Source organism: Eschscholzia californica, unplaced genomic scaffold (assembly GCF_041429995.1).
Source record: "Eschscholzia californica isolate CP2 unplaced genomic scaffold, dmEscCali1.0.p SCAF_5, whole genome shotgun sequence".
Classification (NCBI taxonomy): Eukaryota; Viridiplantae; Streptophyta; class Magnoliopsida; order Ranunculales; family Papaveraceae; genus Eschscholzia; species Eschscholzia californica.
This window is the reverse complement of record NW_028238472.1, coordinates 14,339,220-14,405,575: the sequence shown is the minus strand read 5'-3', so window position 1 is coordinate 14,405,575 and position 66,356 is coordinate 14,339,220. Positions and strand designations below refer to the sequence as shown.

Below are 66,356 nucleotides of genomic sequence, written 5' to 3'. Positions count from 1 at the left end.
CTATTTACGTCAAGAGGAGAAACTGTTTAGATCAATGTAATTAGTATGTTTTACTTCTGAAGTATCAATCTAATTAGTTGGTTCAAGATACTAGTTCTATGGTTGGATTGCATAAACAACCCTGACCAGAAGCATGCAGGAGTTTGTCTAAAGAACTTCCAAATTTATGAAAACTCGCAGTTCTGTGAAAAATGCTTAGTTATATGGTTGGTAATCGGTACCAAATGCCGTAATGAGGTACTAGTGGATTATGAGAACATGAAGTTGGCTTCTCAATGCGTTATCTTCTGTTGGAGTAGAATTGAGAAAGTTATCAGCCACTTTTTATAGGAATTCCATTTTCCCCTTTGACTCCTTTGTAGGTAGCTTCTTGGGTTTTTCTATCTCAGCTTGTTCTTTAGCCTATTGTATATCAACTTTGTTTCAATATCAAAAAACAACTTCTAATTATGGTTATGAATATGTATATATATACATATGTATATATATAATCATTTCTATTTTTTGTTTCAATAGATATTCGTGTTGTTGACGAATTTCAGTTTGATGATACTCTTGCACCTATGCATGCACCGTGCTCACCCTTGACAAGTTGACATTGTGGGTAAAGTTGGGAACAACATCTTAATTTAGTACGTATTATCTTCATACATGCTAGAGGCATTGCTTCCTTTTGGAGCATGTCATAGTTGTCTAGGCTAGCACTTGACATGCTGAAAATTAAGTTGTTATATCCTTCTTTACCTCATTTCTCGATTCTCTGGTAACTACAGGAAAAGGTAACACATCTCTAAAGCATGCATATTCGTAGGTACATAATTATTCCATTATTTTATTCTCTCTGTTGTAGTTGCTTCGAATATTTGACGTGGTGGTGCAATGATTTTCTACTTGATCATGATTAGTTGTAGCGTACTTGGGGTTGCTATGATTTTTTTTTACTGTGATTTGACTTTTTTTTTACTAAAGGGATGTGCATCACATGTTCAATTGACCGTGAGATGATTCACTGACAAGCTGTTCAGAAGAAGTGGTGGTTTTGCCAGATGCTCAAACATTCTGTCAGAGCGGGTGTATTCACGCTGAAATATTAGTATATGCCATATTCGTTCCCTTCCAGTTCTGACAGTTGCATTTGATCTTGTGATGTATATCTTGAGGGGACTGAGAAGTCTATGAAGTTTTATGAGCTAAGTACTGATTTGTCTTGTCCAGATTTGAAGATGTTTTGAAGGTTTCTATATTGGCAGTCATTTGAAGAAACAATTATATTACTTGGGGACATAAATTACTACTTCGGGTGGTTAAGCACTTATGTGTCTTGGAATACCTTAATCTTATTATTACATTATTTGCTCACAAAATAATCAGTAAAGGATTAGGAGCCATAAGTTATGTTATTGAAACTTTTGTACAGAAGATATAGAATGGCTCCTAAAACAGTTTTGGAGAATATTTACTATTTTCGTGCTAAGTCAAGTGGTTTATATCCAAATCTTGAATTTTGTAGTTTGATCTTCAAATTTGATGAATTTTTCTTGTGCCATGCTACAAGTACATCACTGGCTTAGGAACTAAATTCCATGTGAAAGAGGTACAACTTTAACTCTTTAACTATTCGTGACTCGCTTGGATTTTCTTGGTAGCAACAGACCCATATTTGCAGAGAAGTTAGCATTTTACTTGGCTACATTCAATCTTCTTTCACGTGTCAAACTTTGTGCTAATATTTGGGTTGTTTCCAATGTTTTTAAGCCATCTATTTTATGTGCAAATAAATTTTAGCTATGTGGGATAGATTAGTTGGAATACGGATTTTGTTAGAGTTTAATATTGATGGCCGCATCATTATCTGAATCCTAAATAAAGGGATAGTTGGAGAATCAAAACGTTATGATTGCCTTTAGGGGAAATGTTATGAATATATTGGATTGTTTTGGTAAGCAATTTAAACAGTTAGTAGTTGGAGAATAAAGATCTATATATGTATGTGTGTGTGTGTGTGTGTGTTCCTATATGCATGCTCTTACATAGTTACATTTTTTTAATCCTTAGGTAAGTGTAGTAATGTGCCTTGACCACCAAAAATTGGAATCCTTATATGTTACCAAATGAGCTTGCCTGGATGCCTGAACAATTTCATATAGCGTAGAATTAGGAGCTTATTACTGACATATATCCTTGCGTTTGTCATTTTTATTACTCCTCGACGTATATTACACTAAAAGCTTGGGTTTATTACTTGGTAAGAGCGTAAGAGTGCTCGAGCTCCTTGTTCTAAGGCCATGCTTTTCAAAATATTTGTGTTGAATTAAGACAATGGCGTTACAAACTCTTTGTTATGTTCTTTCTGTACTTTAGTTTCATTTAGAAGCAAACTTTTAGCAAGTGAAGAAGATCCATGAAAAAGCTGCTCTAGTCTAGCCTGCAGGCAGCTTACAACTTTGACATGACATCTGAAAGTAGGTATGTGGTACTATTCCATCCCCAAATTTATTTACATGAAGAAGGAACTAGTAACAACTTTGGAATTGAACTATTAAAGAGGGCTTGACGCCCTTGTGTTCGACCATTCTTAATCAAAGCCAAATTTGATATGTTTGCTTGGAATGATTTCGTCTGTAATGGGGAGGCATTATTTGTATAACATGTAACCTGAAAATGAAAAACTTTGTACATTGAACCGTTTTTTATTATATATTCAATCTCATTTATAATGTATTTAATTTGACTAAAGGGGTATGTAACTAAAAAAGTGTGACAACATGGAATGTTGTACGTAACTAACAAAATGTGTTCTGCTTGACAACATGGTCAAAAGGTGGTTGTTCTATTTATGCTCCAACGGAAAGAGTCTACTGGGATGCTTATTGACCACTAAGTGATAAGTAATGCGGGTAGAAGGTCGGTAGTCAATGTACTGTTCAATTATTTGACTTGATTAGAATTTATCGGTTTACAAGACTTGCTTATTTTTTTTTCTCCAAGGAAAATGTCTTTTCCTAACTAATTAAATTATGCACGCTAGAAATACTAGTGGGAACCTTCACTTACGTCAATAGTCGAGATAAGTTGTCTACAAAACAAAAGTATAGAAATGAAGCTGGTAGCAGTGACAAACCAGAATGCTTTTTTCCAACACATTAGAAAATGCACTTATCGGTATGAAAATTTACGTTCTTGTGAGCTAAAAGCAAAAGCAGCTAGAATAAAATTATGTCCCATTTAGCAGGCTTTGGAAATTTACAATCTGGTTCGATCAATTTTTTATAAGTGAGATATAACTTCAGGTATGTTACTAAATTCCTTGTTAGATCACGTAAAGTTTCTTAAGCTATATACTTTATTGCTGTAGTTTAATTCATTCAGAAGCGAACCTTTTAGCAAGTGAAGAAGATCCTTTCAAAAGGCATTCTAGTCCTATCTACAGGTAACATCATCAAAGATACGAAAGTGTGTAGTTTTTTCTCCATTTCTGCTGTTATGATGTATTGTGAAAATATTATGCTATGACCCTTATGAACTAAACTCTTAAGTAGTGTAATTTTTTGAAAGTTCGTTAGTAAATTAGTGTAATGAAAGAAACCAGAGAACGGAACAATTGGATAACATACACTTGCAAATAGTTTTGCAACATACTCAATCTATTCCACAGAGATGCATCTTTGTTTCTGCCTGGTTAAAGTGAATCTTGAGGAGCCTTAAGATTTGACGTCAATGGTGAATTATCAAGCTATGTACTGAATTGGAGATGGCTGATAAACAATCTAGTCAGGTTAACCATGCACACACTATAATACCAATTAGTCCGTCCTTTTTTTATATGTCACATGTTGATGTCACTTCTTTCTGGTTGTAAACCTAATATGTCATAAATTTTAAATATGCTGTTTGAAGTAGAAATATTAGTTCAGTTCTTCAACTATACTGATAACCACATCATCATATGGACTGCATAGACCAATGATACTTTCGTGTAATGTAAAATATGAATGAAATGAAAATGATTTTAATATCATCTTCCTAATTCCTATTCATTGAATAGATGCATGTTACTTTCATACATTGTGAAATAAATGACAAAGTGTAAAAAATAGAGCTTCAATAACGTCTATAGACTGTAATGATGGTACTCAAAATGCTCATTTATGACAACTACAAATGCATGTACAACTAAAACTTTTTTTATATCAACGAATATGATATTATTTTGTTCTTTCCTTGTTTACTACTTTGTGTATTTGATGCAAGGAATGAAATTTCGGTTTGGAAATGGAAATAGTTCAGTCATTTCAGCCGAAATATTTCAGAATATACTTCCTTGATCGTGCAATGTTAAGATAAAGTAATCAAATTTCAGTTTGGTGGAAATTTGGGTACGCATGGAAATGGAAATATTTTGGTCATTTCGCCCGAAATATTTCAAAATTTAATTCCTTCATTTGATGCACATACAAAATCAAGTCTTATTGTGGTTCAGATATAATTTGTCGCAAACTCTAATGAATAGGTAGTTGGAGAATGATGACATATATGGTGATGTGAGCAGATGTTTTATTTTTCTATATATTAGAACTCGCTAATTGGTCTGCCGGACATAATATCCTTGGATAATGTGCAGTAAGACGGCACCTAGTATTGGAATCTTTTTATGTAACCTAATGAGCTGACCTTCATATGAGTCTGAACAATTTCATATACCCTGTAAAATTAGGAGTATCTATTGCTGACCTGTCTTTGTCTACCTACACTGATCATTTAACTAGTCTACACTTACATTTACGTATGGCGAAGAAACTTTGTTACACTAAAAGACACGACCAATGAACTTTCTCTACCGACACTTGTCATTTAACTACTTTACAGATACGTTTTACGTATGGCAAAGGAGTTAATAACAACTTTTGTTACATTGAACTATTAAAGACACGATCAATGGGTTTCGAACTTTTGAAATGGACCTCATATCCTTGTTATAATGCCATGGGTTCTAATCATATACAGCTTGATAATGATTACTTGTACAATACTAGGCTCTAAATTGCGACTTGACATGTACCGAACTTAAGGTATAGTGAGGGGGAGTTTTTTTTGCTAAAGCGTGTATTATTTGTTTCATTGAAATATTTCTATCCTTCTATTTTTGTTGCTTCTATGCATCCTTTGTTTTCTAATCATATACGGCTTCATAACGATTACTTGTAAGATACTAGGTTCTAAGTTGCGACTTGACAAGTACCGAACTTAAGGTATATTGATGATTTATAATTGCGGTTCTTTTGGAGAGGGGGGGGGGGGGGGGGGGGGGAGTCGGGGAAGTATTTCCTATTCCTTCTATTTTAGTTGCTTCCTACTTCCTAGGTATCCTTTGTTTTCTAATCATGTTCGACTTGATCATGAGTACTTGTAAGATACTAAAGCGTGTACTATTTGTTTCATGCAAATATTTCTATCTTTCTATTTTTGTTGCTTCCTATGCATCCTTTGTTTAAGATGGTAGGGGGAATATCTCCTATTCCTTCTATTTTAGTTGCTTCCGATGCAACCTTTGTTTTTCTAATCATATTCGGCTTGATCATGAGTACTTGTAAGATATTAGGTTCTAAATTGTGATGTGACTTGTATTGATCTCAAGATAGTGATTTTTCAACTCATGTTCGGTTGACTTGTGAGGATAATTTGAATTGCACTTTTTCTGTGTGTGTTTTTTACTTTTGGGTTGAAAAATCTTTTGAAGTAATTTCGTGGCTAGACTTAAACATAATGTGTGAGATAGTTTTTGGTTTTAAACAATTGATAACGTGATTGACATGAAAATGCTCTAGAAAGATGTATTTATGATGTAGATAGATCAGTTAGACTTGTTAATTGACTGTTCTCGGGAAAAATGTCTTTGATATGAACAAGCAACTCACTTTTATCCATGCTGAAATATTGCTATATTATATGCTCAGTCCCTTGCATTTGAACTTGCTTTTGGTTAGTGTGAATATTGCGGTGGTCTGCGAAGTTTTAGGAGCTAATTACTGATTTGTCCAATCTAGATATCTAGATACTTTTGAACATACAAATGTATGCAGTCACTTATGCAGTCACTATCGAAAGACTGTTATCATACTTGGGACATAGATTGCTGCAAATGTCTAGTTCTGGTGGTATGGTGAACTGTATAGATGCATGGCACTTCTGTAGAAACTTCTGCTATCACCCAATTTCACTAATAACTTGTGATTCTGTTTCCAGCCATTCACCATGCTTTATCTCATGCAACTTTCTTTCTTATTTGAAGAATGCAAGGCGCAAACTTTTCAGGTGTAGTCTTTCACGAGATCATTTGCTGATTCATGATTTTTTTCTGTTCCTTCTTTTATTGTTCTTCCTTATGCATATTTGGTGCTGCAGTAATTAGTTTTAGCATACTAGGTTTACAATTGTGATTTGACTTGTGTTTGACTGAAGGATATTGATTTTTCAGCTCCTGTTCGATTGGTTTTGGTAGATTAGTTGATCGTGTTTGAAAATATTGTTCCGAATGATGGTTGTTTTACAGCTCGGATATTATGTGGTAGTGGTTTTCACCTGTTCTCGAGCAATCTTTTAGATGGTTGTTGGCTCTAATTAATAGACGACAGATGCAGTGAAAATGCTGAAAGACGTCTTTATGATATATATTGACCAGGTAGACTTGTTATTTTCCTCTTAGAAAACGTCTCTGCGATATACCAAAAAATTAACTTTTACCCCTTTTTGAAATATGAGTATGTTATATATTCTTGCAGTTGCATTTGGATGCACTTTTGGTTAATGTTTTCTTAAGGGAACAATGAAATGAGATATTTTTATAGATATGGATAGTTGCAGTCATTTAAAAAAAATATACTACTGAGGAAGTAGATTCTTGCAAGTGCGTAGTTCTGGTGGTTACGTACTTACCTGTCTTGGAATACCTTATTAACTGACATGATCACAAGCACAAGGATGGATAGGATAAAAGAGCCATGTTATACATTTGAATCTGTATATGTTGTATAAAAGAGAGAGCAGACATCAAAGTAATTGTTTGTGAGTGAAAAATCAACTGTTTGTATTGCAGAATGAAACTGTTTTCAGCAAGAGGAGAAACTGTTTAGATGATAAATGTAATTGGTATGTATTACTTTAGAAATATCAAGTGTTTTCTCATTTAGGAAGTTCTTTTCACAAACTCTTGCGTGCTTTCATTTGTTTTCAAGGGTTATTTATGCTATCTTAGCATATTTCTATTTTCTAGTGTCTTGAACCAACTCAAGTCTCAAATACATTATAAAACTCATATTTCTATTTGCTTACTTATAGATGTAGTACATGTACATTCTTTTAAGAACATGTTCTCGTCATGTGGTAGTTGGTGTCAAGTGTCGTAATAAGGCACCAGTCAAGGATGGTTTTGTGAATTTCAAGAACATGAAGTTGGGTTTTTGATGCCTTATCTTCTTTTGGGGTAGAATGAGAAAGTTATTGACCTTTTCTGTTGGGCTTCACTGTTAATAGGAAGGCCATTACACACACTTTAAAGTTTTCCTTGTTCCCCTTGAGTCCTCCTTTGTGGATCCCTTGTTGGGTTATTTCTGTTTCAGCTCGTTGTTCGACTTATACTTGTTTTTGTACTATACTTGTAACTGAAGGCAAGTGATCAGCTCACATGTTCACAAAAATAAGCACTTAGATGTTCAAACATATTGTTTTCCATACAGGCTAGAATACTTTATTTTGGAGCATGTTATAGTGGTGCAGCGTAGCGCGTGATATACTGGAAATTAATTGTTTTACGCTTCTCTCTCCCATTTTCCGAGTAACTGTAGAAGTAAGGTAACACATCTCCTAACAAGTTGATAGACGATATCGAGTTTAACCACATGTTATCTATTCTTAAAGAAAATATTCTGCATTCTGAAACAATTTCTATGTCTTTCTCTGTTTGTCTGGTTTCGCCTCTAGGTTATTTGTGTTCTGTTTTAAGATGCTTAAAGGTCACGTCATTATGGATGTATAAATATTATTAAATGTGTTAGTACATAGCATAGAACTGAACCTGTTCGTTAAATAGCCGCATTGTGTTAGATTAAATGTTAATTGGATCAAAAACATGTTCTTCATCTATGAATTCCGATTTCATGGATGGTCGTCTTGGTGTCCAGTTACGGTTTCATTAATCATTCTAATCAGCTTAGGTTACTTAAAATAAAGAAATGACTTATTGATTTGTAGTTTGATGCTCTCACGTTTTGTGTCCCACTTTGCAATTGAAATAGCAGCGTACCACTCACAATTTCCTTTCTCTTTTCCACCCTCAATCAACATATGACTAAAAAATAAACTGAAGAGAGCAATTTAAGCACAAAAGATATATACTACTGTGGAAGATCCAAGAGTCGATAAAATAAGGTTGCTAGTCAGAGAACTATTAGATTGCTTGAATCAAAAATGAAAAGTAGGGCAAATGTGTATTTGTTTGTTTTAGAAGCAATTGTCTCTTGCTTTTTGGTTAGTGTGAATCTTGCGAAAATCAAAGATAGATGAAGCTGCATATTTTGGATTGGAGGTAATTGCTATTTGCTAAAGTTTTTCTTACTCAAATAGGATTATGTTGTTGCCTATTTTCGTTTAAGTAACACCTCGTTTCGCATAGAACCTGTGGAGCTGACTTCAGTTTTAGACTGTTTCCGATCCCAACAGTTTGTCTTTTATTACTCACCTCCTCACATCCAACAGAATCTTTGATGTGAACTGAAAGTACATAGTTAGTTATATATGTAATTTTTACTGTGACTCTGTTTAGAAAATTATAATCTATTCTGGGCATGCTAATTATTTATTACAATTTTGCACAATCTGATCTTTACTCTCGACTTTGATACTGATAATTAGGCGCGGAGATGGAATGAGTTCGGTACATATTTTACAACAAGGACTGGTATGAAGTATTAGTTTAGAGAAATCTAACACATTCACCTTTAGCAAGCTAAGACATGGTATACATGGTCTCATTAATTTTCTCGAAAACTATTATACACTTGTCAGAATAAATATCACTTTGCACGTTCTTGTTGCACTTTATTTTTTTATTATATGTAGAGAGGGTAACAGGTTTTGGAGGAGAAGAAGATTCATGTAAAAGCCGGCATACTCCGACATCTGGCAACAAGGTAACCTCAGAAAAAAGTGAAGGTAGGTGTGCAGATTTTTCGCTACTTTTTTCTTTTTAATTGGTCAGCATGCCACGACCTCTAAGGTGGAAGAGTAAACCTCTTACCACTCCAACCAAGGGTTGTTGGCTTTTCGGCTACTTCATTTTTAGTGTATCGCTCAATTTTACTTTTCAAACAGATACAATTGTGTTGGTACATGAACCAGTATTATATTACTTAATCTCTCATTATGCCACTGCTAAGTTTTTTATTTTTTCTCTCTACTATGACACGCTCGCAGTGGCTTAATGAGAGATTAAGTAATATATTCATTCAAATTTTTAAAAAAAAATAAAAATAATACTGGTTCATGTAGTACCTCTTAAATGGTCCTGGTTGGTGGTCTAGGTAGTAGGTTCCAAAGGTGACGATTTACTACTACTTCTTCCTTTGCAGTCCTAAGAATAGGACAACACTAAGGGAATCTATGATATAAGTTGTATGTCAAAATCAATAAATTTTACTGAACACATAAACCCATGCTTGTATATGTTTCACAAAGATAAACTCCTTGGATCTTAGGGTTGCATTAGAAATCACTTCTAAGCATCTTAACGTTAGTGGTTAGTTCTTTAGAGATGGAAATATAACACATGATAACCCCACCATCAGTAAAACAAACCCTTAGACGAGTTTGTTTCGTATGACCTTAAAACCTACTTAAATATCCAATAAGGACTTTAGGTGATGCATATTTATCTATCTATTATTTAGTTACTTTGCTTTAAATTTTCTAATTCTGTTAGGTTGCGTAGTAGATCACATATGTTGATGTTGCCTGAAATAATATTTGGTAGACATATCTTCTCCATAACAATATTATAGGAACTATTGTCGCGTATCTTTGCAAAAATTGGACAACGTTGTATTTGTTGAAGTTTACTTCGCATATTAAAATAAATTTTGTATTGTGGGCAATGTTGTCAAGTTGTATATCGTAGGTCGAATCATTTTTCGATTTTATGAATCGTATTGTACATTCAAATCTAAAGTCGTAAGATTTATTCAGGGCCGACCCTGAGAATTTGAAGGCCCGAAGCGAGCCATGAAAATGTGGCCCTATATATTATACTGAAATTTAAAAATAGTATTGATCAGTTGTCAACCATTATTAACTCAGCCAAAGCCGGACCAGTAAAATGCTCTGTCGGTTAAACTTGGTTTAGTTTTGTTAGGTTAGGTTGGTCGGTTCAACTTAGGTTGGGTGGTTCAACTGATCAAAATATTAGTATTTCAAATTTTCTTAAATTCATGTTACTAAAATATGATGTTTACCATTTTTCTTATTTGTAGTTTTATACAAACAAAAATCAACCGAAAAATAACATGAACTTAGCTGACTCTTGCTCTTTTTTTTTTATCGCAAACACAGCTGACTCTTTTGAAATTTTAAATAATTCACTGTCTAAAAACACTACTTCTATAAACTAGTAAAAACATTGTTTTGTACCAACAAGTAAGATAAGAAGAAATTAAACAATGACACGTTAATACTTGCAAATTTTTAAATAAAAGCAGTTTTTGATGAATACTATAGCTTTTATATCATGCATCTTATCTATAAGTTGATTTGATGACTAAATTTTTGGTACAAATAAAATTATACCCAATGGAAATGTCGTTATACCAACCTAACAGATGAAGACTATGAATACTATGCAACATATTCAAGATCTGCTTTCAAAAGAAAAACATATTCAAGATCTAAAGTTGTAGTTTTATGATTTCATTCCATCATTTTATTAGATACGGTGCTAGATACGATTAAGTTCCATAAAATTTGTGATTTGTTTACGAAATTAGTTGTACCTCACTTGGATAAGCATGAGATTTAGTATTATTGTCTTACAAACTTGGTAGGGAAAAATCAGTAATTAGTGTACATTTTTAACCGTAATTTGTTTGGCAATTCTATATACATAGTAGCAAATAAATTCTGAAAAAAAATGGAGAGAGATCAAGGGATTCAAACATGGGCCTCCTAATCTTAGAAGTAAGGGTCCAACCAATGAGCTACATTAGTTATTTGATAAATAGTAACACTACTCTCATTAAATTAGTTTGCATGGACGTAAAACTAGAATGCATTACCCTCTTAAATGTGGCTCGTTTGGCCCTGAGGCCCGAAGCAAGGCTTTGCCTGCTTTGCCTCAGGGTCAGCCTTGGATTTATTTGTACTTACATATATATATATATTTGAATATTATATATAATGTGTATATATTATTTATTACATGTGTATCCATATATTTATATATGTATGATATAAATTTTCATTTATTATTAATTTATAATCGTTTAAACTCAAAATATACTAATGCAAAATCAAAAACTACTTCCTCGAGAACATAATAACATAATATTTACTCTAAAAATCTAAGCTATATATAAAGTTCATTAAAAAAACAAAATGTTTAGCATTGCTTGTCATTCTTCGTTGCCATTATCAAGATCAAGTGCATCCAAGTCTTCATTATGTTCATCATTGGCCGACTCTGAAGATTCATCCACAATTTGTGGGACAAGTTGATAACATAGTGTTTAGTTGAAGTACAATACTTAAATACACTTCTGTTATATGTAGATATGAAGCTTATTGTTCGCCTCAATCCCTAATTATTATCCATCTTTTGACTTTTGTAGCTTCATCCACGTTTGGTGGGTTCTTATTCCAAATGATATAAAAAATCTTTTCATCCTCCCTAATTGCATAGAGACGGAAGGGAATGAAGAGTTAGTTTCTTCAAATATTTTACTTTAAAATAGAGCCTTCTTAGAAATTTGGTAATACAATGTGTCGATATCTTGTGGGAAGGCAAGATAGTTTTTGTCTTAATATGTTATGTGCCAATTACATCATGTTAACAAATTCATTGATAGAAATCTAGAATTTGTCAACATCTGTGTATGTAGTTGGATGAGTGGAGTATTTTGTCACCCTTGTGTACCCAACTTTTCGATGAAAGGTTTTATCAGTTCGGCATTTTACTTCTTGCTTGCCTCAAGTACCCCTATTAGCAAACATGATTTCCAGGTAATGGGATCACTTTGTTTTCTGTACTAACTGGCTCTGAAAATTGTAATGACTTGAACATCTGTCCACCAGATTGCAGGATTACATATTCATGAGTTTGGTTATATCCAGATGAGAAACTACTTAGTGACCACTTCACCCAATGGACTGGGTATCGGCATGGTAATCTTTATACCCATTCCAATTATTATGCAGATGCATAATACTTGTGGGAATAATCCCACACCGGGAGCAGGTATTCTAGTCACCAAGAAAATAATATCTAGGTCCTTTGCACTCATTACCAATTTGGTTTAAGTTGGATGATCACAAACTTAACATGGTATCAAAGCTAGGTCCACACGTGACAAGCCTAATGGCGACAAGTGCTGCACATCATTACAAAAAAGATAAGTTTTAGGCTCAAAAGACCGCCATACCGTGAAGGAGTCTGAGAATAGTCTCACATTTGGAAAGGTTACTGTGGTAACAAAGAATATAAAATCTAGGTCCTTTCTACCCATTATACTTGGTTTTGAGTTGGATGGCCATAAACTCAACAATATGTAAACAAAAACTCTTCCTCCAACCCAATTCACTAAAAACTTGTGAAATTGTTTCTCAGCATTCACCAAGGGTTTGCTGGTTTTGCTTTTCTAAGCGTTGGTTCATGCACCATCGTGACCTTATGGCTAGTCTAGAGGAAAGAGTTGTCCCTCCGATGCAACTTTATTCGTCATTTCATCTTATGGCAGGAGAAAACTATCCAGGTGGAGCGTATATAATTCGTTGATCCATGATTTTTCTATTTCTTCTACTGTTGTTCCTTTCTATTCATACTTGGAGGTGCAATGATTTTCTACTTGATCATGATTAGTTGTAGGCTTGTAGCGTACTTGGTCGTGTTGTTGTTTTTCAATAGTGAACTGACTTGTATTTGACTAGAGGGATACTGATTGTGCTACTCATGTTCAATTGACCACGAGGACGATCCATTTATTGTGTTTGCCAAGTTATTCTGAACGAGTTGTTGTTTTACCTTATACTAGAACAGTTTGTTGGATTGGTTTTCTTCTGTGCTTGAAAAATCTCTTTTATTAGATCTAAATTATAATCAATAGATGAGGGTTAACATGATAATGCTATAGAAAAACATTTTTCTGATTATAGATCAGTTAGACTTGTTAAGTGTGTGTGTGTGTGGAGGTTTTAATCTTCTGATTAAAGATCAGTTAGACATGATAATGCTGGTACCTAAGCTATGTTTATTTCAAGAACGAACTACAGTTACGTTATCTATTTTACACTTGGACATGTTTTAGTCTTTTATGTGAACTTGAGGATAAATTTTAGATTAAAATGAACTATAAGTGTTCATGGTTCATTTGTCTACATCTCTATATATTCAGTTTCTTGAAAGGAACTACTTTGTTCATTTTGATTGGATCTGATGGGTCATTTTCCGAAGCCTACTTGCAAGACAAGGGAAATAAGGTTTTGATGATTGTACTGTACTTCGTTGATTTGTTGTCAATAACTTCTTAATGTTACATAAACTTAAATTTGTGGTTTATCTTTGCACGAATTTGATAAAGCCGTGTTCTTATTCAACTTTTTTAGGATCTATCCATGTTGTGTGTGCTTGCATATGGCATTCTTTAAAAATTTAGTTATACAAAATGTCAATATCGGAATACATGCAGTGGGATGAATAAAACATAATTCCGCAAAAGTGTACAGGTCGCCTCTCAATGGAATTGTTTATCCTTGTTTATTTACATGGATGGGTGGGGTAATTATATTACTCATTCTTATTGATAACTTCCTTTGTTTTTTGCAATACCTCATCAAGCGGAGTCTTTTTTTATTGGTTGAACTGACTGAACTCTGAAATGTTAGAGGACACGGTCCCACTCCACTCGGTCATACCACATGGACCGAGTGGATCCGATTGTATTTCAATATATTAGGAGATCTTGTATCTATTAGATAAGCATTAGTTAGTTTTGTATTTATCAAACTCATGTACTATTATAAATAGGCAACCCATGTAACACTTATTGATATAACAGAAAGCATTAATCTGTAATCTCTATATTGTTCAAAGCTTTCGGTTTCTCCCTCTCCTTCTCGTTCATCTCTCTCGGTTTACTCAACCATAACAAAGAGGTTCAAGCCTCTTCACATGGTATAAGAGCCGTTTTTTTTTAACGAACAATGACTTCCGCTGAAACTTCTGAAACAGTTCAAACTTCTACTCATATCTCAGGTGGCCCGTTTGATGTTCATTACTCGGATTCTCCTACCACCATTGTTATCACGCCTCTCCTCACAGGCGATAATTACTCCTCATGGTCTCGAGGAATGATCAAAGCTCTACGAGCTAAAGATAAGTTAGGGTTCGTTGATGGGACGATTTCTAAACCCACCGATCCTATCGAATTACATCTTTGGGGACGATGTAATGACTTGGTTTCTAGTTGGCTTGTTAATTCAGTTGACCCATCTTTACGTTCTTCTATCCTTTACGATGACAATGCTTCGGATGTATGGAAGAACCTTTATGATAGGTTTCATCAAACCAATGCTCCAAAAGTGTTTCAACTTAAGAGAGCAATTTCTAATCTCAAACAAGAAGGTTGTGATGTTTCAACCTACTTCACTAATCTTGAAGCACTCCAAGATGAACTCAATTCCTTGATGACTACTGAACCATGTATTTGTGGACATGGACGCTCTTTGATTGATCGAACCAATCAAGATAGAGCGATGGAATTCCTTCAAGGTCTTCATGACCGTTTTTCGGCTATTCGTAGCCAGATTTTACTCATGGAACCGTTTCCATCAATTCTTCGAATTCACTCACTTATCAAGCAAGAAGAGGTTCAACAAAACCTTCTTAATCCTGTGCAAACAATGAACGAAGCTGCTGCCCTAGCTATTGGATCAACCGAGAATCATTCCAACCGTTTTGATCGACCCGATCGTTCTCGTTCTAAACGTCCTCGACCATTCTGTGAGAATTGCAAAACACATGGTCATCATATCTCAACATGCTATCAAATCCATGGCTTTCCTCCTCATTACAATCAACGAAATCGACCACGTACTCGTTCGGATCCCATGGCAGCTTCGGTTGGTGATTCCAACCCACAAGGGGTGCCTACAGCGACATCACTTACAGCTGAACAGTACCAATCTGTTTTAGCTCTTTTGGACCAGTCCAAGCAATCTTCTAAGTCGGCTTCTACAGGCACCACAACTCACCACATTAACCTTACGGGTAAGCCCTTCCTCTCATTCGGTCCTACTCCTTGGGTTATTGATTCGGGAGCTGCGAAACACATATGTTCATCTCTCTCCCGTTTCTCTAATTACTCGGTTGCTCCACCGGACTATTATGTTCGACTTCCCGATGGTACTCGGGTTCGCGTACTTCACATTGGTTCAGTATATTTTTCCGACACCTTTTACTTACATGATGTCCTTCATATACCATCCTTTAAATTTAATCTTCTTTCTATTTCTCAAATCTCAAAATCTCTCAGTTGTACAATTTTGTTTGATCTTGATTTGTGTCTTTTTCAGGACAAAGCAACGAAGAAGAGGATTGGGCATGGTAGTCTTCACGAAGATCTATACTTCCTTCGCACGGAGCGTCCTATTTTTTCAGTTTCTAGTTTAGTTAAAAAAAGTCCTAGTAGTAGTTCTTATGAGATTTGGCATTGGCGTCTTGGTCACCCTTCTCTGTCTCGTTTTAAGTATTTCAATTCTAAACTTTCTTGTATGAATTTTAATTTTATCTCGAATAAAGTACCGTGCGATATTTGCCCTTTATCTAAACAATGCCGTTTGCCGTTTCCTTCTCGTATTTCTACTTCTTCTAAATTATTTGAATTGGTTCATATAGACATATGGGGACCTGATGCATCCGAAAAGGTTGCATACCCAAGCGGAGGTATCAAGTAGTAACCGGCAAAGCCGGAGTCGATCCAAGGATAGGAAGGTAGTTTAGATATCGAAGGATTTTATCCGTCGATTTAGAGATTAAAGACTTACTTAGACAAGAATTAGAAAGAAACAAGGTAAACGAGGGGGTTTATAATCGAATAAGCAATAAGAAAATAAAGTAAGTAAAACAAACTAAGATATCTATGTAAACGGGCGAGAGAGATTCGAGAGAAGAGTTCGGAGGAACAAGAGTCGGGGAACAACAAGTAAGAGAGGTGTCGAAGTCCGAGAATCCGATGTGGTGGACTAACAACTATGTACGGTCCAATCGAATGGATTGATGTAAATCTAGTCTCGATTCCTAAGGTGGACGTTCATAAGCACTACGTATGTCCGGAGATAATACTTAGTCAAACAAACTACCTAAACGATTAAAACCGAATCATCGAAAATGTCGTCTAGTCGCCTAACTATGTGAAGTGCATGACAAGACACATGAAATTTGAATCTAGACTACGGTCGATATCGATCACCTTGCCTCATCGATTAACTATGCGAAATACTTGATAAGACACATGAAAAACGATTGAAACAAGTAATCAAAATAAGAGAACATCAATTTATTATCAAAACATTAAATCATCACATACATAATCACAAATTCATCACATTTCATCTCATCAACAACACACGAGAGTTAGCTAAAATGTTGAATGAATAAAAAATGAAAAGAAGATGAAGAGAAAATCCCCCCTTTTTCGATGTGGTTCGAGGCTAGGTTCGTCGGAAAATTTGAGTAGTTGAGGTTCAGCCGATTTTCCCTTAGCAAATTTGTGGATTTCCCCTTAACAGTGCATAATGGGTGTCCCCGAGCAAAAATCAGATCTCCCCTTAACAACCAGACTCATCTTCTTCATTTAGAACCCACCACCATTAAAGCTCAACTCAAGGTTTCTCTCTCTAAGATTTCACCACCAAAACCAAATCAAACACAAGGGATAGCTAGCAACTAGTGAGGGGAGTAAAAACCCTAAGTTTTCCGGGCAAAATGATAACCGGAACTAGCCTCAAAGTCCGGCCAAGAAAATGAAAGAATCCGGTCAGATTTGATGAGGTCCAACCAAGGTGATGTTGTCCCGGGTTGCTACAACCAAGTCGCGTCCCGTGAAAGCTTTCTGGTGAGATCCGAGCAGCAGCTATGCAGATTCCAAGCAGCAGCAGTTGTACCCGTACTGTTGAAGCTATCCTGAGCTCGTCAATGGCCATCCCTTGCTAGCAGCCGCGTCCTCCATTGCGGCAACTCGGGCTACTGTTCGAACTAGTTGCGGACGCGTCCTTGCTGTTCCCGTGTTTGCAGCCGAGCTGCTGTTTATTGCTGCTCGAGCTGCTTCCGGCCAAGACTAGGCCGGCCCTAGTGTTGGCCGGCCTCCTCCTTCTTCTCTCTTTTTCCCTCTTCCAACACCCTCAAGCTTCAAACTCAAGAACTATAAAAAAAACCTAGAACTCTAAGAACCCCCTCTTCCTTGGTGAAGAAGATGATGAATAGTAGTTGATCTCTTGACCCCTTTCTCTAACTTGTGTCTATCCAAACCCTAGACTTAGTCTATCACTAAAGACTCTTGACTTGGACCAAAAAGGGTGCCCATAGGATCTCAATTATTCTCTTCCTCTTTGGGCTCTTGGGGTTGGGCTTCTTTCTAAAACAAGGGAGTGCCTTCATAGAATCCTTGTTTCAAGACCGAACCTCAACTTCTTTTATTCACAACTTCTCCGTCCGAACTCCGAATCGACTTCCGTTTTTACCGTCGGACTCGTCATTGACTCCACTCGTTGTTTGACTTCTGATTTTGACCAAAATGACCAAAATACCCCTGGTGCTCGTTTGCTCCCTTTTGCCGCATAAGATGAAAATATGATAATTCGCTCTCTTTATTCCGAATTTAACATCAAACTCAAAATAAACTACCTAGCAATAAAAACACATTAATAATTAGAAATAAAACCCGAAAGGAGCTAACTCATCAAAGTTAAGTGACTTAAATGTGGCATTTCCACGCCACATCAGGACCTTTTCCCGTTCCTTCCAAATCTGGATGTCGTTTTTTTCTAACCATAGTTGACGACTTCTCTCGTTGAACATGGTTATACCTTATGAGTTCTAAATCAGAAGCACCTCAATTAATTATAAATTTTTTTAATTACGTCTCCAATCACTTTCAATCAACAATTCAAACCATCCGTTCTGACAATGGATCGGAATTCACAAACCATAAACTACAACAATGGTTCAATGAAAAAGGTATCCTCCATCAACGTAGTTGTACGTATACACCACAACAAAACGGTGTAGTTGAATGTAAGCATCGCGATATTCTCGAAGTAGCACGTTCCTTACGTTTACAAGCTCACCTTCCACTCTCTTTTTGGGGGGAATGTGTTTTGACTGCAATTTATCTCATAAACAAATTGCCTACGCCAATCCTTCGCGACTTATCTCCCCATGAAGTGTTGTTAGGATCTCCTCCGGATCTCTCTCATCTTCGAGTTTTCGGTTGCCTATGCTATGCTAGAATACCTCTAGTCAAAACTAAAATGGACCCACGAGCTTCGGCTGGTATCTTCGTCGGTTACCCTAAAGATCAAAAGGGTTACCGTATTTATGATATCACCACTCGACGTATATTTACTTCACGAGACGTGATCTTCCATGAGGATCGTTTTCCAACGGCGACGCAAGACTCGGTACAGTCATTACCGAGTGACGTCCCACGTCCATTCCTTTCTATCTCGGATAATGAGACTTTCAATTATCCATTGTCTTCACAACAGTCACGATCGACTGAACCCAGCTCGGCCAGTCACAATGCTCCACTGTTAGTTCCAACAGAGGGAGCACCTCCAGATAATGGCCCCACGACCCACTCCCATCGTGGGCCTATACCGGGAGCGCCTCCAGCTAACCGTTCCGGTGCAAATCCGCCTGGGGTGCCTTCAGAACACCCCATGACAGAATCCACTTCGTCTTCTGAACCATCCACGGACGCGCTTCCAGCAACCCCTTTAGCCACAGACTCAGCTGGGGTGCCTTTAGAACAACCTGTACCCGAATCATCTTCGTCTGACCCTCTGGTTGTTCCCACCAGTCCTGTACCAAGGCGTCCCACTAGAGATCGGAGACCCCTGCCCATCTAAAAGACTATGTCTGTTCGACAACCAATCCGGTTGCATATCCTCTTGAGAGATATTTTTCAATTAATTCTTTCTCTTCCTCTCATCAATCCTTCCTTTCTTCGGTTCTCACCACAACCGAACCCAAGTCCTTTAAGCAAGCTATGAAATCCCCCCACTGGAGGGAGGCAATGAAACAAGAAATCTTGGCCTTGGAAACCAATAACACTTGGTCTATTACTCCACTCCCACCGGGAAAACGCCCAATTGGAAGCAAATGGGTATATAAAGTGAAATTTAAATCTGACGGGTCGGTTGAGCGTTACAAAGCTCGACTAGTAGCTAAAGGCTACACTCAGATTGAGGGATTGGATTACACCGATACATTCGCTCCGGTAGCCAAATTGGTCACCGTAAGAGTTCTCCTTTCCATTGCGGCCATTAAGGACTGGCCACTTCATCAAGTTGACGTAAATAACGCCTTCCTTCAAGGCGACCTGAATGAGGAAGTATATATGAAACTTCCACCCGGTTTTTCATCTGAGGGGGAGTCAAAAGTCTGTCGTCTCCAAAAATCTTTATATGGCCTTAAACAGGCATCTCGACAATGGTTTTCAAAATTCTCATATGTCCTTCTCACTAAAGGCTTCACTCAATCTAAAAGTGATTACTCCCTCTTCACTTACAATTCACGGTCTACTCAAATTTTCGTCCTAGTATACGTTGACGACATTGTCATCACAGGTAACAATGAGATTGCAATTTCCAAACTGAAAATATTTCTCGACAACACTTTTTCTCTCAAAGACCTAGGCCGCCTACAATATTTTCTCGGCATAGAAGTCTCCCGTTCTAAACAAGGAATATTTTTATGTCAACGCAAGTACGCTCTTGACATTCTCAAAGACTCGGGATTCACAGCTTCTCGCCCCTCTGACTTCCCAATGGAGCAAAAACTCCGCCTAAGTCCATCTGATAGAGAGCCTTTGGCTGACCCATCTGTCTATCGTCGTCTCATCGGTCGTCTCCTTTACTTAACTGTCACACGACCAGATATCACATTTGCAGTAAACAATCTAAGTCAGTTTATGCAAACACCCAGTTCGCTTCACTTAGAAGCAGCACATCGAGTCCTTCGATATCTAAAAGGATCCCTAGATAAGGGAATTTTTCTTTCAGCACACAGCTCACTCGAAATCACAGGTTACTGTGACTCAGACTGGGCTGGATGCCCCTCCACTCGTCGGTCTACAACCGGATATTTCACAATGTTGGGTTCAAGCCCACTATCCTGGAAATCAAAAAAGCAACCTACAGTTGCTAAGTCATCAGCAGAGGCAGAATATCGGGCTCTTGCTATTCTTACATGTGAGCTTCAGTGGCTCAAATACCTTCTACTCGATTTTGGTATAGATCACAAGAACCCGATGACAGTATACTGTGACAATCGGGCAGCGCTTCACATCGCCGAAAATCCTGTCTTCCACGAACGTACAAAACACATAGAGGTCGATTGCCATATCGTCCGTGAGAAGATCAAAGACAACGTCATTGCCACACGCTTCACTTCTACAGACAATCAGTTAGCGGACATTTTTACAAAGCCCCTTGGAGCAGAGCCGTTCAAGAACATCATTTGTAAGTTAGGCGTTGTTTCCATCCCCGCTCTAACTTGAGGGGGAGTGTTAGAGGACACGGTCCCACTCCACTCGGTCATACCACATGGACCGAGTGGATCCGATTGTATTTCAATATAATAGGAGATCTTGTATCTATTAGATAAGCATTAGTTAGTTTTGTATTTATCAAACTCATGTACTATTATAAATAGGCAACCCATGTAACACTTATTGATATAACAGAAAGCATTAATCTGTAATCTCTATATTGTTCAAAGCTTTCGGTTTCTCCCTCTCCCTCTCGTTCATCTCTCTCGGTTTACTCAACCATAACAAAGAGGTTCAAGCCTCTTCACATGAAAGAACTTGAACGTCTTTCCACAAAATTGCAGAATCATATCTTCACGAGGGTGATAACGTCAAGAGGAGAGACTGTTCACCAATATAATTGGTGTATTTTACTTTAGTAATATCAACCGTTTGCTATATTGGAAGTTCTTTTCATAAACTCTTGTATGCTACATTTGTTTTCAACATCCTTCACGTAATGCAAGCATACTGCTATGTCAAACTAAGGGTCTCCGTAATTATGTGAAAATGGATACTAATAGGGTATCTGTATTATTAGGTAGGCCATTATTCACACTTTGTAGTTCTCTTGAGTCCTCTGTGGGTTTTTTTGGTATATTTTTTAATTCAACTCGTTCTTGGATCTGCACTTATTTTTGAGCCTATACTTGTATATCTACTTTGTTCAAACCCCTGCATACGCCATGCTCAACCATGATGTCGTCAATATCAGTGGAGAACAACGTCTTGTTGTAGTATGTATTATCTTCATAACCTTTTGTACTACATTACATCTATAAATTTATAATCTTATAATTTCTGACTAATTCTAGGTAGCGCTGTGTGGTTTCAATTGGTCATTGCATTTAACATATATTTTTTGTAACTGATAGGAAGTGATAAGCTCACATATTCACAAAGGTAAGCCCGTGGTATTCAAATGTATAGGTTTTGATCTACATATTTTCTATCCTAAATCAGATTTTGTGTTCTTCTTTGTTTGTCTGGTTTTGGCAGTGGGTTGTTTATTTTCTTTAAAGTTGTTTGAATGTCACATCATTAAGAATGGATAGATATTATTGTATGGGGACTAAAATAGTCGAATTCTAGTTGAGCAAATGTTAATAAACTGCCGTAGTTGGGGATCAAAACATGTTCTTGGTATACTTTTTAGATACATGTCACGGATGACTATTGGTGTCCATTTATTACAATTTCAAAGTCGAACTTTTAATCTTTCTTAGCAGTTTAAGAATTATTTTACTACTTTTGTCTATGTTTATTGGTGTGCAGATAGTTTTATAGTGAGATGGTTTAGTTTACTTTTGACTTATTTCTTACGTTTGTGTCCCACTATGCTTTTGAAACACCAATATACGATACCCTAGTTAAAACACTAATCGATATTTTGGCATTATTTTCTAGATTAATTTGCATTAAAATGTTTTGCTCAATTCTTAAACTTATCTTGTAGTATAATTTTGAAGCATGTATTTTGTCTTTCAAAGTATGATTAAGCATTTATTCTCGATATGCAGGAAAGCAAATGGAAAAGTAGCCGGATTTGATCAAATTAAGAGATATTCTTCACCTTTTTTTGTTGTTCATTTCATTTGCCCCATTTCTGTTCGAACATCGGATAACGTTGTACAGTTCACACTTTTGTTTTTCTCTTTTCCCCTTCTCAATCACCAAGTGACTGAAGAGTAAAACTAAAAGAAATTAAGCTAAAAGAAAGTATATCCTAAATCGAAAATGAAAAAAGGTTGGTACAATGTTATCCGATGTTTGCTTAGAATGGGCCAACTGAAAAAGACAAAATACATGCTTCAACCAATATGAAAGATGTTTCTCGGTATATTTACTTTGTGAGACTTGCTAAATGTTATCTACGAATGAATCGGGTATACATCTGTTGTAGGAACAATTGCAGTTTCCCTGGCTTTTGGTGAGTGTGAACCTTCTGTAATTCTGCAACGGAGCTAATTGCTAAGATATTCTGGTTAGTTTCTTCCTTGCTCAGTAGGTTAACACTATTGGTTTAAGTAACTCCTCGTTTAATGTGGAACCGACTTTAATTTCGAACTATTTCAAGTCCCACAAGTTAGTCTTTTATTACTTACCTTCTCAAATGCAACAAAGTGTTTGATATGAACTGAAAGTAGGTAGTGTGAGCTTTACTGTTACTCTGTTTAACTAAAGAATTATAATCTATTTTTGGGCATGCAGCGGCAGGCTACTAATTATGAAAATTTTGCACAATCCATTTTTAACTTCTGACTCCGATGCCAATAAGCAGGCTCGATGGTGGAAAGAGTTCTCAAGAAGAATCTAAACATCCATCTTAAGCAAGCTAAGAGATGGTAAATATTACTCTGAAATTCTCATCACTCTTGTCTGCTATTCGAGTTGTCTGTTTCATTGCATAAAAAAGAACAGAAATTTTGCTTTCAACAATCAACGTAGAAATAGAGAAATTTCTAAAGCATTTCTTGAACTAAAACATAAACCCAATCTGAGGCTAAATCAGGCGATCGAGTGATAGGCAGATCTTGAAAGAAATGAAGAAACTAAGATTTTGCCATTTTGATTTCGTTCTGTTCAAGATGTTAGATGTTGTTACTTTGTTACTAGTTTGCTTTCTTTCAGTCCTTCGGATAATTTCAGACAAGGTTGGAACACTATTTAGCATATTGAATAGCTTTTTCCCATACCAAAGTAGAAGTTGATTTTTTCTTTAATCTCTTGAAAAAAACCTAAGCTAATTACCATCTACCGGACTCATATATGGGCTTCCTTACCACATAATTAACATACGTTATCATGGTCGGTAAGGCCACATAAAGGACTTGGTCATCGTGTTGAAATCAGAGAAATTCATAGCAAAACATCCACACATTTCTAGCCTTAACAAGTAACAAGGGCAACCCCAAAATGCAGATGATTTCAAATGATCAAAACATCATTAGATAATCAACAAAAGGCGATTATGAAACCTAAATCTTAAAGCAATGAATCATTCCTCAAGTAGAATAGAAGTATTGAGATAGTCCAGAAAAAAAAAATAAGATCATGAAATTCACATTGGACAATGACATTTTGAACTGTTTTTTACATCAAACAAAATAATCAAACACAACATGATCAACTCGCCCCAATTGCCGCTTAGCGAGCAGCTTCAATTACCAAAAAATGTTGGACACGAAATGGAACAAAAACAAAACCACTAAAAGCTCCTGTATGCGTATGTGACAGATGATGTTACTTACAACTACAAACTTCTAGAGCTTCTCTCTTCTTTTTGAATCTTTCTATTTTCTGTGCAAATTGAACAATTGTATCGCTTGATGCTGTTAGCTTTTGTAGATGTCATATCTACACAGTCGACATGAAACCATATATCGCAACCATCACAACATATCCATTTATCATAGAAGGTAGTCCTAACACCACATGCTCCACAAACTGCATCCTTTTCATCATCTTGTTGCTCTTCTGCTGAAATCCTAATCCCCCTTATCTGTGATTCGGGTTGTCTGTTTTGCTGCAAGAATAAAGTAGGCAAGATTATGAACTAACTTTGCTTTCGACAATCAACCTAGAAATAGAGCAGGTTTTAAAGCATCTCTTGAGCATGGAAACTAGCCCCCAATCTAAGGCGAAATCAGGTTCTAAAGCATCGGCAGAGCATGAAAGAAACGAAGAAACTAAACTTTTACCTTGTTTGATTTCTGTCTCTTTGAGCTATTAGGTGTGGTGGATGTTATTGTTTCGTTACGGGTTTCCTTCCTTTCTCTTTTGATCATTTCAGTCAAGGTTGGGAGACTATTCAGCTTAAGGATCAACTCTTTCCTGTAACAAAGAAACCAAACAAGAAGTTGGGGTTCGGATTAAATCTCTGGAAACATAGGCCGGAACTCGAACATGGGCTTCCTTACCACAGGACACACATGACGATATACAATACGATTTAGTTAACCTAAACAATATGAATTTTCGATAGATCAAAAGGGTCAAAAGTAGACCCCCACACACCAACATGAACAACACCAAAATGCAGATAATCAAGTAAGGTGACTATGTATCTTACCGATCATCTTTACCAAATTTATAGTTCATCGCATAATACATGGCGAGAGTCAGTAACCATGAATCACTGTAAAAAGCAACCATTAATTTCCAGTCAAAAACATCCATCTCCTCCCTTACAAGGTTTATACCCAATGCTGGCTGGGGAATTTCAGGAGGAACCTCTGCTAATGGCTTTCTAACTTCCCAATTTCCATCTGAATCGGCAAAAAGATACAGAGGATCCTCTTCTGCAAGAAAATTACTCGATTCTTTCACACACATTCAACAATAAACCAAAATAACTCGATTCATTTAGACCGTTTCTCCCCCTAAGAAGAACGATATGAAAGTGTTCTTGAACTTAAAGAATTCACCAGAAGTTTAACTTACCAGGATCACATTGTGCATACATATCATTAAATCCTGGAACACAAAACAATCAAACAATCAGAGAATTCATCAAAACATAAACAGAGAATGAGAAAAACAGAACAAACCAGAAGTAAGAGCTTTTAGAAGTGCTCCCCGTCTGACTTTAAAATCCTTGGAAATAGCTTTTGGTGTTGGGTCAGGAAAAGGACCAATTTCCATATCCGAAGATAGAAAGATAGTAGAGACAGTGAGAGAGAGAGAATCAAGAGATTGTAGAGAAAGAAAGAGAAAACAATCTGAAGATATAAACCAGAAGAAGAAGAAAGATTAGGGGTTTCAAGAATGCCCTAATAATATTGATTCAAGAAAACAAGAATTTGTCTGTGAAAAGTTTGATCTTTTTGAAATTGGAATAGCTAAGCCAGAGGGAAAAATGGAGTGGCCCTCTCTGTTTTTATAGTGGGTTCCACTACATTGTGAAATGTGTAACCAACTAACGGTCGTTAAAACGGTTATTATAGTTTTCTTTAGAAATAAACGGTTATTATAGTTGTTTGTACTAAAAAGAGAGTAAAATAACTTCCATTTGTTCTTCAAAGTATCTTAAAGCTTTCTACAAAAATACACAAAAACAATTTTTTTTTCCTTGAACTAATACACAAAAACAACTTGGCGCATATTATAAATTGAGTTAATTCTTATATGGCCCCCTACTTTGTGACCAGCTTCTTTTATGGCCCTTTTTTTTTCGTAAATTCAAATATGACCCCCTATTTTCAAGTAAATGTCATTACTACCCTTTTTAATTCTAAATTTAAAACATTAAAAAAAAGTTATTTCCACCTCACCCCTCTCTCTCTCCACCTCATCTCTCCCTACACCTCACCCCTCTCTCCAACTCACCTCTCTCTCTCTCCAACTCACCTCTTTCTTCTTCGGCAAGGTCGCCGGCCGGAAAATTTTCCGGCCGGCGACCTTCAAACCCAAAAAAAAAAAAAAAAATTCTCTCTCGTCTCTCTCTCTAAATTTTTTTTAAAAGAAAAAAATCTCTCCACTCTGTCTCTCTAAAAACTCCGGCAAAGGGGGTTTCCCTTCGCCGGAGGATTTGTTCACGAACAACAATGGGAGACGACCAATTTATTTCATCTCCTAACAGACACAAACGACGACCTAGTCTTTGCCTTTCTTGTTGTTTCGGTAATAACAACAATCATCATCACGAAATCCTCCAATCATCATCATCACCAAAATCAGATGACCTAAAATCACCAAGTTTGATTAAATCTCCAACTTCATGGATCAAATCAAGAGTTTATCAACAAAATCATCATCACGAATTTCCTGAATTCAAAGAGAAATGTCGTAATCTATTTTGTAAGATTGGTAAAGGACGTAGACATTCTGCTGATTTTAGGTATGATCCATTGAGTTATGCTCTTAATTTTGATGAAGGATCTGATGAAACTTTAGCTAATGAATTTCCTTCAAGGAATTTCTCTGCTAGATTACCACTTTCGCCTCATGCTCAATCACCCAGAAAACAACGAGTTCCTTCTTCTATTTTGGATCCAAGAGATATTGCTGCCTATAGTTAATTAGGGTTTGGACTTGCTCACGTTGGACATTGATTTTCACCAATCTATTACCTCTGTAATTTGAAGAACAACGTCGTCTCTACGGAGAAACTTTCCGAGAAGACGTGGAGCAAGATCTAAAGCATCGATTTGAAAGAAATCTTGACTAAGAATAGGGTTTTGTTCAAAAGAGATGATTGGCAATGGAGATTTGGGGTTTTGAACTCTTAACCCTAGTAGTAATTGAAGTGGATATAGAAGGCAAGATCATCATAGAAGTTGTTTCAGGATCATCTCTGCCGTTTAATTAGAGAGAGAGAGGAGAGAGATTTTTTTTTTTTAGGTTTGAAGGTCGCTGGCCGGAAAATTTTCCGACCGGCGACCTTGCCGGAGAAGAAAGAGGTGAGTTGGAGAGAGAGAGAGAGAGGTGAGTTGGAGAGAGAGAGGGGTGAATTGGAGAGAGAGAGAAGGGTGAGGTGTAAGGAGAGATGAGGTGGAGAGATGAGGTGGAGAGAGAAGGGTGAGGTGGAAATAAATTTTTTTTTATTTATTTTTAAATTTAGAATTAAGAAGGGTAGTAATGACATTTACTTGAAAATAGGGGGCCATATTTGAATTTACGAAAAAAAAGGGGCCATAAAGGAAGCTGGTCACAAAGTAGGGGGCCATATAGGAATTAACTCTTATAAATTTATTAATATTTGTTTTTATGACGGTTGACTTAGGTTGTGTTTGCTTTTTTATTTTTTGAAATCTAATATCTAAATTGTAATCCAATTCGGATTACAGATGTCTGTTTTTGAATTTTAAAAAATCCCAAGATTTGGCTGAATGGGACCGAAGTTCGAATGGGTTGAAATAAGAGCTCTCACATATTTCTGACTTCAAAACAAGTCTTAAACATTGATCTGATTTCTAAAATGTCAAAGGACATTATTGCTCCTATATTTTAGAATTCTTGTCTATAACACCACCAAAACCATCATGGGCAAAACAACCAACACATAGAAGGGGCTAGCCCACATTTGGGTTGTGGGGACACACGTGTCCCAATGACCCAAATGTGAATTTGTCTATAACGATGCCTTTAAACTCAACCCTTATGAGCCAAATGTTACTTTTCACTGTGGAGACACATTAAGTTATAAGTCATTAATCTAAGCCCAACTCTAATTTATTCTCTTATTACTCGTCCAAATCACTTACTCCACCTTGTGAATCCCAAATCCACTATTTGTTTACTTAAAGCTTAGAACATAAACCCAAATCATAAAATATAAAAACATTAGAATTAGATATGAAGTTCATCTATAAGGGTTTTGATCGGTGAGAGAGAGAGAGAGAGATCAACCGAGAGCTTTCCCATAGGAGAGAGAGGGAGAAGGAGAGGGATCTGAGAGGAGAGAAAGAAAAATCTTGGGGTTTTTAGCATTTTTATTGGGGTCGGGAGAAGGCAAACAAAGATTAAGGCTTGTTTGGTCAAATATATTAATGGGGATATAATGGTCAAAATCTTATTTCAGGTCTAATGATTCAGTTTAGATTACAAAAAAAACATCCAATTGGTAAAATAATTCAGCCAATTCAGATTCACACACAAATAATTAACACACACAACATCAATGTTCTAAGTTAAATCTATTTTCACATGCGCACTTCACGTAACGCATCTTATAACACTCAGTTTATACTCTCGTATATAATACTGCAGAAGTTTACTTTTGATTTTACATTTTTCATCGATCTATTTACAAGTAATTGAGTAAAAAATTGCGGAAATCAAATTTAGGAGATCACAATTAACATAGGAAAAAAATTGTCATTAAAGACACACTAACTTCCCATTTTCCATTGAAGGCCTATAAGACTTGGTTTTTCTTTCTAGTGAACAAATTATCAATGCTTTCAGAAAGAAATATAATGACGAAACAAAAAGAAACACACTTGCTTCCTCACACTTCTTTTACACTTATTCGTCCTTTACAATAATACATAGTAGTAAACGTCCTAGTGATGTTGCATTGGAGATGGAGGGATCACCACACATCAGTTCTATAAGAGGCAAGTGGACAGTTTAGACGCGCGTAAAGGACAACGTCACCTCTGGGTGAACTTCTGGGGTGCGGGAGATAGTGCTCATCAGATGATGATGGATCCATTGGCTCTGGAGGTAGAGGTAATTGAGGTGGTGGATAGTGCTCATCATTGTTCCATGAAATTATATCTTGTCCCTAGTGACCTAGTTTAAAAATACGATACAATATCATCCTCAAATGGATAGGAGTATTATATAAGAAATTTTCCCATTAGATCATATCATTCAATTAGTCTTGCCTATTATTGTAAACGAAATGAAAGGACCACGGCATAAAGTCAACATGATCATTCAATCCGCTCGATCTTAAAGAGCAAACAAGCCATTCAATCAAATATCTTGGACCAGAACAAAAACAAAAAGGACCCGGAAAAATGGCCTTCCAATCAAGTTATGCACCAAAAGGGGAAAAAGAACTACTGTACAGTCTGAAAACTTTTTCAATTCCCTCATGAACTATTCTCATCCTTGTATTGCTATTCTCATCCTGGTCTTGGTCTTATGCTAGAATACTCACCCCACTTTTAAGCCAAGTGAGGCATAACTTGGGATATAAACCGAAAGTCAAGTGAGGCATTATCCTACGTACATGGGGGTAGTAAGAGAGGTGATGCTTGTCGACTGGCGTACTTTTGATAAAGTCTATATCAATTGAGCAATACTAAACCCTTGGGCGGTGGGTCTAGTGGTGATGGGCGGTGGAGGAGATGGAGGTGGTGGGTCGTGCTGGTTTGAAGCTTTGAAAAGTCTTGCTCTTACATGAAAAACAAAAGGACAATATCATAGGAGTATTGAGATAGAATCATTAAACTAACAAAGTTATCTGAAAAGAGAAATCATGAAATTCACATTTGATCATATTATTCAACTCTCATATATTTTTGTACAACAAATCATACAATTCAGTTGGTAGCGGTCCGGTTTAAAAAAAAACACTTGGAGAAGAACCGGAACAAAAAATAGACAGTAAAACGGAACCACAAAAAAATGATTTATGTCAGAGCTGTTACTTACTATATACACTCACAGAGATCGTTCTTTCATGGATTTTTGACATCATCTTGTTTGCAAAATGGGCATTTATAAATCTTTATGCTCTCAGCTTTTACGGGTAGTACTTTTGTGCAGTTGACATGAAACTGTCTCTCACAGTCATCACAGGTTATCCAGCGTAAGCCATCTCTTCCATACCTAGCGCCACAGGCTCCACAAGTGCTACTCCATCCTGGATCTTCTGGTATACGTGCCAACCTCCTTTTGTTTACGATTATCTGCAAGATTTTTAACTTATGATTGTTAGTGTAACACATTTTGAAGCGAAATAATTACATAAGAAAGTACTTCTATTCAATCGAAATGTAGAAACGAAAATGTTACCGTCTTTCGTTTCTTCATGTTCTCTCTAGAAGTGGAAGTTTTTGGTTCGTCACTCGTTTCATTCTCTTCAGTCATCTGCATCATTTTAAGTGAACAGAAGAAATTATTTCACTCCGAGAAATTTTGAAACAAAAGAAAGTATTTGTATTCAGTAGAAAAGAAAAACATAAACATTACCCTCTTTCGTTTCTTTTTGTTGGACGTTTCTATTTCATTAGTGATTAATTCAAGTACGGTTGGAAGAGCATTCATCTTTTCGAATAGTTCTTTCCTGTAATGAAGAAACCAGATAAATTTGCAATCTTTACTCGATTTTCGGTTAAATATCTCTAAATGAAAGAAAATGCCATGAAACATAGGCAGGGGGCTACTATGAGCAGAATCTCAAACATTTCGGGTAACAAATAGATAGTCATTATCGAAGCAACCAATCTTACCTATGTTTTTTCTTAAACCCAAGTTTAGCCCCTTTACAAGTTGCAACAGACATCAACCATGAATCACTGTGAATTGCAACCATTGTTTTCCATTCATCTACCTCCATATCAGGTGCACCGTTTATACCGCATAATGGATCAGGAATATCAGGAGGTATATTTTCATCTGGCTCTCGAACTTCCCAAGTTCCATTAGGAAGACCAAAAAGACATACAAGTTCCATTTCTGTGGCCAAATTTATAAAACAAACAATAGAGTTACACTCTTCACTAATAGATAATTATTCACAAATTAACTACTAACTTATAAAACCCTAAAAGTTTAATCAAGAACCCTAAAGATTCTTATTGGGGTTTCTTCTTTGAGAGTAAACCCCAATAAGAATCTTCAATTTGAATGATTATGAATGCTTTTAAGGCTATATATGTGTTCTAATCAAGAATAGAAAACCCTAAATTGTAAAAAGTTTAACCAGTAGAATAACTAACCAGGATCACATTGCCCGTAAAGATCCTCAAAATCTGCAACAGAGTGAAAGAAAAGTATCTACTAACCAGTTGAAAAATGAAAGAACAGAGAGAGAGAGAGAGAGAGAATAAAGTTAAAGAATGGGAAGAACGAACCAGTAGTTAGGGCTTTTAGAAGTCCTTTACGTCTGCCTTCATAATCCTTGAAAACATTATCTACTATTCCAGTAGAATTTGGGATTTCAGAAGTCCCTGATGATTCTCCTTCCATATCCAGGAAGAGAGAGAGAGAGAGAGAGAGAGAACCAGAGGTTTTAGGAAGAATGAATAATTAGAACCTGAAGAAGGAAGAAGAAGAAGAAGAGAGATTAGGGATTTGAGAGTGCCCTAATTTTCTCTATACAATTTGATTCTTCTCCTAAATTTCAAAGAGAGAGAGAAAAAACAGAGCAAAAGTGAACAGCTTCCCAGTGGAGTTAGTTATAAGTGCTTAGCTAGTGACGGTTATTTTAAATTCTAAGAGTCACTGCCTAAGGCGCCTCACTCAAGGCAATTAGGAGGGCGAGTTTATAAGGGAAGGGGGCGCCATTAATGCTTATAGGGGTGCCTTTGAAACTTCCCAAAGTACAACACCCCAAACTTAAGTTGAGATGTGAAGCTGGTCTAAATTTTAGCTTGGGTAGTAAAAATCATGTTAAGTGGGATAACAAACTGTTTTTTGAAGACAGACAATAACGCGTCCTTAATACGTATGTGAGACAAACATAACTATTGCGATTACCTGCGCCACGAATAGTACGAGGGATAGATTTCCTGACGGTTGTTTTGAGGGGACATATTGAGGAACGTTTGAGGGATAAATTTAGGTCGCGTTATTGTGAAAAAGAACCAAGTTATAAAATATGTATCGAAAGTTTCTTTTTTAGATATATGGGTACCAAAAGAGAATCTATTAGTTTTTTGAGAAATTGTAGTCGAACTACGTTAGTTATTATAAGGCATTGATACATCATCAAGATGTGATAAGCACGATAACTGCCTAAGTTAAACCAATAATTAAAGGGGTATCAAGCCCGACAAACTTATAACTATTATTTCTACTTTTAATAACCCAAGTTCAATAAACCATGGAATCCACCTCCTCTAGAAATTGAATTTGGGACCTCCAGGGTTTTGGAGTTTATGTCAACACTACCAACTACTTGGACAACCAAGTGGTCGATAGTTAAAACTCAAAGTACTTCAATAGTTGTGTCATTATCACTTTAATCTCCATTACCAAATGCCATTCTTCCTTCGTATAATGACACAGATGCACACATTGAAACAAAGCATAAAAATTTATAAGATCGTGCATTTTTAGCTATAATGTCGGCTAAGACATTACATTTTTAAGAAATATGTAAAAAAAACTTTAGGTCCTCAAAATGAACTCTTAATGCATATTACATGTAGATGTTGGAATATGGTATCCTCTATTGTTCTAAGCGGATAAGTCTAACATTAGGTTGCTCGAATCTCATAGAAAAACTAAAGATGAACTAGTTAGGATAGAGATATGCCTCAAATCAGTTAGAACCTTCTTCGGCAGTGAAAATAAAAAACTGCTTCTTTTTAGACTAGATAGATATAGTTGAGAGTTCGCTTGAGAAGATTCCACTCATATTTTTGTTACACTGAGATATTTTTATAGAGACTTCCTAGAGTCATAATCCTATTCAAAATTATTCCTAAGGAAACCACAAGACGAAAACACCCAGAGGCCCAATCTGAGAAGAATTCTTTCTTCTTTAGTTTTGGTCGGCCCGGCCAGTCTAAGGGTCGGCCATGCAGCCATGCTTTGGCCCGGGCATTTGTAAGGCCGACCAGCTTTTGGTTCGTTTGAGGCTTCGAAAAGTCTTGCTCTTACTTGAAAAACAAAATGATAACATGATAAGATTATTGAGATAGAATCTTCAAACTAACAAAGTCATCTGCGAACAGAAATCATGAAATTCATATGTGATCATATTATTCAACTCTGATATATTTCTGTACATGAATAAATGTACAACAAATCATTCGATTCAGTTGGCTCGCGTTCGAATTTAAGAAAAAAGAACTTGGACAAGAACCGGAAGAAGAAATAGACAGTAAAAAGATCCTCATCTCAAGTTATGCACAAAACGGAACCACAAAAAAATATGAACTTCTATATCTAGATGTATATGTCACAACTGTAACTTACTATATACACTCACAGAACTTGTTCTTTCATGGATTGTTGGCATCATCTTGTTAGCAAAATGGGCACCTATAAATCTTAATGCTCTCAGCTTTTACGGGTAGTATTTTTATGCAATTGACATGAAACAGTCTCTCACAGTCATCACAGGTTATCCAGCGGTAGCCATCTTTGCCATAGCTAACACCACAGGCTCCACAAGTGCTACTCCGCTCTGGCTCTTCTGGTATAGATACCAACCTCCTTCTATTCACGATAATCTGCGATTTTTATAACAATTTTGAAGCGAAGTAATTACATAAGAAAGTACTTCTATTCAACCGAAAAGGAGAAACAAAAATGCTACCGTCTTTCGTTTCTTTATGTTCTTTCTGGAAGTGGATGTTTCTGGTTTGTCACTCGTTTCATTCTCTTCACTCTGAGAAATTTTGAAACAAAAGAAAGTACTTGTATTCAGCAGAAAGTAATTCAAGTAACAAAGAAATGAAAAAAACTAAAAATTTACCCTCTTTCGTTTCTTTGTGTCGGATACTTCTATTTCATTAGTGATTAATTCAAGTAAGGTTGGAAGAGCATTCATCTTTTCGAACAGTTCTTGCCTGTAACGAAGAAACCAGATAAAATTGCAATCTTCACTCGATTTTCGGTTAAAATCTCTAAATGAAAGAAAATGCCATGAAACATAGGCGGGAGGCTACCATGAGCAGAACTCAAACATTTCTCGGCAATGACTCATGAACATTTCAGAAATATATAAAATGTAATTGACAATTCAAAACTCTATTCTACTGCTTAGAACACAAGCAATATGTACTGACAAGACTGATTCTAACCCCAAATACTTCTCTTCGGGCGTGAGACGAAAGAAACTCGGGTAACAAGTAGATAGCCAGCAACATTGAAACCCAATAGAGAATAACACCAAAATGAAGAAATCAAGTGTTATAAACAAAACTAGATAATGAAGAAAATGCCATTATCGAAGCAAGTCAGCAACGAATCTTTACCTATGTTTTTTCTTAAACCCAAGTTTGGCCCCTTTACAAGATGCAACCGACGTCAACCACGAATCACTGTGAATTGCAACCATTGAATTCCAAGCATCAAACTCCATACTAATTGCATCGTTTATACCCAATAATGGATTAGGAATCTCAGGAGGTACTTTTTTATCTGGCTCCCGAATTTCCCAAGTTCCATTAGGAAGACCAAAAAGACAAAGAAATTCCATTTCTGTGGCCAAATTTATAAAACAAACAATAGAGTTACACACTCTTCACCAATAGGTGATTGATTATTCACAAATTAACTCATAAAACCCTAAAAGTTTAATCAAGAACCGGTTTCTTCTTTGAGAGTAAAACCCCAATAAAAATCCAATTAAGAATCTTCAATTTGAATGATTATGAATGCTTTTAAGTCTATAAATGTGTTCTAATCAAGAATAAAAACCCCTAAAATTGTAAAAAATTTCACCAGTACAATAACATTCCGCGTAAAGATCCGCAAAATCTGCAACAGAGTGAAAGAACAGTATTTAGTATTCCAGTAGAAAAATGAAATAACAGAGAGATAGAGTGAGAGAATAAAGTTAAAGAATTGGAGGAACAAACCAGTAGTTAGGGCTTTTAGAAGTCCTTTACGTCTGCCTTCATAATCTTTGAAAACAATATCTACTATTCCAGTAGAATTTGGTATTTCAGAAGTCCCCGATGATTCTCCTTCCATTTCCAGGGAGAGAGAGAGAGAACCAGAGGTTTTTAGGAAGAGTGAATAATTAGAACCTGAAGCAGGAAGAAGAAGAAGAAAGATTAGGGATTTGAGGTTGCCCTAATTTTCTTGATTGAAAAGAACAAGAGTTTTTCTGTACAAATTTGGTCTTCTCTCCTAAATTCAAAGAGAGAGAGAGAGAGAAAACACAGAGGAAAAGTGAACAGCTTCCAAATGGAGTTAGTTATAACTGCTTAGCTAGTGATGGTTATTTCAAATTCTCATTATCACTGCTTCTAAGGCGCCTCACTGAAGGCAAAATACGAGGGGAGTTTATCAGAGTAGGGGCGCCTTTAAGCTCATGGAGGCGCCTTCAAAATTTCCCATAGTACAACACCTCAAACTTTTTTTTAGGGTTTAATGGTCGCCGCCCGGAAAATTGGTCGGCCGGCGACCTTCGCCGGAGAAGATGATGAGTTGGCTAGAAGATGAGGTGACAGAGAGAGGTTATGAGATGGAGGAGAGAGAAATGTTGACTGGTTAACGGTGTTATAACGGAAACTAAAAAAGGGGGCCATATGGGTATTTTTGCTAATCTAGGGGGGCTAGGCAGGAAGTTGGTCACAAAGTTGGGAGCCATTTGAGAAATAACCTTAAACAAAAAAAGACTTTCCGATATAAATCCACAAGCATTCGACACTACGTGTCGGTGTCATAGTTTAAGCTTAACTATGTGTGGTATAGCTAGTTGTGATGGTAAAGCTAACGATTATTTAGATTACTGCAACGAATTTATTTTTTGTTCGAGAATTTCACATAATGTTTGCAAATTTTAAAAGATAATACGAAAGGAGTTACTTTAAAATCGTTGTCGTCTACACGGTGGGAGAGTCGTATTGATAGTATTTAGGTGATCATAACGCAACCTCTACAAATCAGAGAATCTTTACTTCAACTAGCAGAGAGTGACAATTAACCAAAAACAAGAAGCGAAGCAAAATCAATAGCAAGATTTGAACTTGACAATTTCGAATTTTTACTAAGCGTTACTATTTGGTACAGGTTATTAGTGGCAGTTAACAAGGTTAGAAAGCGTTTGCAGACAAAGGACTTACATTGATGTTGCTATAGAATTAACGAAAGGTTTGATTGTTTATTTGAAGATGTATAGAGAAACTGGTTTCAAGATGTCATGGTTGATGCTAAGAAAATGTTTATTTAAATGCAAATTGACTTCGTTTTTGTCTCAGAGCCGTGAAATTCGTTTAATAAGACATTTTGATGAGACTGGTTATGGATCATCACAATTGGTTCCGCAATCAGGTGACAAAAAGTTTAGAGTTCATTATTTCACTTATTAGTAGATGAAGCTATTGGTTCATTGAAGAAGAGATTTGAGCAATATCAAGAATGTGAGAAAAAAATTTAATTTTTTTTTAGACCAGAAAAGTTATGCAGGTATAATGTAGATGACTTAAAAGTTTGTTGTCATTATCGTTCAAATAGTTTAAAGAAAGGGGAACATTTTGATGTTGAAGCAAATGACTTATTTGTATTGAATCTCTTACAAACAATTTTTCAAGAAGAAATTACAATAGGTAATGAAGTATTAATTTTTTTCTTTTAAGAAAATGAATTGTTTTCCGACTAGTAGCATTACTTATAGAATATTATTTACTATACCAGTTACAGTTGCATCAGCAGAAAGAAGCTTCTCAAAGTTAAAATTTTTAAAATCAAAATTGCTTTCCATTAATAAGAGAAAACATTTCAAGTGAAAATTGTCATTTCAAATACTTTCAAAAAGACATTGTTATTTAATTAATAAATAATTTATTATCATTGTATGGTTAAATTATTTGAATTTGTTTGTTATTATACAAGGGTCGGCCCCGTATAAAATTTGGAACTTGTCCCCGAATTATCAGTCACGACCCTGTCAATAGTCCGTAAAACGTTGGAGCTAATTAGGGGTTGTCTTTCCACTCTAGATATCGTGATACTTTAGAAGGTACAAATATTTACAGTCTTTTTCGAAAGTATAAATGAATTGTACACACACATAACACATTGTACTTCTATAAAAACTTTTGTCCCAACAAAATTCACTAATTACCTTGTCATACTGTTTTCACCCCTTCACCAAGCTTTGAAAGCATTGTCATTTGTTGATACATAATTTTTCTTTTCATCAGGTTGTTTCTTCCTATGCATACTTGGTGGAGCAATAATTCTCTACTGAGGATGATTAGTGGTAATTTACTAGGTTTTAGATTGTGATTTGATTTGTTTTTTGCTAAAGGACACTGATTTTTCGGCTCATGTTCCATTCATTTTCTTCAAGATGATTAGTCGATCGTGTTTGACAAAATTGTTTTGAACGGATGGTTGTTTTACTTCTCGAACAGTGCGGTGGAGTGAATTTCACCTATGCTCAGACAATTGTATGATTGTTGGTTCTAAACAATAGGTGAGGGATGACATGAAAAATGTTTAGAAACACGTCTCTATGATGTAGATCAGCTAGACATCTTCAGTTTTTTCGTGGAAAACTTCGGTCGCTGTATAAAGAAATAATTAACATTTACGCATGCTAAACTGTCTTCGTCATATATTTAGCTGAGAGTTGCATTTGGACTCTCTATTTCATAGTTTTTCAACAACATTTATAACCAACAATCTGGTTTCATCAATTCTGTATAAGTGAGATATAACTTCAATTATAAAATAATGAAACCCTTATTCTTTCTGAAATCATGTAAGATTTCTTGAAGTATACCTAAATGGCTAAACTACTTCGACAAAGATGGTGGTGGTGGGTCGTTCTCGTTGGAGGCTTCGAAAAGTCTTGCTCTTACATGAAAAACAAAAGGACAACATGATAGGAGTATTGAGATAGAATCTTCGAACCAAGAAAGTCATCTGAGAAGAGCAATCATGAAATTCATATGTGATCATATTATTCAACTCTGATATATTTCTTTACATGAAAAATAAATGTACAACAATCATTCGATTCAGTTGGCTATCTGTCCGATTTAAGAAAAAAAAACACTTGGACAAGAACCGGAACAAAAAATAGACAGTAAAAAGATCCTCATATCAAGTTATGCACAAAAATCGAACCACAAAAAAAATGAACTCCTATATCTATCTATATGTATATGTCACAGCTGTTACTATATACTCTCAGAGAGCTTGTTCTTTCATGGATTGTCGGCATCATCTTGTTTGCAAAACGGGCACTTATAAATCTTAATGCTCTCAGCTTTTACGGGTACTATTGTTGTGCAATTGACATGAAACATTCTCTCACAGTCATCACAGGTTATCCAGCGTAAGCCATCTCTGCCATATCTAACACCACAGGCTCCGCAAGTGCTACCCCGCTCTGGCTCTTCCGGTATAGATGCCAACCTCATTCTATTCACGATAACCTGCGAGATTATTAACCTATGATTTTCATAACAAATTTGAAGCGAAATAACTGCATAAGAAAGTATTTCTATTCAACCGAAATGAAGAAACGAAAATGTTACCGTTTTTCGTTTCTTTATGTTCGTTCTGGAAGTGGATGTTTGCGGTTCGTCACTCGTTTCATCCTCTTCAGTCATCTGCACCATTGTAAGTGAAAAGAAGAAATTTTGAAACCAAAAAGTTACAGAGAAAAGTAATTCAACAATGAAATGAAAAAACGAAAAATTTACCCTCTTTCGTTTCTTTTCGTTGGAATTTTCTATTTCATTAGTGACTAATGCATGTAAGGTAGGAAGAGCATTTATCTTTTCGAACAGTTCTTCCCTGTAATGAAGAAACCAGATAAAATTGCAATCTTTACTCGATTTTCGGTTAAATCTCTAAATGAAAGGAATAAAATCGCATGAAACATAGGCGGGCTACCATGAGAAGAACTCAAACATTTCTCGGCAATTTCTCTAGAGACGAAGGTTAGATTGAACACCATGGACATTTCAAAAATCAATAACATGTTATCGACAAGTCAAAACTGTATCCCTAGATGTTCACCGAAGTAAGCTCTAACAAGTCATCCTAGTGCCCCGAACACAGGCAATATGTACTAACAAAGCCAATCAATCATAACCCCAAATACTATCCTAAAGGAAGAATTAGTTAATATAAGCTTAAAGGAACGAATCTTACCGATGTTTTTTCCGAAACCCAAGGTTGGCCCCTTCAGAAGATGCAACAGACATCAACCATGAATCACTGTGAATTGCAATCATTGTTTTCCATTCATCAACCTCCATATCAGGTGCATTGTTTATACCGAATAATGGATCGGGAATATCAGGAGGTACATTTTCATCTGGCTCTCGAACTTCCCAAGTTCCATTAGGAAGACCAAAAAGACTTACAAATTCTGATTCTGTGGCCAAATTTATAAGACAATGAAGTTACACACTTACACTAATAAAACCCTAAATTGAATCAAGAATCGGTTTCTTCTTCGAGAGTAAAACCCCAATAAAACTCAATTTAAATAATGCTTTAAAGCTATAAAGCTATAAATTAACTTGCAAAAACAAAAGATAGACTGAAAGTTAAACCCTAAATGTCTTCTAATCAAGAACAAGAAAACCCTAAATTTAAAAGAATTCACCAGTAGAATAACTAACCAGCATCACATTTAGCAAGAAGATTATGAAAATCTGCAACAGAGCATATACAGAGCTAATTAATCAAGAAAGAAAGAAAGAGAGAAAGAAATACCAGAGGGAGAATAAAGTTAAAGAATTGGTGGAACTAACCAGTACTTAAAGCTTTGATAAGTCCTTTACGTCTGCCTTTGAAATCCTTGAAAACATTATCTACTAATTCAGTAGGATTTGAGCTTTTAGAAGTCCCTGATGATTGTCCTTTCATTTCCAGGAAGAAAGAGCAAGAGAGAGAGATAGAAAACCAATAGATTGTAGTGAGAGAGAGAGAGAGAGAGAAAATCAGAGGTTTGAGAGTGAACAATTAGAACCTGAAGAAGGAAGAAGGAAGAAGAAGAGAGATTAGGGATTTGAGAATGCCCTAATTATCTTGATTGAAAAGAAGAACAAGAATTTCTCTATACAAATTTGATTCTTCTCCTAAATTCAAATGGAAAGAGAAAATTGTTCGTTGGAAAGTTAAAAAAGACAGAGGAAAATTGTTAGTTATAGTGGATCCGCCTACAACTGCTTACCTAGTGACGGTTATTTCAAGTTTTCATTATCACTGCTAAGGTGCTTCCATGAAAGCATATATGAGTTGGAGTTCCTGAGGGAAGTGGGCGGCTTTAGCACTTTTTTTTTTTTTTTTGTTAATAAAATGCATTAAGTAAACTCAGAGTATTTCATCAAAAAAAAGTAAACTAGGAGTAGTACACTATTACAGAACTTATGAACTAAAAAAGATGGAACAACTTTCCACAACTTAGACGAATTCTTCTTTCTTGCCCATTTAGCCAGCTTGTCTGCATTATCATTCAACTGCCTATTAGTGTAGTTGAAGTGGACCCTATCCAATCTTCTTGCAGCTTCCTTGATCTTCTTGATATGAATATTAGAGTACCAGTGGATGGTATGTTTCTGATTATTGAGGTGATTGATGAGGTTAATATTATCACTTTCGATAATAATATTCTTGTGATTGTTATGATTAGCCCAGAGAAGACCATGTAAAATAGCCACAGCTTCACCTTCTTCACTGTTTCTAGCTTTCTCCGAGGATGCAAAGGCACCAAGAAATCTGGATTCATCGTTATGAGCTATGAGGCCAATCCCAATATGCTCTGTAACAGAGATGAAAGAGGCATCGACATTGATTTTGATGTAAGGTTGTGCAGGAGGTTTCCATCTTACTGACGTTGAAGAGTTCTTTCTTTTCTTTTCTACTAACTTTTCAGGAAAGCTCTTAATGTTAGTTATGACGGAGTTGGTTTCCGAAATAGTCTGTTGGAAGCAATTATCACATCTCATTTTCCATATAAACCAAAGAATCGTCGCAAAGTAGGATCCATTAACGGTTGTGGTTCTCTGAGGTGAGTTCTGCCAAGAGAAAATCCAATCAATTATCGAACTAATGTTCTCTGTGATAACATTAAAGTAGAACCAAATGTTCTTCGCCATGGGACAATGTAACAGAGCATGTTCCATAGTTTCCTGAGTAGGACATTTTGTGCATAGAAAGTCATTACCTATGTATTTGCCAATACGATTTTTAACTGGTAAAGCTTTATTGCAAATTTTCCAGATAAACAGTTGTATACGTAGTATGGTGGGGATCGACCAAATGAAATTCCAGTTATAGGGGGTAGAAGGGGTAGTGCTGATGTTATTTCTCAGGTGGGTTATACATGGACTTAACCGTGAATTTCCCTGACGTCGAAAGATTCCATCTAATATGATCATTCCCGCTACTACCTATGGGGATAGTTTTAATAAGATTGCTCGTAGCCATATCAAACGTTTCTGCCAGAATATTTTCATTCCATTCATCATTCGAAATTAGTTGAGAGACCTTGACAAGGTTCGAGTTATTATCATTATGAAGAGGAGGTTGAAGCTCTGGAATCCATTTGTCATTCCAGATATTGACCTCTGTACCTGAGTGAATTTCCCAACAGGTCAGATCTTGAACTTGGTTGTAAACTTTATTTATATTCTTCCAAATCCAAGAATGGTGATTTTTACTACGGCCTGGAGTATCAGTATGAGGGAAATATTTGGCTTTTAACACTTGCACCCACGCTGCTTTCGGCTCCGTGCATAATCTCCATGCAAGCTTACTGAGGAAAGCGTTATTATCCAGATTCGGCAAGTGAATACCCAGACCGCCTTCTTTTTTAGGCCTACATATGGATGTCCAGGCCTTAGTACAGATTCCTTTAGACTTACCCCACCAAAATGACTTTTGAACAGTCATAATGCGTTTGCTAACACTTTTCGGGAGTGCGAAGCATTGCATCTGGTATCGAGGTACGACCGCCGCGATGGAAGATATGACCACCGTTCGACCTGCCTGAGAAAGAAAAGAATGATTCCATTTATTAAGTTTTTTATTAATCTGCTCGTTGAAAATTTTCGTTTTGTTTGCTCCGATGAATAATTGTGCTCCCAAGTATTTCTCTGACGTAGAAGCATATTTGACTTTCAGAGATTTCGTAATCATCCTTTTGAATTTTGGGTGAGAGTTCTTTGAGAAGAAGATATTTGATTTACTGTAGTTAATAATTTGACCTGAAGCATCACAGAAGGTTCGGAGAAGATTTTTAAGATTGTAAATTTTATCCAAGGAGTTCTTACCAAAAATGATACAGTCATCTGCAAATAAAAGGTGGGAGATCTCCATCACTGAATTACTGATCGGGTAACCTAAAAAGGAATTCGTTCCCACTTTGCCAGATATGAGCCTGCTGAGACCTTCCATTGCCACAGTGAAGAGAAAAGGGGAGAGAGGATCACCTTGTCTAATGCCCCTGGAAGGGAGGAACTTCTGACCTGGCCTACCATTAATGAGTACTGCCATAGAGGAAGTCGAGATGCAAGTGCTGATCATGCTTATCCAGTGCTCTGCATATCCTAACTTTCTCATAATCTCTTCTAAGAAGTTCCATTCAACTCTGTCGAATGCTTTCGACATATCCAATTTAAGGCCGAAGAAACCTTTATTACCTTTCATCCTTTTGTATGAGTGGATTATTTCTTGAGCCGTGATAATATTGTCCGAAATTTGTCTACCTGGGACATAAGCAGATTGAAAAGGAGAAATGATATTCTTAAGCGTGTGTTTGAATCTATCTGCAAGGATTTTAGTAATAATTTTGTAAGTGGTATTCAGAAGGCTAATCAGACGATAGTTTGCCTGCGTCTGGGGAGAAGTAGTTTTAAGAATAAGGCAAATGTTCTTGTGATTAGCATTCGGGCGAAAGATTGCAGTGTGAAAGAAGTTGGTAACCATGTTGTAGATATCCTGGCTAATAGTGTCCCAGTTAGCCTGAAAGAAAAAAGGGGGGAAGCCGTCAGGACCTGGAGCTGTCTCTTTCTTTAACCACCTGATTGCCTCATCCACCTCTGTTTTGTCAGGCATTCTAGTAAGCTCTTAGTTTTGACTCTCAGAGATGGAAGGCTGGAAAAGGTCCAGAATTTGGGCATTAATATTAGTGTTGCTAGTAGTGCTAATTTTCAGAAGATGAGAAGAGAAAATGTTCTATATATCATTAAAGTTTTCCTGCCAGTTACCCGAATCATCTTTAATGGCGAGGATACTATTATTACAATTTCTCTGAATGGCTTGAGAATGGAAGTATTTAGTGTTTTTGTCACCCAGATTAATAAAATTATTTCGAGATTTTTCCTTCCACAAGCTTTCTTGTAGATTGTAAAGCTCTTCTAGCCTCCTACTGAGGCTAATCTGTTCCCTTTTGCAGTTGCATTTCTGAATTTGTGCCACTATCTCATTGATGCTAGCATCAATGTTACCGAAGACATTTTTATTCCATTTGGTGAGATGCATACTTAATTTCTTAAGATCGCCTTGAATGTTATTATGTGAAATATTATTCATCTCCCACTTGCTCGCGATGAAATCATGGCACTCCGGATGAGACATCCAAGTACGAATGAACTTAAAGGGTTTAGGATTTTTTTGATTATTATTACGGTTAGACAGTAGAATCGGAAGATGATCCGACCCCACACCTTCCAAATGAGTAATACCCGAGCTCTTAAACTTCTGAAGCCAATACTGATTGGCCAACGCTCTATCTAAGCGTTCTTGAATCAGATTATTACCGAATTGTCTGTTGCTCCAGGTAAAGGGATTTCCAGAGAAACCCATGTCCAAAAGCTCAAGTTTATTAATGATATTATTAACTTTGGGAGTGATGGAGTTAGAGTTAGAGCTGCCCCCACTCTTGTCCTGAGGATCAAGGATAATGTTAAGATCCCCGATCACAATCCACGGCGCATCAGGGCCCGAATTTAGATCGAGAAGCTTTTTCCAAGGTTTCATTTTGTGGTTACTATAGGGACTGCCGTAAAAGCCCGTAATAAACGAGGGGTTGGAACTATGAGTTTCTCGAAATTCCATATGAATCATATTGCTATCCGAGAACAGAATTTTTGCTTTGATATTGTGGTTCCAGTACATGACTAGACCACCTGCTTTGTTCACCGGTTCTATGAAATGACTAGCGTATTCTTTGCCAAGGCGGATATTTTTCATAATGTTGAAGGATTTGTTCTTGGTTTCCGAAAGGAAGATAATGTCCGGTTTAGTCCGGACTATGATGTTCAGAAGATGTTTCTTCGTCATAAAAGAAGAGATACCTCGAACATTCCAACTTAAGATAGTTGGGCTGCGTTCTGGAGGTGCCTGAATACCCATGTCTCTAAAGGCTACCCACCGAAAGATCGACCTAAGAAGAAAAGAAACCAGACCAAGCAGACCACTAGAAGACCATTACACTAATGCCGACCTACCATAGACGGCCAGCAGAAAAAACTAACAGCCAGGAGTAAAAACTAACAAATAAAAACAGGAAGAACTAAGAAGAAAATCGAAAAACACTTAATAGAAACAGTACATTAACATAATATTAACATTAAACAGTCCATAACATAAACTAACTGTAAACAGTCCAGTAACAGTCCAAAGACAATATCTGACTACTAACAGAAGGAACCACTGAGTGTCCACTCCTGAGACTAATCAGGAAGGCAACACCACGACTCACTGCTACTATCCACAACACTAACCATATACACTAAGCGACTAGACCAGGTAGATTAAACAAAAAGAGCTAGACATATGAACATCCAAGAAGCAAGACCAAATAGCTAAAATACTAAGGAAAGACAAGTAAGAGAGACCAGACTCTAATCGACCAAACTAGGCTGTTCATCGAGCTCCTCATTTCTAGCATCTGAAGCATCTCCAGGAGAAACTAACAGTGAATCTGCAAAGATATGACGTCTCTTCTCTTCTTGACTATCAATAGACTCTGGTGGAGAGAAATACCAATTAGGAAGATTTGCCTGAGCTAAATCATATTCCACAATAGACTTGTATCTTCTGATGCCTCTGCTGCTGCCCTCCCCAAACTCACCCGAGCCCCTTTCTCTAACTTTCTTAGCCATTGACCTATGAATCTCCCCCTCCTCAACCTTAACTTCCATTAGATGATCTGCTTCCTTCCTTTTACTAATCTTATTGCTCTGAACCTTAGAAGACATAATATCAATGCCTTGTTCATTGGAAGGGACCACCGATAAAGCCCAATTTTGTGCACTTGGGTTAATGGTTGGGGAGATGTCCATCTTAGAACTAGATGCTCTGACATTCGATTTCATACATATGATAGGGGAATGCTCAATAATCCGACATCTATGACAAATAGCTTTAGGAAAACGTAAGTAACTGAAATTGACTGGCTTACCTCCATCTGTGAAAATGGAATCCAAGGTAGCTAACAAGGGAGTCCTTACGTCATACATGAACTGGATTCGGATCAAAGAGTTAGTCACCATACTAAAATTCCTCGGCTGCACTTGCATGATATAACCCATACACGAAAATATGATGTCTAAGTCTTGACGATTTTGAATAGCAGAAGGAAGACCAGCAAAGCTACACCACATGGGTTCACACATCAGCTCTGGAGCCTCTTTACTCAGAGGGAAATCCACCTCTTGCATGACCACCAGAAGACCCCTAACGATCCAGGGCCTACCCTGGTTAATCTCGTTCATAACAACTGAGCTCCTGGGCTTGATAATGAAGTGATTAGGACCATAGGGGGCTTTGGTGATCTCACATTCTCTGAAGAAGCGAGACTGAGCAGAGAGGTTCCTTCTAATGAAACATATCCCGTAATCATAAGAGCAACATAGTCTTGCTACAAACCCTGCTTGAATCTCTTGAAGATCTTTGCTCACCGATGGCTTTTAATAGGCTATTGTCAAGTTTCCATATTCTGAGATATTCATTTGTAGAGCCATCTTATCAGAAAGATCGTCTATTTGGAGCTTGGAGAAAACGTTCGACATTAACTGAGAGGAGAGAAGATGGAAAAGCAAGAGACTATAAACTAACCCAAGTATCTCCTAGCAGATAACTATGCACCAGTTCCTTCTCAAGGTTGAATGATAATTAATACTCTTTACATGCATGGTCTCGAAAAAATAATCTACTCTAAACTAGTCTTCATCCACATTCAGACTCTAATGAACCTCGGGAAGAAGCGATAAACCAAAAGCCAACCACCACTTGTACCCCAGAGAAAGATCCGACCTATCTAAAGAACCCAAACGTAATTGAAGACGAGAAATCCGGCACACGCTTGAGGAGGGATAATGAACAGCCTAGCTAGGGTTAACTACTCTTGACACATGTAATAAAAATCTAAAAAATTAAAGATAAAATACTTACCTCGCTCACCGAGAGATCTCAGCAGAGATTATGCCTTGGCTTTTTGCTATTTCCCGATGCTTAATGATGCTTTCACCTTTATTCTTCTTATTCCTTCTTACTCTATCTTCGTGCAACTTCACACACGATTTAATTGGCTTAGATTATCTATATTTGATCCCTAGGTTTCCAAAAGTTGGATCTGACGGTAGTTATGGAGGATCTGTTAGGATCGACGCTTGCATGTACGAATCTAGAAGGTTAAAAGTGAGATGGAGCAGCCTTTAATGGTGGTTTAGGGTTTAAACAGGTAACACTACAAAAAAAACGGTCAATAGGGACAGCCAATTTGCCGTATGTCCCTACTATTTTCAAAATAGGGACCAAATTTTAATATCTGTCCCCACTAATATTACAATAGGGACGAATAAATAATTTCACGGACAAAAAGTAACTTTCGCTCCAAAAGTGGCCAAAATTTTGGCCAAAAATTGGCGCAAACACTCCTTTTTTTCCCCCCTTGGTTTCTCTCTCCTCTTTTTTCGTCCGCAAGAGTTGGGGCACAATTTCTACTCTAGTTCTAGCTAGGGTTTCCCATGAAAACACGATATCCGTCTCTATCTTCCTCTACAACACGATTTCCTTCGTTATTCTTCCTCTACAATCGTACTAATGGCTTCTGTAATTTGTTCATCTTCTTCTTCTAGGGTTTTCTAGCTCTGTTGGCATCTCCTCACCACCGGGTTTGGTTATTCCACTTCTTCTTCTTCTTCAAATTAATCCATTAATTCGAGTTTATAACATGAAATCTCAATTCTGGTTTGCAGCAAATCTTTTCTATTTCAGAGTTACAACCGATTGTTCCACAGTCGGGATTTGTCTAGCAAAACAACGACCAGGTTTGTTGTTGTTCTTCTTCAAATTAAGCAATTGAGAGTTCATAACCGAATCAGCACCGAGAAGAATGATTTAAGGTTTGATCTAAATTATAGATCAGAATAGTTCTCAAATTATAGGTCAAATAGTTCTTATAGGTCATATGCCCTTCTAGAAATATGTAATTAGTCTAAACTTTATCGCTCGGCAATTTCATGTATATTACAAGTAATTTCTTGTGACAAAACCGAATGACAGTTCGTAAAACAACTCATTCTTTTGAATTGAGAAGTGAGAACTGTTCCGAAGGTGTTAAATTGTCGTATACGAGTTCTGTGTTTCAGTTGTCCACTATAGATACAAAATTATAAGCAGAAGGCTTCAATGGAAATATGTAACAATAGTTCAGGCTTTCTATGATTTTTATGCAGCTTTTTTCTGTGTTTTTCCTATATCAGACCTTAGATTTGAAACCCCTTCTTTTTTATATGCTTATTGCTTATGTTAGTTTTATATTACAGTACTTTGAATTGGGTACTTCATGTAATTAATAACAAAATGTATTCCAGATTCCAAATCAATCAGCATGGAGGAGATGATTTAAAATAATCATCTTCTTCACCACCTTGTTTGTCCTCTTTTTCTTCTCTTTTATTTTTCTTATTCTTCTTCTTATCTTTTTGTTTTTCCTTCTCAATCTTATGAATTGATTTCTACTTGTTCTTTGTTTATGAAATGAGTTGTGAATAGAGTTATGGATATGAATTATGTATGAAACTTTATATTCCAGGAACCAGTAAAAGTTGATGCCTCAAGTTCTGTATAACTTGGTGTCTCGAGTTGAGGATAACTTGACATCCCGACTACAGTTTCTTCTGTTTTTTGTAGAAACTTTTTCTCATAATGTTAATTTGCTTGTTCTAATCGGAAAATGTCTCCCAAAGGAATGAACTGCTCACAATTCACTATCACAATTATATAAGATCATTTTCTGGAAATTTTAGTCCTTTCCCGTAGTATGCTTAAGGCTTACGAGCTTACAGAAGCTTGTTCTACAAGGGGACAAAAGGCATCTTAATTTGATTATAGTTTTGAAGTTAATTATATAAAGACGTGAATATTTAAGTTGTAGCCGTTGTTGTAAACTTAATGATGTAGTTTTGGAAATGGTTGTTTTCTTACTGTTCATCTTCCTCTTTCCTGGTGCAGCACATTCTAGGGTTTGTATTGAGTTTCTTTTAGCGTTTTGCTGGGGGGATCTTCGATCATCCAGGTTAGTTATCTTTCCTCTTCTTCTTATTCTTCAAATAGGTTCGTTATTCTTTTTCATCTTCTTCTCATTTTTCAAGATAATACATTGGGAGTTTATGAATGGGTGATATTAAAGTTCTCGTAACGATCCAAGGTCATCGATTAATATGAGGTAACCTTCTCTCCATGGTATCTTGATCCTTATTCTGTTTCCTTGTCATGTAATAGGTATATTAGATGATGGTACTTGATCCTTATTCTGCCCAAGATGAAGGGTGTTCGTTCACCTTTATTCTGCTGCAGCTGCTTTTGCGTCGCAGCCTTATAGACTAGTGTTGTAAGATTGCGAGTTGACCAGCCTTGTAGACTTTTCATTATAGTATCCAATTTTGTCAGGACCTCACAAGTCACACGCGTAAGACGTGAAAAAAGGTGCCTAATCTCTTATAACGGAACACCACACTAGTCGAGATAAACAAACACTAAATTGGAGTAGCACAGCGCCCCCGACTTTATGATCATAAATATTCGATAGTTTAGCATGTTTGTGTTCTCTTTCTGCTAGTACTAAGTTACTAATCTCGTTTATGGAATTAAAATTCATAATTTGTCCAAGTTCAAGGGAAAATATTGATAAATTCCAGGACAAGTTCAGCTAGCATAAATATAATAGTTATTTAATTTAGTTTTTCTTATATGTTAATTTAGTATTCTTAAGATTAACACACTAGTTGTAGTATAATACTTGTTTAATTTGATTTTAGTTAACAAGAAGGTTTTCTATCAGTTAAATAATTATTTACACAATAATGGAGAGTTCAATAATTAATTAATCACTAGTGGATGACACACAGTGACAATATCCACAAAGCAGCTATTTAATTGGTACAAATTTATTTATTGTTTTTGCCTCTTATAGGAAATTGTTTTGTGCATAAGTATAGATGCATCAAATTTTGTCCTTCTGTTCTTTGCTGGGGTATAAGTTCACATGACTTTTTATTTGCATTATATTTTTGTTTTCAATTTTTATTATCAGACACAAACTGATACAGTGATACTTGAAATTTTGCAGATTGTCTACGATGTTACTGCCATGGATAGTTTCAATCATGTCAAGAAGTGGTTCAATGAGATCGATAGATATGCAAATGATAGTGTCCAAGTTTTTGGTTGGTAACAAATACGATTTGCTATGTCCGACCGGTTTATTAACTTACATCTCAGATGTTCTTTTGTTAATATTTGTTAAATACTCTAGTTCGTAAAGGTTGGCAATAACTACAAATAAGATATTTTGGTTATCGATGTTGGAACTCGTTTTAAGTGGAAATATCAAATTTATTTGATTCCAGACAATTTTTATTTGAAAATATCTGCCTCAAATGAAATTCCTGTAATACTTTCAAAGATAGCTCATAGCTTTCTCAAATGTAAGCGATATAAAATTCCAGACGAATCTGTACGGACGGCAATTAATTGTCCTTGGCGAAAGAGAAAAAATTCCCCCCAAATTTTTAGGGACGCCTATTAACTGTCCCAAAACAAGCAAGAGAAATTCCTGCCAATTTTAGGGACAGATATCAATTGTCCCAAATGCGTGCAAGAGAATTTTTGCCAAACTTTCAGGGACAGTTAGTTACTGTCCCTAAAAATCGTTTCTATAGGGACAGTTGCTGATCGTCCCAAAATCAGTATTGGGGACAGACGTTATCTGTCGCTATAACTGTCCCTAAAACTATTTGGGACGCCACTTTCTGGGACGGATAGAAACCGTCCCCAATACTCTACTAGGGACGGATTTTTCATTTTCTGGGACGGATAGAGACGGATATCGTGTTTTCATGGGAAACCCTAGCTAGAACTAGAGTAGAAATCGTGCCCCAACTCTTGCGGACGAAAAAAGAGGAGAGAGAAACCAAGGGGGGAAAAAAAGGAGTGTTTGCGCCAATTTTTGGCCAAAATTTTGGCCACTTTTGGAGCGAAAGTTACTTTTTGTCCGTGAAATTATTTATTCGTCCCTATTGTAATATTAGTGGGGACAGATATTAAAATTTGGTCCCTATTTTGAAAATAGTAGGGACATACGGCAAATTGGCTGTCCCTATTGACCGTTTTTTTTTGTAGTGGGAAGAAAAAAACGTCTGCTAACGTCACTCGGAGCTTCTCTCTCCTAAAAAAACCCGTTCGAATTGGATGCGGCGGCTTTAGCACTTATAGGGCGTCTTTAGAACTTCCCAAAGTACAAAACCTCAAAATAAAATTGAAAATGTTAATTGTTGCCAACATTTGGTAGACCAAGAGGTGAATAATGTTGTCATAAACACCGAAATCCTAGATGTCTTAGGTTTGATTCTCATAGAAGGTGGATTTTATAGTTTAGTTGAGCAGTTATCACTTATCACATATCGTAGTCAATTTTCTAAAAAAAAAAGTGAGTGTGCTCCAACAAAATTAAAATGTGGGAAAAATTTTAACTTTGGGTAGTAAAAAGTTTGTTTTGTAGTATAACAATCATCACTACAAAAAAAATATTATTTTTGGGGCCAGACAAGAAACCTTCCTTTTAATAATAATTTTTGGATTCCTAGTCAAAAAATCTACACCTAAACACACATTTAGTCCACCTTAATATTAATATAGGATTTAAGTCAAAATAATAATTATAATGGATATTTAGTCCAAATTGACCCATCTCTAAAAAAAAAACAGATATCTATCATTTCTATTTAATCATAATACCCATTATAACATTTACATAAAAAAATCCCACTTTTGAAAACCAATCCCCAAAATTCACTTTCTTTTTTTCTTCAGATTTTTTCGATTGATTTCAAACTTACTATCTGTTTCGAAATATACACGTTATTTAGTATCAGTTACGTATATTTCTGCAACAAAACAAATTTAGTATTGTAACATCCAGATTTTCGAGTCGGAGAATCGGACGAGTTGGAGCGTCCAATAGAGCTAGTGGTTTGTTTTGGGATTTGGTTTTGATACTTATTTCGGTTGATTCAGAAGATTCATCAGATAAATCTCGAGAAATCAGAAAATCATCGTTATGTAGTCGATGATTTTCTTCATTATCGAATTAATAGGGGCCATATAGTTTCTTCATGGTTTGATTTGGATGAAGAAGAAAAGAAAAGGTTAGATGAGGGGTCATTTTGAGTTTAGAGAAAGTCAGAAAAGGGGCTAAATCAACAGTTGTTGCAGAATATTGGATGTTTTCTGCAACCTGGAAAGATTTAGGGGTTGTTTAGCAAGTTGATGGAAGTTGAGGGACTAAATTGTAATTTTGAGTGGATAAGAGAAAAACCAAAAATCAGATTTTTCTTCTTTCTCTCATGGAACCGACTGCAACTAGGGCTTAAGCTTCGGTGAAAGGGATCGATTAAATTGAAGAGTTTGAGTGAATCTCATAGAGGAATTTGGTTTCAATCAGAAAGTAAGTATTATTCTTAAGGCTTTTGTCTAGGGTTTTGATGGAAATTTGATTTTCTCTCTCTATGATGTTAAATTGAGTATTAATGGAGGTTTTCTTTATGATTTGAAGAACTTGGCAAATTGAGGAGGAATTGGAAGAGATTAATCAAGAGGAAACTATCTAAATCGATTTTAATGGAATCAAGGTAAGAAATTTGGATATCTATGGTTTTATAATGAATCTTTGAGAGTTTTCCTTACCTTTATGTGTGATGCTATGGTGTTAGTTAACTTAAAGAGTTATGAACTTATGTATGAAGAATCAAAGTGGATGATTAGGTTTAGACTTGATGGAAAACAGTGAATTGAGAACAAAACTGCTACTGTTTTTGAGTGTTTAGACAGTCGTAGAGGATTCAGAAGAATTTCGAGTCTTCATAGATATTATAGCTCGTCTCGTCACGATTCCAGAAACATATTCTAATGATTATTTGGAGTTCGGATGAGGACGATATGATTGTTAGAGTATGAAGCGTACGAGCAGCAAAACTGATGCACTGCTGCATATCTTTTACGCTTTTCAGTTATGTTTTAGTCGTAATTAGGACAAGCCACCTAAGAATGAAAAGCTAGGAATGAGGTTAACTTTCCGAAAACTTAAAAATCGGTTGAATCGGATTAAAGACTACGAAGTATTGTTTGTTTAAGTGCACAGCACACAATTAAGACTACTTTATGTGTTTATGTTATTTTGGATATGGTTCGTTCGGATTATGGCAACGGGACCCAATAGAACATGTTAAGGGCATAAATATCCTTCAAGCGATGTATGATTTAACTTAATTGGGTATGACAACGGAAGTTAGAGAATGATCTAAATTACTCGGTATAGTCGATTTCTTTACGACGAACAACTTCAGAATAGTTTGGTCTATAATGGGTACCTATTATATGTCGGACTCACTGTTGTATTGAGGGTGTGACTAAGATATTCATGTTTTCAGAGTCAACATGATACAGTGACGTCGGAATTACATAATAGACTTTATGGAATTGTTTAGTGGTTTAGGACGCAAGCTAAGTAGTGAATCTTATATCGTTCATGGGTTCTTCAGAGTTCATTCTCATGCATCTTGATGTCTTCTAAGTTTACAAGACCTCCTTTTACAGTTTTCTGTCTGTCAGTCAAACCATCTTGTTTCTTTTGCACTTTCAGTTGGAGGGGAGTACTACATAGAAGATAAACTCGAAAAGGGCGAGTCTCAGGAGCACGACGGTGAATCGAAAGTGTATTACATCTGAGGTAGGATCCTATGAATCTTACTTGGAGCACAGGTATTCCCCATTTCACCATTATATATATATATATATATATATATATATATATATACAGTTATTATTTTTCGTTTATCTTTATCTAAATCAAATTATGATATGATATGGTATGACATGAATGTATGTGGTGTGCTCTATGTTATGGATGTTTATCTTTTCAAAACAAATTGGTTTTTCTGAAAAATAATCACATGGTGGCGGAATCGCTTGAGCTGTGTGATCGTTTTGTGTGAATTGTAAACACGTGGTGGCGGAATCGCTTGAGCTGCGTGTATAACATGGAGGCGGGATCGCTTGATTTGTGTTACATGTATTGATTGTTTGACGCCGGGCATTGGTTGGTCCCCTTGTTTATATTTCTGTTATGGATTAGCCATGAATTTATGTTAAGGGTTACACTCGGTGCGTGTGGCCATCCGTTTGGTAACGACCATTCTTGTTTACCCGGAATGGGGTCCGAGAGAGATTGGAAGTTGGGGTATTCCGACCCTTGGAGTGATTAGGGGACTGACGAGTGCCATGTTTGTTTATTTATTCTGCTAAGCCACTAGTGTGTGTGGTTTGAATTCTGTAAGGACTTGTGGTTGATACTTACAATGTTTTCACTGAACTGAAAGAGGGTGTTTACCAAGTTTTCTTAATAAGAAAGTACTTAATTCCTGAAAGTGGAAACTTGTAAAAACTTGGCTTTAAATAGGGTTTACCCTACCTTGAGACACAAAAATGCTCTTCTCCTTCGGTTGATGGAACTTGTTAGGAGGGCTCTGTTCTTGTAGCTTTGGGAGCCACTCAGATCATTTAATATTATTACAGGTTCATGCATATGTTTGGGTATTCTTCGAATGGTTAATGAATTACCTTGTGAGGGAGCGTCAGATCTGGCCGGAGGTAGGACGCGCCTCAAGACGAGATAATTGTGTCGCCGTGGGTATATGGCTCTACTAAGCGACGATACTCTTATAGTCGTCTGGGTAAGTCATGACATATTCTAAGAGTATCATTGGGTGGGATTTACCATTCGATGCGTATTGAGATCACAAGCTAGGCCGATGGGCGATGATGACGAAGGGAGAGTTACGAAAGCTCTTACCGGGGTATTACGTGGATCCATGTGTACACTGCAGTAGTCAAACGTTTGATAATGCGCCGCCTGTCTACGCACTAACAAAGGCCGAACGGTTCTTCCTAGCCGAATAGTAGGTGACCCCGACTGAGGGCGTATTCAGTCGTGATCTTGGTAAGCAGAAGAATTATCTTGCTATATTGCTTTGCTTCGTGTGCATAATAATATTTCTATGTATATACATATCGCCTATAACTATGATATATGAAACTGTTGATGTGTGTGGTGCGGGTAGGATGTCTAGGTATCCTACTGAGCTGACCTTCGGGTTATCTCATTCCTATTTGTTTTTGTTCAGTCGCAGGTACTGGTGACGTGGAGTGACATAGTTTACTTCGTTGGCTCACATTATGTAAGCTCGATATAATTTCTATTATATTTTCAACATAATCACAACGTTAATATTATATATGTACCATCTACAATAGTTAGGATCGTTCTCTCACTCGTTTGCGATTGTACACATGTAAATAGTATGCACATTATCACTTTTTATTTGATGCTATTGATATTTAGAAGTTTGTGAGATATGTGGGAATGTTTGACAGGTTTTTCAGGTTTGATATGTTCAATTTATAGAGGAGACTCTGTCCAAATCCAGTCTCTTCTGTGAACTATTCATATAAATGAATTCAAGTTATTTTTATCTTTATGAAAACTATTTTGGGTTGTACATTTTTCGATCATACTTTCAAAAGGTTTACACTTAATTTGATTTTCCGTTGCATTTGTTCTTGATTTGTTAACCGTGATGAGAGTTTGGGCTTTGGTTTATATTTGAAACTGATTTGAGTGAGAACTAGACCGAGTTTCTTTTATAAACTGCCGGACAAACCGTGATTCAGAACACGGAGCGTCACAAGTATAGTTAAAGTATGTCTAGATGTCAAAGTTATAGTGTTTTTCTGTTTATTGATTCTTGTTTTGTTTCGTAGATAACGTGTCATTTATTGTTAAAGTTTCCTACTTTATTTCATTTTTTTTATATGAATCATACATAACACATTATGTATGAACAATGTTTCTTCTAAAATGGAAAAGGACTAAAATCCTATTTTCTGGGGAGATTGGACCTTAATCCCTTTTTGAATTTTATTTTCGGCCTAAAACCCGTGGACCCCTTTAATAATGCAAAAAAACTGTCTCTAATACTACTGAACAAACTTAAGTACATTTTGTGGTTACCTCTGTCTCCATTTATTACACAGAGTTAGGAACGTTCCCAATAATATTTGCGACAAAATTGCAAGCAAAATATTTGGGTCAAATATTTTTTTTATGACGGTTATCATTCAGTCACTAATAACCACACAAAATTTTAATAGCGAATATATATATATATATATATATATATATATATATATATATCTATTATATAAAACACAATGGTGTTTTTTGAGGTGGACCGTAGATTTATGTTTTGGATATTCACGTCCATCCGATATTGATCAAGAATTTTCTAATCTAACCACTAAAATTGAATTTCAACCCCACAAAAACAGAAATTCCTTAATTCTCTCCTACCTTTTCCATAACTACCCACAAAAAACCACGACATTCCACAACCAAAATTGAATTTCAAACCCACTAAAACAGAAGTTCCTTAATTCTCTCCCATTTTTTTTTAATAACTACCCACAAAAAAAACCAAAACTACCTAACATGCATATAGAAATTTTCGTGCCCATAGGGCACGGGCTATACCCTAGTATATATATATGTAGACATATAGCCTAATATTCTTCGCTGCTTCACACAATCAGATAATTTTACATCTATTCACACTTCACATTAATTATAAGAAACAATATAATGTCGCATTATTATGAAAAAAACTCAAGTTAATAAATATGTATCTAAAATTTACTGTATTTCTTAGATGTATGTGTACCAAAAGAAAATGTATTTGAAAGTCATCTTCTAAAACTAAAGTTTCTTAGGCTAATTGCAAATGTCAACTGACTATACTATTACTTAAGCAAAATTTAAATACAAAGTGCTGTAATAGTTATGTCGTTCACTTAGATCTTCGTCACCAAATGCCATTCTTTCTTCGTATAACAACATAGATGCACACACTGAAACAAAACAAAACATAAAAATTGAGAATAAATAGAAAAGGTATCACTAAGCACGTATTGGCCTTGCCCATATCAAAGCATGTAGTACTTAAGTGAGAAACATCATGTAATCAAGTAAGTATTGAAAGAAAGAATTCTAAACAATATAAATTACAAAAATAAACGAAGTACTAGTGCAATATATTAACTTAACAATAAACCATTATGAAGTAGGAAATGATGATTCTTTAAACTTTTAACACATATTTTCTATTTGCTAATCAAAGAACATTACCTCAAGATGAAAGGGTATTCATTCTTCTAATATTTGCACAAAAATTGGAAATCGGATCTCAATCTACTGTTCCATTATCATATCGTGCATTTTTAGCTATAGTATCGACTAAAACATAACATTTTTGAGAAATATATATTAAAATAAAACTTCAGGTCTTCAAAATGAACTCCGAATGCATATAGATGTAAAAGGTTCAATGCCTTAGCAAAATATGATTCCCGTGTCACAAAATATTGTGTATACTAACTAAAAGTAAAAGGTTTCGATGAAGAAAACAAAATGACAATATAACAAATAAAATTAAAATACCTACAAAATTACTTCCATATGCTTCTTTGGTCACTAGTTAGGTTGTATATGTTATCTTAATCATTCTAAGACTAGCTAGACTTTCAATCTTTTCTTACTGTGAATAACACTACTACCAAAAAGTTTGATGTTGACATAAGATTTCCAATTATAATGTTAATTTGGCAAATACATTCATATATGATGGCAGAAAATTACCTCAATTGTTTGTGATGAGTATGGAAGAAAATGACCTCAATTGTTTGTGATGAGTTGTTGAAGGACTTCTATGAGAACATCCAAATGAACAACAAGAACAAGATGGCGAGATCTAGTCTAATCATCATCTTCTTCCTAAACAATTAATTCATCTAGATACTAAAACGTATTAATAGTACTAAATTATTCTAATTAATTCTCCTAATAAATATCTCAAGATGAAAAAGCTGACGGTGTACAATCAGAGTGTACTCTATGAATAATTAAAGAGAGTGAGGAAGGAGATAGACCAATCGGTCCATCAATGAGAGAGAGAGAGAGAGAGGGAAAGAGAGAGAGAGACAGAGAGAAGTAGCCCCCGAGAGAAGAGATAAGTTTGAGACTCAATTCTCTGTATTTTGTATATTATGGTTACATCTTGGTGTGTATATATATATAGGTATAATAAGATAAATACAATAGAATTCAAATGGAATTAGTTGTTGACTAAGTCATTTGGATCGGTGAGAGGGTCATCCGGCCGGGTGTGGGTGTATCCGAATGGGTCGGGTGTGGGTGGATACCATTATACTCCCCCTCAAGTTGGAGCAGAAATTGTAGAGATTCCAACTTGCCAATTATAAGTTGAAAAATGTTTGCACCCAGTGGCTTCGTGAAGATATCAGTGAGTTGTTCAGTGGTTGGAGTAAATCGAGCGGCAATAAGTTTTGTCTTTATCTTCTCAGGAACCAGATGACAATCAATTTCTATATGCATCGTTCGTTCGTGAAAAACTGGATTATCAGCGATATGGAGGGCAGCCTTGTTGTCGCAGCAGACGGTCATTGGATCAGAGTGGTCAATACCAATATCATGGAGAAGGACCTTAAGCCATTGAAGCTCACAAGTGAGGGAAGCTAAGATTTATATTCAGCCTCAGCAGAAGAACGTGCAATCGTAGATAGTTTCTTGGATTTCCAAGAGAGAGGACTGATGATGCATAAATTGTCCAGACGTTGACTAACATCAAGAAGTCAAGAATAGACAAGAAGTCCAACGAGTCAATCCGGCTTAAGGCAACATGACAACTGAACTCGCAACGCTCCACCACCTACACCCTAAACTGGGAGGTCGGCCAGGATTAGCTAAGAGGAATCATCCCTGTTTCGTCTACATCGCGATCAGATCAACCCTGAAATCTCTAAAGGAATGAGGGGGGTCCACGTAAGCTAGGCTGAAGCCTCACGCCCTAAACTAGGAGGCAGAAGCGTGCCACAGGCTTACCGACTCAATCCTGGAATCTCCTTACAAGATCTTTGTCGGTTAAAGATCTTAAGTGTTTAAGCAAGCTTGGACTTCAATAGTCTCAAAGGAGGAAACATCTTCTAAAAGATTTATCACTTTGGCAAGATATCTACAAAGGATCCTTGAACTTAGAAACTTTTATTTATCCTAGATACGAGATAAACTACAAGGGAAACCCTAACCACGAACAGTGGGAAACTTCCCTAAACGGTGGATTACAACCGCCTCATCTACACCGTCTAATCAGAGTCGGTCTAATTCAACCTATAAAAGGGTCCCCCATCGTGTTCCACAAGACAAGCACACACACGATCTCTCAACTAGAAAAGATCACTCACTTACACAAAGTTCCCATAACTCGCCCCCAAAAGGTTCAATCAATATTCAATCTTTTACTGCAAAGAGCAACCTGACTGTCTTAAACGTCGGAGCGGTTTTCGAACCCTTTGCAGGTTTTCCTCCATAGTTCACAAGGAGCTGGAGCAGGATCAGACGAAAGGAATCTCGATCAAGTTAACGAAATATTCAATCATAATGGATGCTGTCATGCAACATGTCCCTATTTCATGACTGATTAACGGAAAGCCTTTTTTCGACATCAGCAAGAACTGTCACCAAGAAAAGTGATATAACCAGTGGTGGACTTTCTGGTTGTCGGACATCCAACCCAGTCAGAATCACTATACCTAGAAACATGGAGGGAACTAGAAGAGGATAAAAATATACCTTTGCTGAAAGAATCTTTGAGATAGCGAAGGATTTTATGAGCAGCATCAAGATGAGTGCTTCGGGGAGATTGCATAAATTGACTGAAGGTGTTGACCACATAAGTAATATCCGGTCTAGTTACAGTGTGATAAATGAGGCGACTGATAAGACGACGAAAAGGTGTAGGATAAAAAAGAATTGCCATCATCAGGACTTAGCTGAAGCTTTTGGTCCATAGGGAAAGAAGATGGACGCGAAGTAGTAAGTCCAGAATCTTCATGAATTTCCAGAGTATAATGGCGTCGACATAAGAAAATTCCTTTGGAAGAGCTAAAGACTTCGATACCAAGGAAATATTTGATAGAACCAAGGTCTTTGAGGGAAAAGGTTTTGTCAAGAAAATCCTTTAACTTGGAGATAACATTATCATTTGTTCCAGTGATGATAATGTCATCGACATAAACTAGAACATAAAGAGAAACAAATCCTTTTGAGTAGGTGAATAAAGAGTATCAACGAATGATTGAACAAAACCTCGTTGTAATAAAATAGAGGAAAATTTCGAGAACTATTGGCGAGAAGCCTGTTTAAGGTCGTAAAGCGATTTATTTAATTTGCGAACTCGAGTCTCCCCCTTATTGGAAAAACTGGGTGGAAGTTTCATAAAGACCTCTTCTTCAAGGTCACCCTGAAGAAAAGCATTATTAACGTCGAGTTGGTGAAGAGACCAGCCTTTAAGAACGGTTATAGAAAGAAGAGCTCGAACGGTTACTAATTTTGCCACTAGAGCGAAAGTGTCTGTATACTCCAAACCCTCAATCTGAGTGTATCCCTTGGCAACTAAACGAGCCTTGTAATGTTCAATAGAACCGTCGGAACGATGTTTGATTTTGTAGACCCATTTACAACCAATTGGTCTTTTTCGTGAGGAAGATCAACGAGTGGCCAAGTCTTGTTGGATTCTAAGGCTGATATTTCCTTAGCCATGGTGGCATCACGCCAATGAGAGGAGGTCATCGCCTGAGAATAAGACCTAGGCTCCGTGTTAGAAATTACGGGAGTGAGAAAAATTATATGAGTATCTGAGAAGGAATCAAAAGAAATAGGGTTATTTCCCTAATAGCCCCCAACTTTGTGACCTGTTTCCTGCCTAGCCCCCTACTTTGTCAAAATACCCAGATGGCCCCCTTTTTCAGATTCTGTTATAACACTGTTAACTAGTCATTACTTTTCTCTCATCCAACTCATCGCCTCTACCCGCCACCTCATTTTCTCGCCACCTCATCATCTTCACCTGCGAAGGTCGTCAGTCGGCCAACTTTTCGGCCGGCGACCTTCAAACATTAAATTTTTTTTTATAACTCTCCTCTATCTCTCTAAAAAAATTTATATCTCTCTCTCTCTCTAAATACTCTGGTGAAGGGAAACCCTTCGTCGGAGTTGTATGTTCGTTGAACAGAACGAACAGATATGTTCAATGTCTGTTCGCGCGAACAGACCACTCCGACGAAGGGTTTCCCTTCGTCGGAGTATTTAGAGAGAGAGAGAGGAGAGAGAAATTAAAAAAAAATTGTTTTTTTTAGACAGAGGGAGATGAGAGTTAACAAAAAAATTAATGTTTGAAGGTCGCAGGCCGGAAAATTATTCGGTCGGCGACCTTCGTCGGTGAAGATGATGAGGTGGCGAGAAGATGAGGTGGCAGAGAGAGGCGATGAGTTGGATAGAGAGAAGTAATGACTAGTTAACGGTGTTATATCGGAATTTGAAAAATGGGGTCATCTGGGTATTTTTGACAAACTAGGGGGCTAGGCAGGAAACCAGTCACAAAGTTGGAGGCTATTAGGGAAATAACCCAAAGAAATATGATTTGTGAGGGGATATGAAACGGAAGCAGTAAGAAATGAGTCAATAAAATGAAAAGCAATACAGATGTAATCATGGAGAATGTCGACGGTGTCGTTGAGGTCGAGAGTTATCCGATGAAAGATGAGGATCAGTCTGAAAAGGGAGAAGAAGTGCCTGTAGGCACATTAGTAGGAGGAGGAGTGTTTGTAGACACTGTGGGTACCGCAAAAATGGGATGAGCAGGAGAAATGGAGTTCAGTCCATAACTGCTGACGAACCAAACGACGGATCCAGGGAAGTAGGAGGCGACGTGCATGTTGATGAATTTGAGTGGACTTCGGTGGAAGAAACATGCGATAGTGAGTCTTGTGCGGGACTAGAGGCACTCGCGTCAGAATCAATAGTAGCTGGAGAGGGACCAAAAGAGGTCACGGTGGGGGAACAGTAGTCGGGAGGAACCCAAGTCGAGAGAATTGGAGAACGAACCATCATCAGGATTGTTGACAAGGGGCAGATACGAAGATGAAGACGGTCGTGAGGGAGAAATTGAAGACATAGGAGAGCGATCCTCACGAAAAAGGACATCGCGAGAGATCATTATCTTTCTAATGGAGAGACGGAAAACCTTTTAGCCCTTTTAACCATGGGGGTATCCAATGAAAAGACTAGGAAATGATCGTGGTTCTAATTTTTCCTTAGGAGAGGGATTGCGGGCATAACACAAGCACCCGAAAACTCGAATATGAGTTAGAGACGGTGGAGAACCAAGTAATTTTTCATGGGGGATAAACCATGAAGCAAAAGGAGTTGGTAATTTGTCAATAATGTAAACCGCGGTTAAAACACATTCAACCCAAAATTCTAAAGGAAGATGTGCCTGTAAACGAAGAGACCTAGCAACTTCCAAAATGTGACGGTGCTTTCTTTCGGCCACCCCATTTTGTTGGGGTGTTAAGGGCATGAACGTTGGTGTATAATACCATTTGAATTTAACCAATGTTGAATGTCACTGTTTAGAAACTCCGTCCCATTATCGGAATGTAAAATTTTAAGGGAAGTCCCAAATTGGGTCTTAATGTAGTTCACAAAATTAAAAAGATATTTCTTGGTGTCTGACTTAGAGGATTGTAAAAACACCCATGTAAAACGTGAGAAATCGTAGACAAGAGTAAGAAAATAACGATTTCCGGACAAGGAGGGACGAAGAAAGGTCCCCGTAAATCTGCAAGAAGTAATTCAAACGAATTTGTAGTAATATAAGTACTAACAGGGAAAGGCAAGCGACTCTGTTTTGATAACAGACATACATCACACGGAGTTTTATTAATTGAACTAAAAGGAATACAAGAAATGTTCTTGGCTAAAAAACTCAAAGAAGAAAAACTAGGGTGCCCTAAGCGAAAATGCCATAAATTCGAAATGGAATTACAATTAGAAATTGCAGAAAATAAAATTTGAGGCTCCGTGCGAAGAAAATAAAGTCCATCTTTAGGATCACCACGTCCAATCGTCTTTTCCGTCACTGGATCCTGAAAGACACATGAAAAAGAGTTAAATGTCACATCACATGAAAGTGACTTAGAGATTTGAGATAACGCAATTAAGTGGAACTTAAAGGACGGAATATGGAGAACATTATGGAGATAAACAGTGTTGGAGAAGAAAATTGTTCCAATATGTAAAACTCTTATGCGTGAGTCATCCGGTAAACGCACAAAATAATCGGGAGGTGCACGAAAATATGTTGAGAAAAGAGATAAATCCGAACAAATATACTTAGAGGCGCCCGAATCAACGACCCATGGAGGAGATAGAGAAAACGTAACTGTTAGGTTTACCGTGGGTTCCTGTCCATGTGACGTAGGAGACCCAATTGTAGTGGCTACAGGAGGGGTGCCTTCAGAGGGACGTTGTTAGGCCAGCATGTTACAAATATTGGCGTACTGTTCAGCTGTCATTGTAGTGGCTAGGGGAACCGCATGAGGCCCTATTGTGGTCTGGACAGAAGCGGCAACGGGACCCGAACGAGAACGAGTCGGGTACCCATGTAAGTTGTAACACGTTGAAATTAAATGTCCATGCATGCGACAACGGTCACAAAATGGGTGTGGCCTTTTGGCTCATTGTTTGTCGGGTCGACCCGTATAACCACTGTTTTGAACTGCAACGGCAGCAGCCTCATTGCCCATAGATGAATCATTAGTGAGGTTCTGTTGTACCTCTTCTTGTTTAACCAAGCTATGGATACGAAGGACTGAAGGAACAGGGTCCATAAGCAAAAGTTGGCTACGGATCGCAGATAAATGATCATGAAGACCTTGGAGAAACTCCAAGGCACGGTCTTGATTATAACGTTCAAAAAGAGACTTACCGTGTCTGCAAATGCAAGGTTCAATGGAGCTCATAGAGTTGAGTTCATCTTGAATGGACTTCAAACGGGTAAAATAAGCTGAAACATCAGACCCTTCTTGTTTCAAACAAGAAATGGTGCGTTTGAGTTGAAATTGTTTTAGAGCTTTTGTTTGATGAAATCGCTCATGTAAATTGCGCCAAATGTCTGCAGCACTTTCATCGTACAAAATAGATTGACGAATATCGCGATCAACCGAGTTCAGAAGCCAACTAGTGACTAATTCATTACAACGGTCCCAAGAGTGTAACTCAGTCAGAGAAGTGGGTTGAGGAATCGTGCCATCAACAAAAGCAAACTTGTCTTTTGCACGAAGAGCCATCTTCATGGTTCGAGACCAAGAAGGATAATTGTCACCCGAAAGTAAAGGTGTGATCAAGGTAGTCGGGAGAATCAAAGTGATGAACGTCAAACAAAGGTGAAGTTTGTTGATTGATAGGAGCATTAGTACCCGAGATGTTCGAAGAAGTCATTGAAAAAAATGTTATTGCTCTGATACCATATGAATAATTAAAGAGAGTCAGGAAGGAGATAGACCAATCGGTCTATCAATGAGAGAAAGATAGGTAGCAGCTGAGAGAAGAGAGGGAGAGATAAAGTTTGAAATTCAATTCTCTGTGTTGTTTATATTATGGTTACATCTTGGGATATATATATATATATATATATATATATATATATATATAGGTATAATAAGATAAATACAATAGAAATAGAATCAAATTCAAATTTAATTACTTGTTGACTAAGTCATTTGGATCGGTGAGAGGGACATCCGGTCGGGTCTGGGTGTATCTGAACGGGTCGGGTATGGATACCGTAATATACTCAATTGATTATGATTCATCGTCATCTAATAAACCTTCATATTCACAATTACCCATTCTTTTCTTTCGAACAAGAGATTTACTTCGTGGTTTCTTGTGATGGACTGATTTCATAAACTACTTTTGATCATAGAATTCACCTTTTCAGCCGTCGACTAATGAATACAGAGTATGTCCGGTTGCACCACAATACAAGGCAACTAGTCAATCACTTCGTCGTTTATTTGTATCTTATTGATTCGGATACGAGTGCAAGCTTGATAATTACAAGGTTGTGATGATTGTGGGGCTTTCCATTGGGTAGCGATTCCGTCTCCCGAAAGGTGGAGGAGAGCCTCGTGTGATGTTATAGTTTCATTTGATATGGTTAATGAGAGATTCAAGCAAGTGCCTATACGTGCCCACTTTATAGTGGAATCGTATTCACCAAAAAGCACATCCTTGGGTTTATACTCAAATGTGGATGATGAAGTGTTTCACCATTACAACAGAATGTTATTCCATCAATTAATCACCTACAACCGATAAAGTGTTTCAGTAATGGTACATATTGTTAGAGAAAGATCTCAAGGATGTAATTCTATAGGACTCGATGCGTAAAAATGCTACAATTTCTAAGCTATGTGACATCCTAGGTTATTCTGAAGTAGCTACATGTATTGAGAGTTTACTTTCACTAAATTTAAAAATTATTTGAAGCTTACCAAATAGTACTTATATTATTGAGTTCTCGCGAGAATTAATTTTGTGTTCATGTTAGTATTTTTTGGCTGCGGTTTTGGGGAATAAAAAAAAATCTCCGGAGAATCCATGGTTCTTTGTGAAATTTTCAGGGAATATTTTCCTGTAGGAAATACAGAAAAATTTATAATTTACAAAATTAACTTCAAGTAAATTTTCTTTTTTATTTATTTTAAGTTCTTTACTCCTATTTCTTCTTCCCCTCTTCTTTCAGGAGAATCTCCTCCATAACTTCTAGCCAAACTTTTTATTCTTCCTTCTCCATCACTTCTCTTACTTATTTTCTCTAATCTTACTACCCTTATTTCTCTAAATAGAAACAGAGTTAGAGAGATAAATAAGGAAAAACATTCTAAATCCTAATAAAAAATCAAACAAAATCTCTTAAAGCTTTTAATGCATCTTCCACGGGACGTCCAAAGCAAGTTTCTTCATCCATTAATCATCCCCAAGAGAGGTAAACACATTCTAAACCCTAGAAATCAGTTAATTTTGAGTCTTAAAACATATCTTTCATCACTTTTTTTTAAACATATTAGGTTTGTTCTTCGTGTGTTTTAGGGTTTAGTGATTAAAAGAAAACAATGTTTTGGAGAAGAAGATGAAGAAAAGAAGAAACACTTCGAAGGAGTTTAGGGTTTAGATCCCCAGAAAGATTTTGTTTAAGTTTATAAAAGTTTTTTCTAAATTCGTTTATCTGATCTTCTAAAAATTTAATTTTCTTTTAACTCCAAAACTGGAAGCCCTATAGCAACAAATTGAAATAATAAATGTCAATCTCAGTTGACTAATTTTATAGAAAAAAATTTATTTCCGGAAATTTTTATTAATTCCCAAAAATCGCGGGCTTTTTTTATAGAACATAAATTTGGATTAGTATTAAAGTATTA

General features: G+C 36.6%; 8 protein-coding genes and 2 long non-coding RNA genes across 11 annotated transcripts; 3 read left to right on the top strand and 7 right to left on the bottom strand.

Moving 5' to 3' along the window:
• The first annotated feature begins 14,457 nt into the window (after positions 1 to 14,457).
• On the top strand, positions 14,458 to 15,892 carry LOC147537315 (uncharacterized). The gene is made up of 2 exons (XM_086642761.1): positions 14,458 to 15,523; positions 15,829 to 15,892. The coding sequence occupies exons 1-2, from the start codon at positions 14,458 to 14,460 to the stop codon at positions 15,861 to 15,863; spliced, it is 1,101 nt and encodes a 366-aa protein (XP_086498887.1). The 3' UTR covers positions 15,864 to 15,892.
• Positions 15,893 to 24,037: 8,145 nt separating this feature from the next.
• Positions 24,038 to 25,977, bottom strand: LOC147537314 (PHD finger protein ALFIN-LIKE 8-like). Its single transcript, XM_086642079.1, has 5 exons — positions 25,616 to 25,977; positions 25,509 to 25,541; positions 25,138 to 25,366; positions 24,767 to 24,899; positions 24,038 to 24,591 (listed from the first exon to the last, which is right to left on the bottom strand). The coding sequence occupies exons 1-5, from the start codon at positions 25,707 to 25,709 to the stop codon at positions 24,319 to 24,321; spliced, it is 762 nt and encodes a 253-aa protein (XP_086498205.1). The 5' UTR covers positions 25,710 to 25,977; the 3' UTR covers positions 24,038 to 24,318.
• Positions 25,978 to 29,995: 4,018 nt separating this feature from the next.
• On the bottom strand, positions 29,996 to 31,887 carry LOC147537313 (PHD finger protein ALFIN-LIKE 7-like). Its single transcript, XM_086641441.1, has 6 exons — positions 31,598 to 31,887; positions 31,463 to 31,495; positions 30,974 to 31,199; positions 30,714 to 30,807; positions 30,537 to 30,611; positions 29,996 to 30,430 (listed from the first exon to the last, which is right to left on the bottom strand). Exons 1-6 carry the CDS (start codon positions 31,710 to 31,712, stop codon positions 30,200 to 30,202), a joined length of 774 nt encoding a protein of 257 aa, XP_086497567.1. The 5' UTR covers positions 31,713 to 31,887; the 3' UTR covers positions 29,996 to 30,199.
• A 1,711-nt stretch (positions 31,888 to 33,598) lies between these two features.
• On the bottom strand, positions 33,599 to 35,611 carry LOC147537312 (PHD finger protein ALFIN-LIKE 7-like). Its single transcript, XM_086641442.1, has 6 exons — positions 35,279 to 35,611; positions 35,142 to 35,177; positions 34,673 to 34,898; positions 34,171 to 34,264; positions 34,012 to 34,083; positions 33,599 to 33,925 (listed from the first exon to the last, which is right to left on the bottom strand). Exons 1-6 carry the CDS (start codon positions 35,391 to 35,393, stop codon positions 33,719 to 33,721), a joined length of 750 nt encoding a protein of 249 aa, XP_086497568.1. The 5' UTR covers positions 35,394 to 35,611; the 3' UTR covers positions 33,599 to 33,718.
• Positions 35,612 to 38,310: 2,699 nt separating this feature from the next.
• Positions 38,311 to 40,641, bottom strand: LOC147537311 (PHD finger protein ALFIN-LIKE 7-like). Its single transcript, XM_086641863.1, has 6 exons — positions 40,145 to 40,641; positions 40,013 to 40,045; positions 39,537 to 39,762; positions 39,083 to 39,176; positions 38,915 to 38,989; positions 38,311 to 38,812 (listed from the first exon to the last, which is right to left on the bottom strand). Exons 1-6 carry the CDS (start codon positions 40,257 to 40,259, stop codon positions 38,582 to 38,584), a joined length of 774 nt encoding a protein of 257 aa, XP_086497989.1. The 5' UTR covers positions 40,260 to 40,641; the 3' UTR covers positions 38,311 to 38,581.
• A 55-nt stretch (positions 40,642 to 40,696) lies between these two features.
• On the bottom strand, positions 40,697 to 41,518 carry LOC147537310 (uncharacterized). Its single transcript, XM_086642760.1, has one exon. The coding sequence runs from the start codon at positions 41,516 to 41,518 to the stop codon at positions 40,697 to 40,699; it is 822 nt and encodes a 273-aa protein (XP_086498886.1).
• A 2,053-nt stretch (positions 41,519 to 43,571) lies between these two features.
• LOC147537309 (uncharacterized) lies at positions 43,572 to 44,750 on the bottom strand. The gene has a single exon (XM_086642759.1). The coding sequence runs from the start codon at positions 44,748 to 44,750 to the stop codon at positions 43,572 to 43,574; it is 1,179 nt and encodes a 392-aa protein (XP_086498885.1).
• A 2,521-nt stretch (positions 44,751 to 47,271) lies between these two features.
• On the top strand, positions 47,272 to 50,169 carry LOC147537308 (uncharacterized). The gene is made up of 5 exons (XR_015226029.1): positions 47,272 to 47,515; positions 47,600 to 47,671; positions 48,858 to 48,921; positions 48,998 to 49,071; positions 49,975 to 50,169. It is a non-coding gene; the product is annotated as an uncharacterized LOC147537308 (long non-coding RNA).
• Positions 50,170 to 52,251: 2,082 nt separating this feature from the next.
• Positions 52,252 to 55,291, top strand: LOC147537307 (uncharacterized). 2 transcript variants are annotated; one of them, XR_015225818.1, is made up of 5 exons: positions 52,252 to 52,350; positions 52,459 to 52,534; positions 53,545 to 53,631; positions 54,477 to 54,900; positions 55,085 to 55,291. It is a non-coding gene; the product is annotated as an uncharacterized LOC147537307 (long non-coding RNA). The 2 variants fall into 2 exon arrangements; XR_015225817.1 differs by lacking the exon at positions 54,477 to 54,900 and having other exon boundaries at positions 52,259 to 52,350.
• An 8,317-nt stretch (positions 55,292 to 63,608) lies between these two features.
• On the bottom strand, positions 63,609 to 64,220 carry LOC147537306 (uncharacterized). The gene has a single exon (XM_086642758.1). The coding sequence runs from the start codon at positions 64,218 to 64,220 to the stop codon at positions 63,609 to 63,611; it is 612 nt and encodes a 203-aa protein (XP_086498884.1).
• Between the last annotated feature and the right edge of the window lie 2,136 nt (positions 64,221 to 66,356).

Coding starts and splice junctions, on each gene's coding strand:
- LOC147537315 (XM_086642761.1), top strand. CDS start 14,458: ATGACTTCCGCTGAAACTTCTGAAACAGTTCAAACTTCTACTCATATC. Junction 15,524..15,828: donor TCACCACATTAACCTTACGG/GTAAGCCCTTCC, acceptor TGTCTTTTTCAG/GACAAAGCAACGAAGAAGAG.
- LOC147537314 (XM_086642079.1), bottom strand. CDS start 25,709: ATGGAAATTGGTCCTTTTCCTGACCCAACACCAAAAGCTATTTCCAAG. Junction 25,542..25,615: donor TCTAAAAGCTCTTACTTCTG/GTTTGTTCTGTT, acceptor TTTGTGTTCCAG/GATTTAATGATATGTATGCA. Junction 24,900..25,137: donor AAATTTGGTAAAGATGATCG/GTAAGATACATA, acceptor TCTTTGTTACAG/GAAAGAGTTGATCCTTAAGC.
- LOC147537313 (XM_086641441.1), bottom strand. CDS start 31,712: ATGGAAGGAGAATCATCAGGGACTTCTGAAATCCCAAATTCTACTGGA. Junction 31,496..31,597: donor TCTAAAAGCCCTAACTACTG/GTTCGTTCTTCC, acceptor ACTCTGTTGCAG/ATTTTGAGGATCTTTACGGG. Junction 31,200..31,462: donor TTACGGGCAATGTGATCCTG/GTTAGTTATTCT, acceptor ATTTGGCCACAG/AAATGGAACTTGTATGTCTT.
- LOC147537312 (XM_086641442.1), bottom strand. CDS start 35,393: ATGGAAGGAGAATCATCGGGGACTTCTGAAATACCAAATTCTACTGGA. Junction 35,178..35,278: donor TCTAAAAGCCCTAACTACTG/GTTTGTTCCTCC, acceptor ACTCTGTTGCAG/ATTTTGCGGATCTTTACGCG. Junction 34,899..35,141: donor CGCGGAATGTTATTGTACTG/GTGAAATTTTTT, acceptor ATTTGGCCACAG/AAATGGAATTTCTTTGTCTT.
- LOC147537311 (XM_086641863.1), bottom strand. CDS start 40,259: ATGAAAGGACAATCATCAGGGACTTCTAAAAGCTCAAATCCTACTGAA. Junction 38,990..39,082: donor ACGAAAAGAAACGAAAGAGG/GTAAATTTTTCG, acceptor ACAATGGTGCAG/ATGACTGAAGAGGATGAAAC. Junction 38,813..38,914: donor ACATAAAGAAACGAAAAACG/GTAACATTTTCG, acceptor ATAATCTCGCAG/GTTATCGTGAATAGAATGAG.
- LOC147537310 (XM_086642760.1), bottom strand. CDS start 41,518: ATGGAACATGCTCTGTTACATTGTCCCATGGCGAAGAACATTTGGTTC.
- LOC147537309 (XM_086642759.1), bottom strand. CDS start 44,750: ATGGGTATTCAGGCACCTCCAGAACGCAGCCCAACTATCTTAAGTTGG.
- LOC147537306 (XM_086642758.1), bottom strand. CDS start 64,220: ATGGCTCTTCGTGCAAAAGACAAGTTTGCTTTTGTTGATGGCACGATT.